Source organism: Homo sapiens, chromosome 17 (assembly GCF_000001405.40).
Source record: "Homo sapiens chromosome 17, GRCh38.p14 Primary Assembly".
NCBI classification, from domain to species: domain Eukaryota; kingdom Metazoa; phylum Chordata; class Mammalia; order Primates; family Hominidae; genus Homo; species Homo sapiens.
The window spans coordinates 20,731,219-20,803,307 of NC_000017.11; the positions used below are offsets into that span (position 1 = coordinate 20,731,219).

The 72,089-nt window shown below is 41.6% G+C and overlaps 5 pseudogenes across 1 annotated transcript in view; 3 read left to right on the forward strand and 2 right to left on the reverse strand.

Moving 5' to 3' along the window:
• LOC100287072 (ribosomal protein S6 kinase B1 pseudogene) overlaps positions 1-9,512 on the forward strand; it is a 107,286-nt pseudogene extending 97,774 nt beyond the window's left edge. Inside the window, exons 12-14 of the transcript NR_172472.1 lie at positions 1-92; positions 4,518-4,629; positions 5,677-9,512. The exon at positions 1-92 is cut by the window's left edge and continues 16 nt beyond it. The product of NR_172472.1 is annotated as a ribosomal protein S6 kinase B1 pseudogene (transcript). The remainder of the gene's footprint in view (positions 93-4,517; positions 4,630-5,676) is intronic.
• On the reverse strand, positions 11,317-23,367 carry RNFT1P3 (ring finger protein, transmembrane 1 pseudogene 3; annotated as a pseudogene).
• On the reverse strand, positions 39,840-40,271 carry HNRNPA1P19 (heterogeneous nuclear ribonucleoprotein A1 pseudogene 19; annotated as a pseudogene).
• OLA1P2 (OLA1 pseudogene 2) lies at positions 44,230-45,741 on the forward strand (annotated as a pseudogene).
• SCDP1 (stearoyl-CoA desaturase pseudogene 1) lies at positions 53,156-58,396 on the forward strand (annotated as a pseudogene).

The window sequence follows — 72,089 nt, forward strand, 5'->3', positions numbered from 1 at the left end:
TAAGTCAGTTTGATTCCAAGTTTACACGTCAGACACCTGTCGACAGCCCAGATGACTCAACTCTCAGTGAAAGTGCCCATCAGGTCTTTCTGGTAAGTGAAAGAATTTCCATATAGTTGTGGGAAATTTTAAGTATGAGGATGGGCTCTTCGAGAAGAAAATTCAGTTTGCTTGCTTTGCAGTTCATGTAGGTAACCTCGCCCGCTTTTTTTTTTTAATAAGCCATGCTCTTATAACTTATTGATACCTACAAAATTGATTTTCGTAATCCAACATTTTATTTTAGCAATTAGAGTGGGAATGTACAATTCTTTGGAGAGTATGATTCCCTTTTTCGGTTGGGCCACAGACTTAAAATGATGTTTGGCTTAGCATCTCAACCAAAAATTAAGTCATAGCAGTGGGGGAGAAAAACCTCACTAACTACATGTATTTTATTCCTGAAACAGCTATAGATTTTTGGTACCTTTTTTTTTTTTTCTGAGACAGGGTCTCACCTTGCCCAGGCTGGGTGTAGGGTGCAGTGGTGCGATCACAGTTCACTGCAGCTTTGACCTCCCAGGCTCAAGTGATCCACCCATTTCAGCCTCATGAGTACCTGGACTACAGGTGTGTGCCACATCCAGCTAATTTTTAATTTTTTTGTAGAGACAGAGTCTGTTTTACTCCTGGACTCAAGCTGTCTTCCCACCTTGGCTTCCCAAAGTGCCAAAATTATAGGCCTGAGCCATCATTCCTGGCCCTATTTTTGGTACTCTTAACATAAGTAGGGTTTTTTTTTTTTTGAGTCGGAGTCTCGCTCTGTCGTCAGGCTGGAGTGCAGTGGTGCGATCGCAGCTCACTGCAAACTCTGCCTCCTGTGTTCAAGTGATTGTCCTGCGTCAGCCTACTACAGGCACGCACCACCACTCCCAGTTAATTTTTGTATTTTTAGTAGAGACAGGGTTTCACCATGTTGGCCAGGATGGTCTCGATTTCTTGACCTCGTGATCCACCCGCCTTGGCCTCCCAAAGTGCTGGGATTACAGGCATGAGCCACCGCGCCTGGCCAAGTAGGGGATTTTTTAACATTAATTGTGAATATTTGACATCAAAATATATTGGATCATATGTAATAGTGAATTCTCATTGTAGAAATATCTGTATAGATTTATAGCTTGTCTCTTCAGAAAAGTAAAGGTTTTAGATATTGGCCAACAGAAATGATGGATTTATATCAGATGACCATCAATGCATATTATTTTGCTTAAATATCATATATGGTTATTTTATTACTGTACTTATATGTCACATGAACATGTATCTCATTTTGTATCCTTTTTTTTCTTTTGTCATTCCTTTTTGGACTACCTCTAGGGAGAATAGAATATGGGGAAAGCAATTGTTTCTGAGTGTTTTTTTCCCTCTTTTTGAGTACACTGGATTTGTCACTAACTTAATTCTCAAGCTTTTCTTCCCCACACTGCTCACTATGTAACACAAGTAGTGTTGTATCTTATGGGATGGGAAATAAGCTCTAATAATAAGCTCATGGGGCATGGTGGCTCACGCCTATAACCCTGAGGTCAGGAGTTCGAGACCAGCCTGGCCAACATGGTGAAACCCCCTCTCTACTAAAAATACAAAAATCAGCCGGGTGTGGTGGCATGTACCTGTGGTACCAACTACTTGGGAGGCTGAGGCAGGAGAATGACTTGAACCCAGGAGGCAGAGGTTGCAGGAGCCAAGATCGTGCCACTGCACTCCAGCCTGGGCGATAGAGTGAGTGAGACTCTGTATCAAATTAAAAAATTAATTAAAAAAATAAAGTTAGCATGGAATGCAAAAGTGTGTAGTACAGTATGGTTTCGAGTAAACAACACTGAATAGTAATAATCCTATAAATTAGTAATATAGAGCATGTAGGCAAAATATAATCTTACAGTATTAATTACATAAGAGATAAAAGATGAGTGAGTGCATGCATGTTTTTAAATTCAAGTTTGATGTGTGCATGATCAAAGTTATGACATCTCTGTTAGTAAAATCTTAGGTTCAGTTAAGGAAATGAGCATGAATCACTTTAATTTTGGCTTTTTTTTCCTCTCATGTGCTACTGATGTGGAATTTATACCTTTGATTTAACATAGAGACCTCTTCGTCAACTGAACATTGCAAAATTTCAACTTATGTGACAGTTTTCCCCCCACAAAATAGAAGCATTTTATTTAGCTACCAAGAAATCCAAAGTTGTGGTGGTAAAAGTGAGATATTGAAGCTTTCATTGCCAGTTAAAGTATTGTTGAGCTCTTCATAATTACTTAAATTGGCTGTAACTGATGAACAGAGCAATTTTTTTGTTAGGTTGTAGCCAGAATTCTGTACATAAAGTGGGTCTCTTTAAACATTAGTAAAAAAATAGGCCAGGTGCAGTGGCTCACGCCTGTAATCCCAGCACTTTGGGAGGCAGAAGTGGGTGGATCACAAGGTCAAGAGTTCCAGAACAGCCTGGCCAATATGGTGAAACCCCATCTCTACTAGAAATACAAAAATTAGCCAGGCATGATGGCTGTAGTCCCAGCTACTCGGGAGGCTGAGGCAGGAGAATCACTTGAACCTCGGAGGCGGAGGTTGCAGTGAGCCGAGATCGTGCCATTCACTGCACTCCATCCTGGGCGACAGAGCGAGACTCCATCTAAAAAAATATATATATATATGTGTGTGTGTATATATATATGTATATATATGTGTGTATATATGTGTGTGTATATATGTATATATATGTGTGTATATATGTATATATGTGTGTGTATATACGTATGTATATATGTGTATATGTATACGTACATATATATGTATGTGTGTATATATACGTACGTATATATATGTGTGTGTATATATATACGTACGTATATATGTGTGTGTATATACGTATGTATATGTGTGTGTATATATAAGTACGTGTATATATGTGTGTATATATATACGTACATGTGTGTATATATGCATACGTGTATATATGTGTGTGTATATATACGTATGTGTATATGTGTGTGTATATATATACATACGTATATATACGTATGTATATGTATATATAGTGACATCCCACTTATCTGGATAATGTGGTTCTAGCAACCTCATTTCAACAAATATTTCAATTCCTGTTGTAAGACCCCATCACAGAATTAGAGGAAATTCAAAGATGATTAAGGCACAGCCTGTACCTCTTGGTAGTTACGGCTTTAGTCCACTAGAATGTTTGTAAAATTATTCTCTGAAGTTCACATATAACTGTCACAAATCATATGCACTTCAGAATTGCACTCTTTGGGCCTTCACCCAGAGCTTTGTTGAGTCTTATTTATTGTAACACATAATGCTTACTCATAGATTTTGATAAATAGAAGAGAGGATAGGTGAAGATGGTTAAAAGAATGAATATTGACAGTAAGAGAAATGACAGCTGGTAGCCTAATAGTAAGGCCCAAGAGAGAACTAAAACGAACAAAACTGCATTTTTGCCTATTACAAACGAAGGTTTTTGAAATGTTGATACTTATTCATCAAGAAAATACCAAATTCTAGCTGGGCAGAGATCACACATGCCTGTATAGTCCCAGCTACTTGAGGGGCTGAGGCAGGAGAATAGCTTGGCTCCAGGACTTTGAGGCTGTGGTGAGCTATGATATCACCACTGCACTCCAGCCTGGGCAATATAGGGATACCCCATCTCTTAAAACAAAAAACAAGTTCTGTCCAATCATTGCCATAAACCAGAAAGATCACAAGATCTGACTTTGATGCCAAATCAAAAAATTGTTTTTACTTTGACCTAATTATGAGAAACTGTTTTGGGGTGATAAACTTAATTGCTTATATGCCTGTGGCTAGAAACACTAGAAGTTTCTTTACATTTCTCCTAGTATTTAACATCTTTTTTTTTTTTAATTTTTGAGGTGAAGTCTTGCTCTGTTGTGCAGGCTAGAATGCAGTGGTGCGATCTCTGCTCACTGCAACCTCTGCCTCCCAGGTTCAAGTGATTGCCCTGCCTCAGCCCCCCGAGTAGCTGGGATTACAGGCGTGCACCACCATGCACGGCTAATTTTTGTATTCTTAGTAGAGATGGTGTTTCACCACATTGGCCAGGCTGGTCTTGAACTCCTGACCTCAGGTGGTCTGCCCGCCTTGGCCTCTCAAAGTGCTGGGATGACAGGCGTGAGCCACCGTGCCTGGCCGTATTTAACATCTTCATATGGAGCCTGAATTTTCCTTTTTTTCGATTCCTGTCAGTAGGGTGGAATTTTGTTTGCTAGCATATCAAGCTCAATAGAATTCTGCTTTCTTGAAGTGTGTGCCTCACGAAATGGCTGGAAAGAAGTTAACAGGTCTAAAAATGAGGTTGAGGACGTGGGAGACTGTACACATTGGTGGTTTTAGGTGTGCATCGCTGTGTAGGTATGTCAGACTGAACAACCCCATTTTCTTGAGATATATGACAAAATGCCATTCTGTAGTCCACTGTTACTGTCTTTCAGGGTTTTACTTATGTGGCTCCATCTGTACTTGAAGTGTGAAAGAAAAGTTTTCCTTTGAACCAAAAATCCGATCACCTCGAAGATTTATTGGCAGCCCACGAACACCTGTCAGGTATGTCACACTCTTATTTTCACTTTTTTTTTTTTTTTACAACCTACAAGAGTGTTTACTTAAGAAATTTATGCCAAGTTACATAAATGAAAGACTGTCATATTCTCTTTGGTTGACATAAGCACAGCATCTATATCTTACATTGCAAAGGACTAGTCTGACTAATCTATGATGTTATATGGTTTACCTTCCCTCCTGAAAGTAAGCAGCCACACTGGCAGATGTCTTCTTTATCCATTCACTCAGCATTTATTGTGTACCAAGAGCACCAGCACTACATGCTGCATGTTATGTATGTGTGTATATATATGAGTGTGTATATATATAGTACTATAATACAGGAATTGTCCCTGTCCTGATGAAGCTTACAATTTAGGGGGAGAGTCACAATAGACAAAGGATATACAAAAATACAATTACAAGTAGTGCTAAGTGCTATGATTTAAAAGGGGAAAGAAAGAATGTAGTGGTAGAGAGCAGAGGAAAAACAAGGGGGCTTCTACTCACAGTGGTCAGAGAAAGGCCTCCCTGGTGTAGTAACATCTAGCAGTGAACAGAAAGAGCCAGCCCTACAAAAATAGGAGGTATAAGAATGTTACAGGCAGAAGAACAGCAAATGCAAAAGCCCTGAGGGAGGAGAAAAGTTGCCTTTTCCTGGAAATGAAAGGGAGATCAATGTTCCTGGAGTGTGTGGTGAGTGAAGAGACGGGCAGAGGTTTGGAAAAGTATTTTATTTTAAATGCAATAGAAAGCTGTTTTGAGCAGGGGAGAGTAAAATGATATATATACTATGTATTTAAATATATATATATCTCATTGAGGGTTTTGGGGGTCAGGTGTAGAGGTAAAGAGACCAGTTAGGAAATTCTAGCAGTTAATATAGGCGGGGGAGAGATGGTTCAACTTTTGCCTTTGTGCTAATCCACATGAAAATAAAATTAAATGAAAATAAATGTCATATTACGCCACTCCCTTTAAATGTAAAGGAAATATGTCTGTTGAGATGACCCTTAAACAAATGAATGACAGCTCTTCCTTGTCTTAAAGCCCAATTTTCTCCTGGGGATTTCTGGGGAAGAGGCGCTTCGGCCAGCACAGCAAATCCTCAGACACCTGTGGAATACCCAATGGAAACAAGTGGCACAGAGCAGATGGATGTGACAACGAGTGGGGAAGCATTGGCACCACTTCCAATACGACAGCCGAACTCTGGGCCATACAAAAAACAAGCTTTTCCCATGATCTCCAAACGGCCAGAGCACCTGCGTATGAATCTATGCCACAGCAATGCTTTTAATGAATTTAAGGCAAAAAAGGTGGAGAGGCCGATGTGTGAGCATCCTACAGGGTGAAACAAGACTCAAAGTGACAATTTCAGAGAGTCAGTGTCATTACATAGAACACTTTGGACAGAGGAAAAATAAACATGGATTTTAAAAAAATCAATCAATCGTGCAAAAAAACTTAAAGCAAAATAGTACTGCTGAACACTCAGGCACATCAATTAATTGTTTCCTCGTGACATCTTCTCAACCTTATCAAGGATTTTCATGTTGATGACTCGAAACTGACAGTATTAAGGGTAGGATGTTGCTTCTGAATCACTGTTGAGTTCTAACTGTGTCGAAGAAGGGTTATCCTTTCATTAGGCAAAGTACAAAATTGCCTATAATACTTGCAACTAAGGACAAATTAGCATGCAAGCTTGGTCAAACTTTTTCCAGCAACATGGAATCAAAGACAAAAGAAACTTACCAATTGATGTTTTACGTGAACATAACCTGAATCTTTTTTTATATAAATATATATTTTTCAAGTAGATTTTTGATTCAGCTCATTATGAAAAACATCCCAAACTTTAAAATGCGAAATTATTAGTTGGTGTGAAGAAAGCCAAACAACTTCCGTTTCTTCTCTTGGTGAAATAATAAAATGCAAATGAATCATTGTTAACCACATCTGTGGCTCGTTCGAGGGACTGGGGTGGACCTGGGGTTTATTTTCAGTAACCCAGCTGCAATACTCGTCTGTAATATGAGAAAAAAAAAGAATCTATTTAATCATTTCTACTTGCAGTACTGCTATGTGCTAAGCTTAACTGGAAGCCTTGGAATGGGCATAAGTTGTATGTCCTACATTTCATCATTGTCCCGGGCCTGCATTGCACTGGAAAAAAAATCGCCACCTGTTCTTACACCAGTATTTGGTTCAAGACGCCAAATGTGTTCAGCCCATGGCTGAAGAACAACAGAAGAGAGTCAGGATAAAAAATACATACTGCGGTCGGCAAGGTGAGAGAGATAGGGATATCCAGGGGAAGAGGGTGTTGCTGTGGCCCACTCTCTGTCTAATCTCTTCACAGCAAATTGGTAAGATTTTCAGTTTTATTTCTTTCTACTGTTTCTACTGTCTACCTTCCTTATATTTTTCTCCTCAACAGTTTTAAAAAGAAAAAAAGGTCTATTTTTTTTTCTCCTATACTGGGGCTACATTTTTTTATTGTAAAAATATTTGATGGCCTTTTGATGAATGTCTTCCACAGTAAATAAGAAAACTTAGTGGCTTCATTTAGGAAACATGTTAACAGGACACTATGTTTTTGAAATTATAACCAAATCTACATAAATGATTTACAGGTACAAAGAATAAAAGTAAAGGTAACTTTACCTTCCTTAAATATTTCCTGCCTTAAAGAGAGCATTTCCATGACTTTAGCTAGTGAAAGGGTTTAATATCTGCAGAGCTTTGTAAAAATATATTTCAGTGCATACTGGTATAACAGATGATCATGCAGTTGCAGTTGAGTTTTACCACCTCTTTTTGTTTGTCTTTTATAATGTCTTCAGTCTGAGCATGCAGTCAATCTGTAATATTTTGCAACCCTAGGATTTTTTCAAATAGATCCTTTTTGAGCCATAGGATCCAAGCCATAAAATTCTTTATGCATGATGAATTCAGTCAGAAAAGAGCAAGGCTTTGCTTTTTGAAATTGCAACTCAAATGAGATGGGATGAAATCCTATGACAGTAAGCAAAAACAGAACCATGAAAAATGATTGGAAATATACCTTTTCAATTGTGGCAATAATTGAAAGAATCGATAAAAGTTCATCTTTGGACAGAAAGCCTTTTAAAAAAAATCACTCCCTCTTCCCCCTCCTCCCTTATTGCAGCAGCCTACTGAGAACTTTATGACTGTTGCTGGTAACTTAGAAGCTACAATAATAATTAAGGGCAGAAATTATACTTAAAGTGTAGATCCTTGTTCTCTGACAATTTGTGATGTCTGAAAAAACAGAACCTGAAAAGCTATGGTGACGTGTACAGGCATTATTTCAGACTGTAAATGGCTTGTGATACTCTTGATACTTGTTTTCAAATATGTTTACTAACTGTAGTGTTGACTGCCTGACCAAATTCCAGTGAAACTTATACACCAAAATATTCCTCCTAGGTCCTATTTGCTAGTAACATGAGCACTGTGATTGGCTGGCTATAACCACCCCAGTTAAACCATTTTGATAATTAGTAGTGCCAGCAATAGTGGCAAACGCTGCAACTTTTCTGCATAAAAAGCATTAATTGCACAGCTACCATCCACACAAATACATAGTTTTTCTGACTTCACATTTATTAAGTGAAATTAATTTCCCATGCTGTGGAAAGTTTATTGAGAACTTGTTTCATAAATGGATATCCCTACTATGACTGTGAAAACGTGTCAAGTGTCACATTAGTGTCACAGAAAGCACACACCCGTGCAATATGCCTTATCTATCTTTATTTGTAAAAATCCAAGCATAGTTTAAAATATGAAGTCAATATTACCAGTCTTCAGTTTCTAAGAGGGTTCTTTATGATTATACTAAGTGTATAAAAGAGTTTAAGTGCTTTCTTTTTCATCACTTACTTTCTTTAAAATCAGCTATTACAGGATTTTTTTTATTTTATACATGCTGTTTTTTAAGTAAAATATAATCACTGAATTGAAGTTTACTAATTTGATTTTATAAGGTTTGTAGCATTACAGAATAACTAAACTGGGACTTATAAACCAGCTGTGATTAACAATGTAAAGTATTAATTATTGAACTTTGAACCAGATTTTTAGGAAAATTATGTTCTTTTTCCCCTTTTATGGTCTTAACTAATTTGAATCCTTCAAGAAGGATTTTTCCATACTATTTTTTGAGATAGAAGATAATTTGAGGGGAGGGGTGGAGGATGCATGTATGATACTCCAAAATGTCAACATTCTTTACTATAGGTAATAAGTGATTATAAACAAGATGCATTTTAGATAGCATTAATATATTGAGCCTTGGATTATATATTTGATATAGGACCTGTTTTGAATATTCAGTTAATCATATGGTTCCTAGTTTACAAGAAGAGCTAGATCTAAGATTATTCCCATGAGAAATGTTGAATTTATGAAGAATAGATTTTGAGGCTTTGAAAATGGTTAATTTCTCAAAAACATCAATGTCCAAACATCTACCTTTTTTCATAGGAGTAGACACTAGCAAGCTGGACAAACTATCATAAAAGTATTTGTCACACATAACCTGTGGTCTGTTGTTGATTAATACAGTACTTTTTCTTGTGTGATTCTTAACATTATAGCACAAGTATTATCTCAGTGGATTATCTGGAATAACATCTGAAAGATGGGTTCGTGTATGTTTGTGTTTGCGCTTTAAATTATTGTTTCTCCTATCCCAAGTTGGCTTTGCATCTATCAGTAAATAAAACTATTCAGCTGCGTTATCAGGAGTGCTGTGCTTTTCTGCTTTTCATCTTGTATTTAGTTTACTGTATTATTTGATTTTGGATTGAATGAATGTAAATAGAAATTAAATGCAAATTTGAATGAACATAAAATAGAAGTGATTTTTTTTATTATCCTGATAGGAAGAAATTAGTATACATATCAGGTGTATAAATGGTTTAAATAATTTATTTTCATTAACATGTCAGATGTGTTCAAGTTGTCATATAAATAAACTGTGTGTAAGGAATGGGTTAAAAGCTGTTCTGCTGAGAAATTGAAGCTATTTAAGTATATAACAAGTTTTAGTATTGATTTTTATGTTAGATGTTACACATCTTTGTTTTTCAACTTATAGTCACGTAGTAGACATGAATTATTTACTTAAAAAAATACATGTAACAACCTATGTGAAAACTAGCCTCATAAAAAACTCTAGGAAGACCTTCTTGTGCTAACAATCAACAATTTGTTCAGCCACACTTGGTCAGCTACATTTGATAATTTGGTATGTATGCACAAAATAACGTAGTGAACTAATCTGTTTTAACTCATGTCTCAATATATCTAGTGTGAGCTGGGTATTTTGCATGAACCACTTCTTACCTGTGAGGTAATTATATCACACTTAGCAAGGGGATTTCTCTACAGAAGCTCTCAAACTGACTTTACCTTGCTATACAACATAGTAGCGTATCAATACTGGTAAAACAATCTTTTAGAAGTCATGATCTGAATTCACAGAGTAAATGGGTTTCTGAATCTATATTACCTTTTTTTGAGGTGAAGGAATAGCGGGATGGAAGAAATACTTCCAGTTCATCAGCATTGTTATTGGATGGCATAGCTCCATTAGATTTTCTCCCTTTTCAATTTATAGGTAAACTGCATTCCAAAAAAACCCCACCATGCACCTCCTTGGTTCTTTAATCACATTAAGAAACAGTGCTGTCTGAATAGTTACAGGGTAAGCAAATGTATTAAATAGGTATTGTAATAGGGCTGAAGTAAAATGCTATTCTTGTGTTTGAACAGGAAGTCATCTTGGCTATCCTTCACAGCCGAATTGTAATCCCAAACTGCTTTTCTCACCCATCCTCTGCTGTATACCTAAATAATACAACTATTAGCATCACCACGAAGCCATTTAAATAATATTTGTAGTGGGTCTCAAAGTAGATAATAGAGTGAAATATACTGTAATTGAATATAATTGTACTTAGAACCTGGTAGTATTTACCTGGAGAAAAAAAGGTACAGGCTTCCTAATGGTCGCTTGTCAATTTGGATGGCCATACAGTCATGAAAGTGCCTTCTATAGCCAGTTGGTCAGTATCCTTATTAATCCATGTGCTGGTTTAGCTTTTGTCTTATCAGTACAGCAAATCTGTTTTCTACCTCTGCTTCCTAAGTTCTCCTTTCTACCACCTTTTCCTCGACTACAAACTGATAGATGCACTCTAAACTTAGATATAACCAGTAGCAGCCCTTCAGACATGTTTTAGATTTCAGATTCCTCCTTAGAGGTAACACGGGGAGAAAAGTGCTTCATTCCCTTTTCTAGCACCCTGCACAAATACCTAGAGGCGAAAAACCACACTATCAAAACCTCATGACCACCTCTCAGTGCAAGCTTTAATCTTCCAATTGATGGTGAGTCAAGCATAACATTCCAAAACTTTTATGGAGAAGACTATAAGGGCAATTCTTTTCTAAGATTTTAGGGCATCTGTCTTGAAACTTTTTAATTTTTTTTTATATAGAGATAGGATGTTGCCCAGGCTGGTCTTGAACTCCTGGGCTCAAGCAGTCCTCCTGCCTCTGCCTCCCAAAGTTCTGGGATTACAGGCATGCGCCACCATGCCTGGCCATTTGTCTTGTTTTCTGTACTACTCAAATCATCAAGTAAGCCAGCTGTTTATAATCCACATGAATTATTTTAATAGTTACCTCAAGATACTCCATGGTACTACACAAAAAGCATGATCATGAACATTAAAGCTGATGGCAGGAAGAATTTATGAGGTCCACAGACAAAATGAATTTAAATCATTTATTTTCACTGATTACTAGTCATACTACAGAGAATAATACAATATTAAAATGTATCATCCTCGGTAAATTAATCTTCACTTAGAAAATCTGTTACTGATAAAATATAACATTTAGAACTTTCATTTAAAAATACAAATTTTATGAAAATATTAAGAATTTTTAGGATGGGAATTAAAAAGTCAATGCTGAAAGCAGAATTCTACTTTTAGATAGTATGTATCTTAAAATATTATGAAAAATATTCTTTATTCTGAAAACAATGCTGGAAAGAATACCTGAGTTCTCTAAAACCACTAGTTCTAGTTTCAAATTGCTGTTTTGGTAATATTAAGAAAACACATTTACAATTTAACACTGCAGTTACCTGTCAAATAATTAGAATAGAATGTTGCATATACATTAGGTTGAACATTATATATATTTTAAAACACAGGGTGGTTTCATTTAATCTTTTGGTGAATTGGACCGTTAAGTCTTACATTCTAAAACCATCTGGAAACATTTTTCTGGTAGCCCCGAAAATCCATTCTGATGCCTTATCGGTAGTCATTATGACCAAATGACATTAGTATTTTGTGGCCTTAATAGTTTATACAACTTAATAATTTTGAAGGTGTGATGAAGTGGCTCCATCTTTCCATTTGTTTATATGGTCTGAAATCACAGCTCTGCAGAGTGGACATGTTTTCTCTCTGTTAAACCATAAGGTAATGCACTCTTCACAAAATATATGCTGTAATGGGCTGGGCGCGGTGGCTCACGCCTGTAATCCCAGCACTTTGGGAGGCGGAGGCGGGCGGATCACGAGGTCAGGAAATCGAGACCATCCTGGCTAACGTGGTGAAACCCCGTCTCTACTAAAACTACAAAAAAATTAGCTGGGCGTGGTGGTGGGCGCCTGTAGTCCAAGCTACTCGGGAGGCTGAGGTAGGAGAATGGCGTGAACCCAGGAGGCGGAGCTTGCAGTGAGCCGAGATCACGCCACTGCACTCCAGCCTGGGCACAGAGCAAGACCCCATCTCAAAAAAAAAAAAAAAAAAAAAAAAAAAAAAAGCCGGGCACGGTAGCTCACGCCTGTAATCCCAGCACTTTGAGAGGCCGAGGCAGGTGGATCACGAGGTCAGGAGATCGAGACCATCCTGGCTAACACAGTGAAACCCCATCTCTACTAAAAATGCAAAGAAACATTAGCTGGGCATGGTGGCGGGCGCCTGTGGTCCCAGCTACTTGGGAGGCTGAGGCAGGAGAATGGCATGAACCCGGGAGGCAGAGCTTGCAGTGAGCCGAGATTGCGCCACTGCACTCCAGCCTGGGCGACAGAGCAAGGCTCCGTCTCAAAAAAAAAAAAAAAAAATTATACATATATATATATATATACACATATATAATTATATATATGCTATGTATATGCATATATATATGCTGTAATGGAATTAAGAATTAAATTTTATACTTGATAATCATTTTAAGTCCATCACACTGTAGGGAATGAAAGGGATTTTTTTTTTTTTTTTTTGAGATGGAGACTGAAGACTTGCTCTGTCCACCCAGGCCGGAGTGCAATGGCGCCATCTCGACTCACTGCAACCTCCGCCCCCCGGGGTTCAAGCGATTCTCCTGCCTAAGCCTCCCAAGTTGCCGGGGTTACAGGTGACTGCCACTACCATGCCCAGCTAGTTTTTGTATTTTTAGTAGAGACAGGGTTTCACCGTGTTGGTCAGGCTGGTCTTGAACTCCCGACCTCAGGTGATGCACCCACCTCAGCCTCCCAAAGTGCTGGGATTACAGGCGTGAGCCACTGCATCCGGCCTGAAAGGGATTTTGAAGAGCACTAATCCCCTCATTTTACAATTGTGAAAATGGAGAACGTATGAGACATTCAAGAAGACAAAGAGCAGTATGATTGGTAGAGCCACTAGTGTTCTGACTGTACCATCCATTTAACCATAAAAGCGATCCTTAGGTGACACCTTTAAGATTAAGTATGATAACAGCTTAAAGTCTTTGAGTTACTAGTAACTGCCATAAAGTATAGGAAAGGGCCACAATCCAGTAACAAATGTCAGTATTGTTCTAAATGACTAGTATCCAATTATAAAAATTGCCTGTTTTTTAATCACTTTGGTATTCAATCTGCCAGTTGAATTATTTTTTCCCCATTCATATACTCCTCTGCATAAAAATCATCAGAACATAAGGGACAAAACTTAGCCAATCCACCAATCCCCTGATCATGAATAAATTACTAGTATGTACCCTGAATGCTACCTTACACTAAACACTAGACTTTTTTTTTTTTTTTTGCCTTACAACAAACATAAATGTGACTTTTGCAAGTCACAGAGAAGTGTTGCATTTAGGTTTTTAAATTTAAAAATATAATTACCTGACAGATGAGAAGAATTGGCTTCTGAAATTCAGCTTGACATATTGAACAAGTACCATCCACATCTGAACACTGTCTCTTGCTGGCAGCCACTCCATAACTCTATGAAGATAGTAAGTTCTGTTAATCTACAAATTTCTTTCTTTCCTATTCCTCTAATTACATAAGTGATACCGTACTTCTCCAATCTCCCTGGAACCAGGCATTTAAAAACCTTCCCAAAGGATACAAACATTTCAAAGCTGAACCACATATACAGAACCACCTCTCGAGTGCACCAAGATGAAATCATTAAATAATACATCACAGGATTTTGGAAGATTGTTAGATCTACTAGCTTTACAAAGGATGATAGTGCTTCAAATTCAACATAACTGGCTTAAGAGACTAAGCAGTCTGAAATGTAACTATTATAAAATCTATAGCCATGTATTATTTGACCCAGGACTGCCAAATTGAGCTAACTTATTACCTACAGCAGTGGTTCATAAAGTCGATCCAGCCAGAGCTTGGCTGGCTGAATGTAACTCATGTGGAAAGCTTGCTTTAAAAATAGATTTCTCTGTTCCACACAATATTGATTCTGTAGGACCAGACATACTGGGATGTGACCCAGTAATCTATTATTTGAAAGGTCTCCAAGTGAGTGCAATATGAAGAAGACTTAGGGACCACTGAAGAGTGTTCTGCCACTAGGTCTAAAAATTATTATTCCAAATTATAAAAAGCATTTAGTGCTAAAAATGAATGATAAAGTGTTACAGAGAAACTGCAATTGTAAATATCGCTTGGGTAGAATAACTACTGTCAAAACGAACTGAACAAAAATGCAATTATTTGAATTTTCTTCTCTTCGAATGTCCTAATAACAAGTTTCTGGTCTCTAAGATTTTAACTTCCTCACCAGATTCAGAACTTAATCATTAACTAGATGTGATGTTAATAACCCTCAGTGAAATTTGGAGAAATCAAAATGTTACAAATGAAACCTTCTTTCTGTAGAAATGATGGGGAAGAGGCAACTAAAGAGATGTAAGAACACCCAAGTTCAGTCACGGTCATGAGGGTAAAGAGTTATCTAAACTTCTTGTACTAAAACGTCTCAGGCTAACAACATCAAAATCAAAGTAAAACTCAAAGGATAAAGATATTAAAAATTAAGGTTTTTTGAGACTGGTGATAAAGATTTCAGAAACAAGTCAGGATACTGTTAGATGATCTTGGTGTCAATTTCCCTTCAGTAAGGTGTCATTTAGCAAAGTACATTTGCAGATAATTATGCTGACAAGCTTTTAAGACATTACTCATCTGGCATCTTGGAGACTCCCTCTCCAGAGAGTAACTGCCATTTCCCTGGTAAAGGAGACTTGAACAAGTCAAAGTATTGATGACTGATATCCTCTCTATAGTTTGTCTCAGAGAAAGAATATCAGGGTATTTTCTTGAGAGTATTTTGGCACAAATCTTACAAGACCAATTATAGTAAAATGGTTGATGCTCACATAATCATCAGTTGAATTGACTTGGACAAAGCTGAACTCTCAGAATTTTATTATGTCTTGTCTAGTGAAAGAAGCTTGCATAGGATGTAGCAAAGTTTGTTTCTACATTGCTAACTCTATCTTAGGGAAAAGATGCCCTGGCTGGTTAGTCTGGTTTACTTTGTAGACATAATCCTTTTTTTATTTTTATTTTATATTATTCGGTTGGCATTCTTTTAAGTCAGTCTCCTTGAGCCCTGATGAAATGACTGCAAAGTTGAGAATCAAACCCCGAAATCTGGTGACCACACGTAGGTACTGGGAACCTTTCAGGCTACTAAATAGTAAATTAGGGTTCTCTATGACATCCTTTCACTGCAATTTGCAACATCAATAGAATCACATAATAATGTTATAAATGACACCACAGTCTCAATTAATTGTTAAATTTCATGCCATGAACTTACTTGTGCACATAAAATCGAGCAATGGGGAAATTTGCTCCAGTAAGAAAACTTCAAGAGACATGATTTTTGGCAATGAGCTTTCTAAACATACAAAATAAATTACAGTGGAAGGATTTTCACAGGTGAATAAGGAGTTAATAGGAACACACAAAGCCCCATTTGTGAATTAAAAAAGAGGAACAAAAGTTCATAAGATTTTTAAGGGTTTATAAGTCCTTAAAAATGTCAAATGGATTGAAGGGGCAAGAAACAAGTTCAAATATATAAGTACTGCAACAATTAGCAGGTGGTTGTCAATGTGTGATTCAAGAATCTGATCATAGAGATAAAACTCCTAAATTATTATAGCCCCAAGTGCCAAAGTACTAGAAAACAGTCAAAGTAAAAGAAAAGGATCATCTATTTATGAAATCCATTCTTGTAAAACTGCTGAACTAAAAAACTTTTTGCAATGAAGAAAGGTGAAGGTGTTTTTCTTACCTGATAAAAAGTACTTAACTGGTCATGTAAAAAATATTCGTAAAACCTGTCTGAAAGTTCTCAGATGCCCAAAAAATTCCAAAAGCTGAAAAGGGAAATAAGAGATCATTTATTAATTCAAACAGTCCTATCTGCTAAACCCAAAAACCAAAGCTGAAATCCCATAACATCAAATCCTTATATTAACTTAATGCTCATTATATGTCACAACTAATCATTTTGTGCTGAATATTTTATTCAATTTATAGATTTGAGCCATCTCAATCAGGCTGAAGTACATTTAAATGCCTAGAGTAACAATTTGATCAAGACAAATACAAATGTAACTATGTCAAAGTCAAAGCAATTTTATCTGATTCACACGTTTTTAACATTTACATTTTAAAGTTTCATAAAGTGATTATTAGGTTGAGGGGCGCAGGCATGGAGAGAACAGGACAAGATACTCTACTAGTTTAAGAATTATGTATATGACAGTGTTACTATTGAGGATGGGTATGTTCTATTCCAGTTGTTTTCCCTACTTAGATAATCCATGCTATGTGAAGGTCTACTCCCCTTCCCTCCAATGAAAACTGAAACCGCTGGATTAAGATAGTCTATTTCTGTTTCTCTATTTCTAAATAAATATAGAACCTGCTATTACTTCAAACTAGTGATACAAAGATAAACTATAAAACTGTGAAAGAGGAAAATAGTAGTATGTATCAGTAATCATTAATATGAATCATGCAGTGACAAGATTTGTAATGTTACCTACTTTTAGTACGAGGTAAAGTAAAGCCAGCAATATCCTAAGACTCCGTCTAGTTACATTACCAAACTCCCCATAGCTTATAAGGTAGTGAAACCAAACTAGTATGGGAACAAAAGTTCGGTAGTATTGATACAATTCTTCTAAAAGCATATACCAGTAACCCTAAAAAATAAGGAAAAAGAAAACAAATAGAGCTACCCAAACTACCTAACTACATAGCACAAACAATACTAGACTGAGAACACTGAGTATATGATACAATAATATAAATAACTATAAAATTAATCTTCATAATGATTACGACTGAACCTCAAGCTGGTTCTCACATATTACAGTCACTGAGTGGGCTGCTTTGAAAGAATTTCTAGGCTGGATGCGGTGGCTCCCAGCACTTCAGGAGGTTGAGGCGGGTGGATCACCTGAGGTCAGGAGTTTGAGACCAGCCTGGCCAACATGGTGAAACCCCGTCTCTACTAAAAATACAAAAATTAGCTGGGTTTGGTGGTGGGCACCTGTAATCCCAGCTACTTGGGAGGCTGAGGCAGGAGAATAGCTTGAACCCAGGAGGTGGAGGTTGCAATGAGCCAAGATCACACCACTGCACTCCAGCCTGGGCGACAGAGCGAGACTTGGTCTCAAAAAAAAAAAAAAAAAAAAAAAAAGATATAGTGAAAATGTTTTATGTATACTGCAAGTAAAACCTATATATGTTTTTGCTGGTTATAAAAATTTTAAAGTTTTTATTGCATATGGGAAACCACTGAATAATTGTATATAGTCAACTGTCAATTGATAATGCCCTGGACAACAGAAGTACCAATCTAAATAGTTTCCCATATATGATGTGGGGACTGATTTTAAAATTATTCTGAAGCAAATATAATTCTGATTTTATCCAAATAGGTTAATATTCAGGTTCAAGTGCTTGAACAAATGGTTGCCAGGCTGAAATAATACAGATAATTAAAGCTAGTTAGCAAACTGAAAAATTGCAAAAGGAGGATTCATTTAAACAAAGACTAAATAGCATTAATGTGATTAGTTAACATCACTGCAATAAAGCATAAGTTAGTTTCTTACCTTAGATTTAAAAGGCATGATGAAAGAAGGCACCAATAAGATAAGGCATTTTAAGCTCATGAAAAAGAATTTCAGAATGAAGTCTGTAATTCCAATAATCCAAAGTACTTCCCAGAAGCTCAAATGGTCCAAAATAGGATATAAAAAAATTCAGCCACCAAAAGAAAATCATCAAAATTTACCAGAGCAACATACAAAGGTAAAGTATTAAGAAAGAGTTTTAATTTGCTACAAATATTTTATTTTGATATGTAAAAAATATGAATTTGGCAGGATGTCAGAGTTCACATTAATGGAATGGAGGATCATTTTGCTTATTTTAAAGAGATTTTTAAAATGTTTGGAATTTAGATCTTCCCTTCATAGAATAAGGAAAAAGTCTTCACAGTTTGTCATAGTTGACACCTTTCTAGCCTGTAAACAAAAAAAAACTCATCAATACCAGACATCTCCCATGTTTTTCTTCACCAATTCCAATCAGGATTCCATCTCTTCCTTTCAGTGAATTGCTTGTCAAGATCATCAACTCCCTCTGTATGGCTAAATTTCAAGGTCACTTCTCTTTTTCCGTCTTCCCTCCCTGAATAATTTTCTTTCTAGACTTTTAACACAACAGTCGTCTATTTCTCATATTTCACTGCTGATTTCTTCTTAGTCTCCTTTGCTGTTTCTCTTCTAATTGTGGTCATGTCCCGTACTGGGCTCTCTATCTGCACTCTCTCTTTCCTGGGTTAGTTTTGTCCAGTCCTGTGGGTTTTTTTTTTTTTTTTTTTTGAGACAGAGTCTTGCTCTGTCACCCAGGCTGGAGTGCAGTGGCACGGTATCGGCTCACTGCAAGCTCTGCCTCCCGGGTTCATGCCATTCTCCTGCCTCAGCCTCCCGAGTAGCTGGGACTACAGGTGCCCACCACCATGCCCAGCTAATTTTTTTGTATTTTTAGTAGAGACGGGGTTTCACCATGTTAGCCAGGATGGTCTTGATAACCTGACCTCGTGATTCACCCAACTCGGCCTCCCAAAGTGCTGGGATTACAGGCTTGAGCCACCGCGCCTGGCCCCAGTCCTGTGGTTTTTAAATATCAACCATGTGCTCCTGATACCAAAATTTATAGCCCTAACCTCTACCCTGAGTTCATGACATATATTTGGAACCACTTTCTTACCAATTCTACTTAGCCTCTCAAACTTAACATGTTCAAAACAAAATTATTGATTTTTCTCCAGTTGCTTAGACTAAAAACCCAGAGGTCATTCTTGCTTCTCTCCACCCACCTACCCAATCCAGTCCATCTGAGGGATACTGGCTCCACCTCCAAACTATATCCCAGATTTGCCCATCTCTCCAACTCCAGTGAAATCTGGTCTTCTAATATTCTGGTAAAAGCTGAAGATTCAGAATACTCCCATTTGACATGGAAACTTATCAGCTACTGTCATTTAGTAAGTGTTCTTACTTTCAGAAAAAAAGACCAACAATAACAACCTAATGGTACTTAAAAATTATGGAATATATAAACAAAAACTCAGGTATCAAAAATTAAATATTTATTGAGCATCTGCTATGTGCCAAAGCACTGGGGATACAAAATCTGAATAAGTTACGTAAAGCTCTTGCTTATGAGGCCGGGTGCAGTGGCTCACACCTGTAATCCCAGAACTTTGGGAGGTCAAGGCAGGTGGATCATGAGGTCAGGACTTCAAGACCAGTCTGACCAACATGGTGAAACCCCATTTCTACTAAAAATACAAAAATTTGCCAGGTGTGCACCTGTAATCCCAGCTACTCAGGAGGCTTAGATGGGAGAATTGCTTGAACCCGAGAGGCAGAGGTTGCAGACAGCCAAGATCGAGACACTGCACTCCATGCTGGGCGACAGAGTGAGACTCCATGTCAAAAAAAAAAAAAAAAAAAAAGCTCTCGCTTATGAAAGGAGACAGTTAAAAACTGAACTGATTGAATACAATAAGTACTATGTGAAGTAAGGTACAAAGTGCTATGAAACATGATTACATTAAAAATGTAATTGTGTATTTGGACCTCTAATTACCTGTAATAAAGTGACTGAGAATGAAAGGTGTAATATAAAAGAACAGAAGATCCTGCTAAGAATACCAGTAACCAAGCACACTGAATCTTTGAGGACCTTTCCTGAAAGGTAAACAATTTTATAATGTTACTTTGATTTTGCCAGAATTTTAAATATCATTAAACTGTTTTACTTTAATGACTATTAACTTAGAACATTTTTCTAAATCTTAATATAGAATATCTGTTAAACTGTACATAATCATCAGTTACTTTGTTTTATACAACTTTAGTGACCAAACAGAACTATTATATTAAACAAATGTTTAAAACACAAGTTTCTTCACCGTATGAAAAACATTACCTATGTTTCAAAGAAGCCAAATCTTCTCTCAAAAAAAAAAAAAAAACAAGAAAATTAAATTAAAAAAAAAAAAAAAAGCCAGGTCCTCTACAAGCTGACATAAAGGACTCACCCAGGACGGGCGCAGTGGCTCACACCTGCAATCCCAGCACTTTGGGAGGCCGAGGTCGGCGGATCGCTTGAGGTCAGGAGTTTGTGACCAGCCTACCCAACATGGTGAAACCCATCTCTACTAAAAAAAAATACAAAAGTTAGCCAGGTGCCATGGCACGCGCATATGATACCAGCTACCCAGGAGGCTGAGGCATGAGAATCGCTTGAACGCAGGAGGCAGAGGTTGTAGTGAGCCAAGATCACGCCACTGCACTCCAGCCTGGGCGACAGAGCGAAACTCCATCTCAGAAAAAAAATGGACCCACCCACAAAAGAAAATTTCAAAATGCATTTTAACCTTGACTCGTCAAGGTTTATATTTTTAAAATTCTCAGATTATAACAATTTAATAAATTAATCTGTTTTAATCTTACTTTTTTTTTAATATGGCTTCTTGACACATTGCCCAGAACTCCTAGGCTCAAGCCTTCTTCCCAACTCAGCTTCCCAAGTAATTGTAATCTCTTTTTTTTTTTTTTTTTTTTTGTGACACAGGGTCTCACTCTTTCACCCAGACTGGAGTGCAGTGGCATGATCACAACTCACTGCAGCCCTGACCACCTGGGCTCAGGCAATCCTCCCACCTCAGCCTCCTAGATAACAGAGATTACAGGCATGTGCCACCACGCCCACTAATTTTTTGATTTTTTGTAGAGATGGGGTTTTGCCATGTTGTCCAGGCTGGTCTTCAATTCCTAGGCTCAAGCAATCTGCCCATCTCAGCCTCCCAAAGTGCTGCATTACAGGCATGAGACACTGTGCCTTGCCTGTAATCTCACTTTTAAAGTCAAGTTAAATGAAAAGTTTTACTAATTTTAAATCATTAAGATTTTTCTAGTTTGATAGGCTGAACTATAGATTTCCAGGTCAGAATGCATGATACTTTACACAGACATAGCCATTTAAAGTTGCCTTAAGGTGAAATTTTAGAAACTCATCCTATTTTTTCCCAATGATTTATATGACTAGGGCTTGAGTAACTTATGGAAAAATTCCTTGGGTTTAATTTTCTTTTCTTTTTTTTTGAGATGAGGTCTCACTCTGTCACCAGGCTGGAGTGCAATGGCACGATCTTGGCTCACTGCAACCTCTGCCTCCTGGGTTCAAGCAATTCTTCTGCCTCAGCCTCCCAAGTAGCTGGGACTACAGGCAAGCGCCACCACGCACAGCTAATTTTTGTGTTTTTAGTAGAGACGGGGTTTCACCACATTGGCCAGGCTGGTCTCAAACTTCTGACCTCAGGTGATCCACCCGCCTGGGTCTCCCAAAGTGTTGGGATTACAGGCATGAGCCACTGGGCTTGGCACAGGTCTTTCTTTTTTCTTTTCTTTTTTTTTTTTTTTTTTTTTTTTTTTGAGACGGAGTCTCAGTCTGTATCCCAGGCTGGAGTGCAGTGGTGCGATCTCAGCTCACTGCAACCTCCGCCTCCCAGGTTCAAGCAATTCTCCTGCCTCAGCCTCCTAAGTAGCTGGGAATATAGGCACGTGCCACCACGCCTGGGTAATTTTTTGTATTTTTAGTAGAGATGGGGTTTCACCGTGTTAGCCAGGATGGTCTCGATCTCCTGACCTTGTGATCTGCCTGCCTCGGCCTCTCAAAGTGCTGGGATTACAGGTGTGAGCCACTATGTCCGGCCACTAAAAGTTGTTAACGATGATGATATTACTTAGTATCATCAAAGTAACTCATATAACATGAAGGGACTTGCCAAATCAGATCGAATAGCGTGTTCTAACTCTTTTAATCCTTTTTACTACTTTTTCTTTAACAGTAACCAATTTTTTTTTTTCTTACAAAGAAGGTAAGGTGAAGGAATTCAGCATTAGGAGAAATAATTTATTCCAGGATTTAGATAACAAATTTAATATATCATGGAAGTTACAATATATCCCATTACTTCCTATTTTTTTCAAAAGTTATTTCCTATTTCTCTCAAAATTATTTGTCTAAAATCTATGGAGAGAAACAGTTAATAATTTTTTAGTTGCTTGTTATACTTGCTTAGAAAAACCTGATTTACAGTGCTTTTGTTTGCATACATAAAAGTTGTTAGCAGCCCAATTCCAAGAGAAATTCCTGTTAGAAAATAAGTTCCAGTTAATTGAAAGAAAAAAAAATCAAAGAGGATTATATAAGCTAACAATGACACAAATTAAAAGTAAACATATACAATAATAAAAGCTAACAAAAAATAAGTAACTGAATGCATTAAGTAGACTACCAATAAAGAAAATTAACTGATTTTCAGAATGAAAACAAGTCAATGTTTTATTATGCCCTACCTGTTATATGCTGCATAACAAGTTTGACACTCAGAATCAAAATATGTGGAAGACTTTTTTGCAACCACTTGAAGAGCTACTACCGTGATCTCCAGATTCTGCGGCAGTATCATCAGGCAGCCTTGCTTCACTGTGGGAGTGACCCTGTAAGTGACTGTGTACCCATCCATGGGCACAGCTATGGACATCTGACCTTATATTTCTGGAGCTTGTATTTTCCGCACATTCTTTAGATATGGCATTTATCTGGATATGAACATCTCCAGAATGAAGACAAGAACCTTCTTCTGTCAATCTTGTGTGGACACAGTGAGGGGCTGAGGCATCCTCACTGCTTTCAGTTCCTGGAGGACTGCGCAGTTGGCTACGATTGGCTTGCGTGGCCCTTAAATACTTTTTCTCTGACCCACATGTCTTTGCTTCAGGGCTCTGTCTCCTAAAAAATCAAATAGCAGAAAATATTCTAAGTAAACAGGCAGTTAAATACCGGCAGGATATTCCTCCCTGAGTATCCTTTATTCACTAAAGGAGTAGCAAATAATCACAGCAGATGAATTTTCAGGTTATTTATCACTGGACTCCTCCCTTCTCTCTTACTGCCAAAGCTCTGCTGCCCTACACAAATGATCTTTTAGGGAACATCTGCTACCAAAAAAAAAAAAAAGCGGCCAGGAGTTTGAGACCAGCCTGGCCAACATGGCGAAACCCTGTCTCTACTGAAAATACAAAAATACAAAAATCAGCCGGGCTTGGTGGCGGGTGCCTGTAATCCCAGCTACTCGGGAGGCTGAGGCAGGAGAATCTCTTGAACCTGGGAGGCGGAAGTTGCAGTGAGCTGAAATCGTGCCTATGCACTCCAGCCTGGGCGACAGAGAGGGATCCCCCGTCTCAAAAAAAAAACGCATTGGCTTTCTTTTTTGGTGGGGGTGGGGTGGGCAGCGGTGGTGGAAGGCGTACTTAAGTCTCTCTATGCTTACTAATTTAAATCTTTCTGACAGATTTCTGGGTCAGTAAGGGTGAGCGCCAGGCTCCAGACTATAGTGAATTTTCCGAGGAGATTTGTGTAAGTATTCTAACATTTCAACTATGTCGTGGATTTCTTTCTTTCTCTCTCTCTCTCTCTCTCTCTTTCTTTTTTTTTTTGAGACGGAGTCTTGCTCTGTCGCCCAGGCTGGAGTGCAGTGGCGCGATCTCGGCTCACTGCAAACTCCGCCTCCCGGGTTCACCCCCTTCTCCTGCCTCAGCCTCCCGAGTAGATGGGACTACAGGCACCTGCCACCACGCCCGGCTAATTTTTTTGTATTTTTTTAGTAGAGACGAAGTTTCACCGTGTTATCCAGGATGGTCTCGATCTCCTGACCTCGTGATCCGCCCGCCTCGGCCTCCCAAAGTGCTGGGATTACAGGCGTGAGCCACTGCGCCCGGCAGTCGTGGATATTTTTAAACTTAAAAATGTGTGAAAACTTAGGAAACAGGAAAAAGAAAAAGAATACCACATAATTCAGCCACAGCCACAATGGAGCACGGTATGTATTAGTACACTGATAATTTTGGTACGTTTGGTACATTTGTAAATTTAGAATACCAAATGTAATGTTTAAATTCTCATCTTGGCCAGACACTGTGGTTCATTCCTGTAATCCTAGCACTTTGGGAGGCTGAGGTGAAAAGATCGCTTGAGCCCAGGAGGTCCAGAGCACCCTGGGCAACATACAGAGAACCTGTCTCTAGAAAAAAAATGTTAAAATTAGCCGGGTATGGTGGCAAGGGCTTGTAGTCCCAGTTACTCAGGAGGCTGAGGTGGGAGGTCAAGGCTGCAAGGAGCCATTATTGCTGCAGTCTGGGCGACAGAATGAGGTCCTGTCTCAAAAAAAAAAAAAAAAAGATTCTCCTTTTAACATACTCAACACTGAAGGTATATTAGTCCATACTGGATGTTTATTAGTGCACCTGGAGCTGCATTTCACCCAAGTAACTTAACTGAAATGTGACATATTTGAAGAAAGAAAGTACTGAATTGATAAGAAGATTTGACCTGGTGACAGGCTGTTATCTGATAAATTTTCTTTCCACTGGCATCTGGACTGTTGGAAATAGACATTTTAATTTTAATTGGTTAATTCAAAAAGCATTTGCCACGTACTTACTGAATGTTAAGAATAGTACTAGATGTTGGAGAGAGAGACATAATAATGGGCCAGGCACCATGGCTCACACCTGTAATCTCAGCACTTTGGGAGGCCAAAGTGGGTAGATCACTTGAGGTCAGCAGTTCAAGACCAGCCTGGCCAACATGGTGAAACTCCATTTCTGCTAAAAATATAAAAATTAGGGCCGAGCATGGTGGCTCACGCCTGTAATCCCAGCACTTAGGGAGGGTGAGGCAGGTGTATCACCTGAAGTCAGGAGTTCAAGACTGGCCTGGCCAACATGGCGGAACCTCGTCTCTACTAAAAATACAAAAATTAGCCAGGCATGGTGGCGCACGCCTGTAAACCAGCTACTCAGGAGGCTGAGGCAGGAGAATTGCTTGAACCCCAGAGGCAAATGTTGCAGTGAGCCAATATCATGCCACTGCACTCCATCCTGGGTGACAGAGCAAGAATCCATCTCAAAAAAAAAAAAATGTTTCCGTCTCATGGTGACTGAAATGGTTAGACCTGCAAACAAATAATTACAGTATTTTGGAGAAAACACTATATTGAAGGTTCTGTGAGATGCAATGGAAGCAAAAGGTAGAAGCATTTAACTTTGTCAGGCAATAAATCTTGTATTAAATTTGTGATATTTAAGATGAAATCTTAATTTTTTTTTTTTTTTGAGATGGAGTTTTGCTCTGGTGCCCAGGCTGGAGTAGAGCGGCGCAATCTTGGCTCACTGCAACCTCTGCCTCCTGAGTTCAAGTGATTCTAGTGCCTCAGCATCCTGGATGAAATCTTAAGAATAAGTTGATATTTACCAGGGCACAAGCAGTAATAGGGCATTGCAGATAGAAACATTATATGGAAAATGGTGGTATTGAAATACCATGGTCATTTAAGGACTGTTTTTCATATTTGGAAGAGTAGGGTGCATAGAGTAGTAAGAGATAAGTCACATAAGTAGAAGCTAGAAAATGACTTTGTGGGCCTCACTTAGTAGTTTATTCTAAAGGGAAGCTACTGAGTTTTAAGCAACAGAATTGTGTGACTGGATTTCTTTTTTCAGAATTCATATGCTAATAGTAGCAGTGCAAGTTCCATTAGGAGACTATTATAAGTAGTTCAGGTACAAGATGAGGTCTTGAACTTGTCAGTGAAGTGGGATTCAAGAAGAAGGAGATTGGAGAGGTTATGAAATAGAATCAATAGGGTTAAGTGTCCTAGATTGCTGCAGTTAAGCTCTGTGGCCCCTCCACTACCCACACCAATTTTTCACACCTACCCATGTCCATACCCTTGGGTAGTCTCCTCACAGACTGATTTAAGTGATTTGCTTTGGCCCTTGGGACAACAGCAATTGTAATGTTAGCAGAGACTTGAAAAATTCTTCCGCATTGGGATTCACACTCTTACTGCTGGTACCCCTTTGCCACAATTTGATTAAATCAAGCTAGCCTCCTAGAAGATGAGACCACTTTGAGAGTGTCCCTAGCTCTCCCAGCCTTCCTGGTTGTCTCAGCATTCTCAGTTGAAGCCCCAAACATATGTGTGAGGCCATCCTAGAATGAGCCAGTCTATACCTAGAATTATAGGAAATATAGATTCTTTTCTTTCTTTCTTTCTTTCTTTTTTTATTAGATGGAATCTCGTTCTGTCACCCAGGCTGGAGTGCAGTGGCATGATCTTGGCTCACTGCAACCTCTGCCTTCTGGGTTCAAGCTATTCTCCTACCTCAGCCTCCCAAGTAGCTGGGACTACAGGTGCCTGCCACCATGCCTGGCTAATTTTTGTGTTTTTAGTAGAGACGGGGTTTCACCATATTAGCCAGGCTGGTCTCCAACTCCTGACCTTGTGATATGCCTGCCTTGGCCTCCCAAAGTGCTGGGATTACAGGCATGAGCCACTGCACCCAGCCTATAGATTATTTTCTTTTCAGCCTCTAGGTTTGGAGCAGTTGGTTTCATAACAAGATTAACTGATAGCCTAACTGACCAAGTATATAGGGCAGGTAAGAGGAATAGTCTAAGACAAATCTTCATTTTTTAGCATGGATAGATGGATACATCAATATTGGGAAGCTATATTAGAATAAGTAAATTGGTGGCATTACCAGATGAATAGGGAATTTTTTTGAAAGACCAAGTTTGGAGAGATATCTGTAATTTTGGCTTGGAAATACTGAGTCTTAGGAGTTCCTGGGAAACATACAGGTGAAGATACCCAGTTGGCAATGTGATATAAGGATCTGGAGATGGAAAATTTGAAGTAAAAGCTGTGGCTGTGAAAACTTTGCCCATTTCTCATTTATGCGTTTTCAGAGCCTTTTTTTTTTGTAGATTCTTTGTAGACAGTGTTGTCTACAAATAGAAACAGCTTCTTCCTTTCTGATGCCTATTCTTTTTATTTCTTGCTTTATTGTATTAACTGTAACTGCCAATGTGATGTTATTAATAAATTAAATAGGAATGGTGACAGTAGACATCCGTGCCATGCTCCTGATTTTAAGGGGAATACATTCAGCCTTTTTACCATTAAGTATGTCAGCTGTAAGTTTTGCTCATTTGTTTGTTTCCTTTTTTTTTTTTGTGAGACAGAGTCTCACTCTGTCGTCCAGGCTGGAGTGCAGTGGCGCCTTCCCAGCTCACTGCAACCTTCGCCCGCAGGGTTCTAGCGATTCTCCTGCCTCAGCCTCCTGAGTAGCTGGGATTACAGGCGGCTGCCACCACGCCCTGCTAATTTTTTTGTATTTTTAGTAGAGACGGGGTTTCTCCATGTTGGCCAGGCTGGTCTCAAACTCCTGACAGAGTGGATCCACCCGCCTTGGCCTCCCAAAGTGCTAGGATTACAGGCGTGAGCCACCGCACCTGGGCCGTTTGTTTCTTTTTTTTGAGATGGAGTCTCGCTTTGTCGCCCAGGCTAGAGTGCATTGGTGTGATCTCAGCTCACTGCAATTTCCATCTCCCAGTTTCAAGTGATTCTCCTGCCGCAGCCTCCCCAGTAGCTGGGATTACAGGTGTCCGCAACCACACCTGGCTAATTTTGTATTTTTAGTAGAGATGGGGTTTCACCATGTTGGCCAGGCTGGTCTGGAACTCCTGACCTCAGGTGATCCGCCTGCCTTGGCCTCCCAAAGTGCTGGAATTACAAGTGTGAGCCACCGTGCCCAGCCTCTAGTTTTTTTTGTATGTGTCATCTATCAGGTCAAGTAAATAAATTCCCTTCTTCTCCTAGTCTGCTAAGAATTTTTATCATAAGTAGATATTGAATTTTGACAAATCTTCTTCTGCCTTTATTAAAAAATCACACAATTTTTCTTATTTAGCCTGTTGATATGGTGAAATTTTCTTTTCTCTTTTTTTTGGAGACAGAGTCTCCCTCTGTTGGCCCAGGCTGGAGTGAGTGGTGCGATCTTGGCTCACTGCAATCTCTGCCTCCCAGGTTCAAGCGATTCTCATGCCTCAGCCTCCCAAGTAGCTGGGATTACAGGCATGTGCCACCACGCCTGGCTAATTTTTGTATTTTTAGTAGAGGTGGGGTTTCACCATGTTGGCCAGGCTGGTCTCGAACTTCTGACCTCAGGTAATCCACCCACCTCGGCCTCCCAAAATGCTGGGATTACAGGCATGAGCCACTGCACCCAGCCTATCAATTGATTTTTAAATGTTAAGCCAGCCTTGCATTTCAAGGATAAACCCCACTGAGTTGTAGTGTATTAACCTTTTTATATATTGCATTCATTTTACTAATATTTTGTGGAGGATTCTTGCATCCCTGTTTGTGGGAGATACTGGTTTTCTTACAATATCTTTAACTGTTCTTGATGTCAGGATAATGCTGGCCTGAATTGGAAAATGTTTCCTGTTTGCAGAAGAAATTGTGTTGAATTGGTATCATTTCTTACTTAAATTTTGGTAGAATTTGCCAGTGAGGCCATCTGGCCTAGAATTTTTTTTTATGGAAAGGTTTTAAACTACAAATTTCAGTTTCTGCATTCACTATAGAATTATTCAGGTTATATACTTCTTCTTAAGTCAGCTTGAAGGAATTGGCATAAAGTTGTTCATAATATTCTCTTATTAGCCTTTTAACATCTGTAGGCTCTGTATTGACATTAGCACTTTTATTGCTGGTATTGGTAATCTGTGTAATCTTTGTTTTTTTCTTGGTCAGTATAGCTAAAAGTTTATCCATTTTATTGGTATTTTCAATACAATTTCATTTCATTTATTTGGTTTTATTTATTTTCTAATATAAGCATATCATTACTTTAATTTAATTTGATTAATTTATTTTGAGACAGAGTCTTGCTCTGTCACCCACACTGGAGTGCAGTGGTGCAGTCTGGGGCTCACTGCAGCCTTGAACTCCCAAGCTCAAGTGATCCTCCCTCTTCAGCCTCCCAAGTTTCTGGGACTACATGTGCACACTGCCACACCCAGCTAAGTTCTAAAATTTTCTGTAGGGATAGGATGTCACTATGTTGCCCAGGCTGATCTTGAGCTCTTGGGCTCAAGCAATCCTCCTGCCTTGATCTCCCAAAGTGCCGGGATTACAGGCATGAGTCACCACACTCAGCCAAGTATATAATTTTATATATGATCCTCCCACCTCGGCCTCTCAAAGTGCCAAAGTGCCAAACTGCTGGGATTACAGATGTGAGCTACAGTGCCGGGCACCTTCGGTATTTTCTGTTAGTGCAGGTTTGCTGCCAATGAATTGTCTTAGTTTTCCTTCATTTGAGAATATCTTTAGTTTTCCCTTCATTAATGAAGGATATTTTCATTGGTATCTAATTCTGAGTAGACAGTTTGTTTTAGCAAATTAAAGATATTCCTGGCTGGGCGTAGTGGCTCATGCCTGTAACCCCAGCAATTTGGGAGGCCGAGGTGGGTGGATCACTTGAGGTCAGGAATTCTAGACCAGCCTGGCCAACATGGTGAAACTCCATCTCTACTAAAAATAAGAAAATTAGCCGGGCATGGTGGCATGCGCCTGTAATCTCAGCTACTCTGGAGGCAGAGGTGGGAGAATTGCTGGAACCCAGGATGCAGTGAGCCGGGATCACGCCACTGCACTTCAGCCTGGACGACAGAACGAGACTCCATCTCAATTAAAAAAAAAAAAAAGATATTCCACTGTTTCTACTCTTCAGGGTTTCTAATAAGAAATCCACAGTCAAATCATTGTTCCCCTATAGGTAATGTATTTTTTTCTTTCTTTTTCTTTTTGAGACGGAGTCTTGCTCTGTTGCCCAGGCTTGAGTGCAGTGGCGGTGATCTCGGCTCACTGAAAGCTGTGCTTCCCGGGTTCACGCAATTCTTCTGCCTCAGCCTCCCGAGTAGCTGGGACTACAGGCGCCCGCCACCATGCCTGGCTAATATTTTGTATTTTTAGTAGAGACAGGGTTTCACCATGTTAGCCAGGATGGTCTCGGTCTCATCACCTCGTGATCCACCCACGTCGGCCTCCCAAAGTGCTGGGATTACAGGTGTGAGCCATGGTGCCCCGCCTTTTTTTTTTTTTTTTTTTTTTTTTTTTTCCTGAGACAGAGTCTTGCTCTGTTCCCCAGGTTGGAGTGCAATGGCGCAATCTCAGCTCACTGCAACCTCTGCCTCCTGGGTTCACGTGACTCCTCTGCCTCAGCCTCCTGAGCAGCTGGGACCACAGGCATGTGCCACCATGCCTGGCTAATTTTCGTATTTTTAATAGAGATGGAGTTTCACCATATTGGCCAGGCTTGTCTCAAACTCCTGACCTTGTGATCTGCCTGCCTTGTCCTCCCAAAGTGCTGGGATTACACAGGCGTGAGCCACCACGCCCGGCCTATGTAATGTATTTTTTTCTGCAGGTATCTCTCTCTGTTGTAGTAGGCTGAATAAATAGCCACCCAAAGATGTCAAGTTTTAATTCCTGAAACTCATAAATATTATTTTATTTGGAAAAAGAGTCTTTGCTGATGTAATTAAGGATTTTGAGAGGAGTCAGTTACCTTGGATTTTTCAGGTGGGTCCTGAATACCATCCCAAGTGTCCTTATAAGAGAGAGGCAATAGAGACACAGAGGAGAAAGCCATGCGAAGATGGAGCAGAGAGATATATGGCCTTAAGCCAAGGAATGCTGATAGCTGCCAGAAGCTGGAAGAAGGCAAGGAATGGATTATCCCCTATAGCCTCCAGAGGCAATGCAGCCCTGCCAACACTTTAATTTTAGATTTCTGGCCTATAGAACTGTGAAAGAATAAATTTCTGTTGTTTTCAGCTACTAAGTTTGTGATCATTTGGTGCAGCATTTACAGGAAACGAATACACCTCTCCTTCTAGGGCTCCAATTATGTGAATATTAGACCATCTAATATTGCCCCACATGTTCCTGAGGCTCTCTGTTCATTTTCTTTTAAATCTGTTTTTCTCTGTTCTTCAGATTGGACAATTTCTCTCTGTCTTTTTTTGTTGTTTGTTTGTTTTTTGAGATGGAGTTTCGCTCTTGTCGCCCAGGCTGGAGTGCAACGGTGCAATCTTGGCTCATTGCAACCTCCGCCTCCCACGTTCAAGTGATTCTCCTGCCTCAGCCTCTGAGTAGCTGGGATTACAGGCACCCACCACCATGCCCGGCTAATTTTTGTATTTTTAGTAGAGACGGGGTTTCACTATGTTGGCCAGGCTGGTCTCAAACTCCTGACCTCAGGTGATCCACCCACCTTGGCCTCCCAAATTACAGGTGTGAGCCACCATGCCTGGCCTGGACAATTTCTCTTGATCCACCTTCACTAACTCTTTCCTCTATTGGTAATCTTTATCCTATTATTGATACCATCTAGTGAAATTTTTTATTTCGGATATATTTTTTCAGTTGTAAACTTTCTGTTTGGTTCTTTTTCATAGTTTTTTTCTTCTGTTGAGAACTTATATCTTACCATGTTCACTTTTATCTTATAGAGCATGATGATAATAGCTTTCTTAAAGTCTTTGATAATTCCATCATCTTGGCATTTGTATCTGTTGATTATCTTTTTCGCTTGAGAATGGTCACTTTTTCATGACTCTTTGTATGTTGTATAATACCAGTTTGTATCCTGAACAGTTTGAATATTCCTTTGTGACTCTCTGGGTCCTATTAAAGTCTCCAGAGAATGCTGATTTTAGTTGCTGTTTTCAGCATTCAGTCATCCTGGTTGGATTGAGACTGCAAGGTCTGTCTTGCCCGTTTTTCTCCCTGTGGATTCCAATGTCAAGACAGTTTTCAAAGCCTGTCCTGTGCTGCTTTAGATCATCCTACATGTATCTGTGCCCTTTGGGGGTTAGACTTGGACTTGTGCCTTATGTTGTTCTTCGGTTTTCGAGGCTTTTGCTGTGCTGCTTTGTGGTATTCTGTGTATATGCACCTCAGGAATGAGCCCTGGACAGATGCTTATTCGTGCACAGAAGTAGGAAAACCCTTCTCTAGGTCTCCTCTCTGGGATTCTTCTCAACTTTCTGCCTCTGTCCTAGAGCCAGAATGATGGGGCTTCTCAAGGAGGGTTAGTTGCCCATGCCACTGCCACAGCAAGAGAGACAGGGAAAAAATGGACATTTCTCCCTTACAGCTCTGAAACCCAGGGACTCATTTTCTGAGTTCCTTGATCTACACAGACAGGGCTTCTCTGGGAGTTTTAGCTGTCCACACTGCACTGCCACAGCTCACTGTAGCCTATCCTCAGATCACACACACACACACACACACACACACACACACACACACACGGAAACTCACTCCCATGTGGGCCCCTTTCTACAAGTTTGACTCTGCATTTGTTTACTTTTCAGAGTGCACAGGGAGTTGCTTTTTGTATTTATTCCAGAGTGTTTAGTTATAACCAGCAATAGAAATAACCTATAGTGGACTACTCCATCTTGACTGGCACTGGAGTCTTAAAATGTTAATAATTCTTTCTCTTTTTTTTTTCTTTTTTTTGAGACAGGGTCCCACTCTTTTGCCCAGGCTGCAATGCAGTGGCACTGTCACTGCAGCCTCAATCTCCCAGGCTCAAGTGATCCTCTAGCTTCAGCCTCCTGAGTAGCTGAGACTACAGGTGCACACTACTGCATCCACTAATTTATTTTTATTTTTAGTTCTTTTTTTTTTGAGACGGAATTTTGCTCTTGTTGCCCAGGTTAGAGTGCAATGCTGTGATCTTGGCTCACTGCAACCTCTGACTCCTGGGTTCAAGCCGTTCTCCTGCCTCAGCCCCCCAAGTAGCTGGGATTACAGGCCCCTGCCACCATGCCTGGCTAATTTTTTGTATTTTTAGTACAGACAGGGTTTCACCATGCTGGCCAGGCTGGTCTTGAACTCCTGACCTCAAGTGATCCATCAGCCTCAGCCTCCCAAAGTGCTGGGATTACAGGCGTGAGCCACTGTGCCTGGCCCACTAATTTATTTTTTATAGAGATGGGGTCTTGCTTTGTTGCCCAGGCTGCTCTTGAACTCCTGGCCTAAAGCTATCCCCTCATCTTGGCCTCCCAAAATGTTAGGATTACAGGTGTGAGCCACCACATCCAGCTTATTTCTTAAATGAGTGATTAAATGTGTGTCTCTTTCACTATACTGAATGTCAGCAGGGACAATTTTGATTTTGTTTGTTTTATTTTGTTTTGTTGCATTGCATTGCATTGCATACGGTGTCTCACTCTGTCTCCTTGGCTGGAGTGCAGTGGCGTGATCTCGGCTCACTGCAATCTCCACCTCCTTGGTTCAAGTGATTCTCCTGCCTCAGCCTCCCGAATAGCTGGGGTTACAGGTGTGTGCCACCACGCCAAGCTAATTTTTGTATTTTTAGTAAAGACGAGGTTTCTCTACGTTGGCCAGGCTGGTCTCAAACTCCTGGCCTCAAGTGATCCACCCGCCTCGGCCTCCCAAAAGTGCTGGGATTACAGGCATGAGCCATTGCACCCGGCCTATTTTATTTTATTTTTTAAACATATTTTATTTTATTTTTAAACATATTTTATTTACTTATTTTTTTTTGAGACAAGAGTCTTGCTCTGTCACCCAGGCTGGAGTGCAATGGTGTGATCTCAGCTCACTGCAACCTCCACCTCCCGGGTTCAAGCAATTCTCCCACCTCACCCTCCCTAGTGGCTGGGATTACAGGCACCTACCATCATGCCCTGCAAATTTTTTTATTTTTGTAGAGACGGGGTTTCACCATGTTGGCCAGGCTGGTCTTGAACTCCTGACCTCAGGTGATCCTCCTGCCTCAGCCTCCCAAAGTGCTGGGATTACAGGCATGAGCCACCGAGCCCAGCTTTACTTTTATTTTTATGTTTTTGAGATGGAGTCTCACTTTGTCACCCAGGCTGGAGTGCAGTGGCGTGATTTTGGCTCACTGCAACCTCTGCCTCCTGGGTTCAAGTGATTCTTCTGTCTCAGCTTCCCAAGTAGCTGGGATTACGGGCATGTGCCACCACTCCTGGCTAAGTTTTCTATTTTTAGTAGAGACGGGCTTTTGCTATGTTGGTCAGGCTGGTCTCAACTCCTAACGTCAGGTGATCTGCCCACCTCAGTCTCCCAAAGTGCTAGGATTACACGCATGAGCCACTGCGCTTGGCCTGGCTTTGTTTATTACTGTACCTAATGCCTAATACCATTTTTGGCATATACTAAGTGGCCAATAAATACTTATGGAATAAACAAATGAATGGACACTTTTTAAACCTCATCCTGCTTGACATTTTTGCAGCATTCTACACTATAGGTTGTTCCCACCTCCTGGAATCTTTCTTCCCTAAACTTTCATATTCTACTGATTTCCCCACTTCTGCAGGCTTTCTTTACAGGCAAGCTGCTACTTCTTTATGAATCTTACAGCTTCAGATATTGCTGTGAAAATGGGGACACCTACATAGTCACCCACATCGGCACAAGTACAGACTTAGAGAATAATAAATGCTCAGTCACCATTTCCTCATCTGAGAAGAGAGTGGATACAGTCATCCCTTAGTATCTCTGGGAATTGGTTCCAGGACCCCATGTGGACACCAAAATCCATGGATGCTCAGGTCCCTAATATACAATGATGTAGTATTTGCATATAATCTATGCACATCCATATGCTTTAAATCAGATTACTTAAAATACTTAATAAAATGCAATTGCTATATAAATAGTAATTATACATTATTACTTAGGGAATAATAAGGAAAAAAAGTCTATACATGTTTAGTTCAGACACACCCATCCTTTTTTCCCTCCCAATTTTTTTTTTTTTTTTGAGGTGGATTTTCACTCTGTCACACAGAGTGTGACCTCTGCCTCCTGGGTTCAGGGGATTCTCCTGCCTCAGCCTCCCGAGTAGCTGCGATTACAGGTGTGTGCCACCATGCCCGGCTAATTTTTGTATTTTTAGTAGAGACAGGGTTTCACTATATTGGCCAGGCTGGTCTCGAACTCCTGACCTCAAGTGATCTGCCCACCTTGGCCTCCCAAAGTGAGCCACCATGCCCAGCCTGCCCCTAAATATTTTCAGTCCTTGGTTGGCTGAATCCACAGATGCAGAAACCACAGATGTGGAACCCATGGATGCAAAGGGCTATTTGTGGCCCGGTGCAGTGGCTCACACCTGTAATCCCAACACTTTGGGAAGCCACGGTGGGAGGATCGGTTGAGCTTAGAAGTTTGAGAGTAGTCTGGGCAACATGGTAAAAGCCCGTCTCTACTAAAAATACAAAAATTAGCAGGGCGTTGTGGCATGCATCTGTGGTCCCAGCTAATCAGGAGGCTGAGGCATGAGAATCACATGAATCCAGGAGGTGGAGGTTGCAGTGAGCCGAGAGTGCATCACTGCACTCCAGCCTGGGCAACAGAGTGAGACCCTGTCTCAAACAAAACAAAACACCAACAGGCTGAGCGTGGGGGCTCACACCTGTAATCCCAACACTTTGGGAGGCCAAGGCAGGCGAACCACTTGAACCTAGGAGTTTGAGACCAGCCTGGCCAACATGTCGAAACCCCATCTCTACTAAAAAAAAAAAAACAAAAAACAAAATTAGCTAGGTATCGTGGCAGGCACCTGTAATCCCAGTTACTCAGGAGGCTGAGGCAGGAGAATCGCTTGAACCAGGGAGGCGGAGGTTGCAGTGAGCCGAGGTCGTGCCACTGCACTCCAGCCTGGGCAACAGAGCAAGACTCTGTCTCAAAAACAAACAAACAAACAAAAAAAAAACCAAACCCCCAATGGGCTATGTGTTGACTGCATGGTGGCTCTCTTTGTTGTTCTCCTGTTGCCTATTGTTATTGAATCCAAAGTCTTCTAGGTCCTCTTTTTACCTGCTTCTTAGCTAATCATTATATTCCTACACAAATTCTTGTTAAGATAAAATTTTCATAAGTTAAAAACTTGTCTCTTACGTAAATATAAACAGAAAATAAGTCAGGCCAGGTGCGATGACTCACGTCTGTAATCCCAGCACTTTGGGAGCCCAAGGCCAGAGGATCTGTAGAGTCCAGGAGTTTGAGACCACCCTGGCCAACACGGTTAAACTCCTGTCTCTACTAAAAATACAAAAATTAGCCGGGCATGGTGGTACACGCCTGTAATCTCAGCTACTTGGGAAGCTGAAGCAGGAGGATCACTTGAACCGGGGAGGCGGAGGTTGCAGTGAGCTAAGATCGCACCACTGCACTTCAGCCTGGGCAGCAGAGCAAGACTCCCTCTCAAAAAAAAAAAAATCAAATTATGATGCACACGCCTACATAATCAGATAATTCCCAGAGGGTCTAAACAGCATCCTGCATTCCATGGAAAAGACTCAGTGATCTCTTCTGCTCATTTCCAAATTTTGGATATTATTTTCTTAATATTATTTTTAACTTTTATTATCATTATCATTATTATTATTGCTTTGAGACAGGGTCTTACTCTGTTGCCCAGGCTGGAGTGCAGTGGCATGATCATGGCTCACTGCAGACTCAACCTCCAGGGCTCAAGTGATCCTCCCACCTCAGCCTCCCAAGTAGCTGGGACCACAGGCGTGCACCACCATGCCTGGCTAATTTTTTTATTTTTTTGTAGCTCGGGGTCTCCTTGTGTTGCCCAGGCTGGTCTCAAACTCCTGGGCTCAAGTGATCCTCCTGCCTCGGCCTCCCAAAGTTCTAGGACTACAGGCAGGAGCCACAGCACCTGGCCAGTTTTCATAATATGCTTCACCCAGATAGAAAAATTTTACTTTCTCTTTTTCTTTGTACCGGTCTCCCTCTTTCCTCATAGAATGTTTTTTCCTCTCTTCCTGCCCAGGTATGTCCCTTACTTTCTTTACATCTGGCCCCAGCTTGCTTCCTTTTAACACAAATTTCTGTTTCCTTCCTCTTTCATCCTTACATGAAACAGCTGATGGCCCAGGTATTCATTCTTGAAACATTCAAGGAGTAATTTGGAGTGTTAATTTTCTTTTCTTTTTCTTTTCTTTTTTTTTTTTTTTTTGAGATGGAGTCTCGCTCTGTTGCCCAGGCTGGAGTGCAGTGGCATGATCTCTGCTCACTGCAACCTCTGCCTCCCGGATTGAAGCGATTCTCCTGCCTCAGCCTCTCAAGTAGCTGGGATTACAGGTGCCTGGCACTATGCCTGGCTAATTTTTGTATTTTTGGTAGAGACGGGGTTGCATCATGTTGGCCAGCCTGGTCTTCAACTCCTGACCTCGTGATCCACCCGTCTCGGCCTCCCAAAGTGGTGGGATTACAGGTGTGAGCCACCGCGCCCGGCCTGGAGTGTTAATTTTTCATTTAGGAGATGATAAAATGGTATTATTTTTATTAAAAACGGCCTTCATTAGTTTGTATTTTTTTTCCCCCAGTTCTCATTTGGTTTAAATGGTTTGGCATACTTGTGTTATATTCCCAGTTTCATTTTAACTTCCATGAGGGGAGAAAATAAATTTTTGGTTTTTTTAGACGGAGTTTTCACTTTTGTCGCCCAGGCTGGAGTGCAGTGATGCAATCCTGGCTCACTGCAACCTCGGCCTTCTGGGTTCAAGCAATTCTCCCTGCGCCAGCCTCCCGTGTAGCTGGGATTACAGGTGCCTGCCATCACACTTGGCTAATTTTTGTATTTTTCGTAGAGACGGGGTTTCACCACGTTGGCCAGGTTGGTCTCAAACTCCTGACCTCAAGTGATCTGCCCACCTCAGCCTCTTAAAGTGCTGGGATAACAGGCGTGAGCCACCTCGCCCAGCCCAAAATACAATTACTCTTTTTTTTTTTTAAATAGAAAGTGTATCCTCTAATTCAGCCATGGTATATAGCACTTATGCTACCACTGTGCTTACCCATAGCTATGGTAGATACAATTGATACCAGAGTCACTCTGGATTAGCCTGGACTCAGCCTCATATTCCTTCTCAACACAGAATTCCAGGCACCCACTCTCAGTCAATTAAAGTTGGCACAAGATGGACATGTTTTATTAAAAACTGAGTGTTTTAAAGAAATACGTCACTCAGGTGTGGTAGCTCCCACCTGTAATCCCAGCACTTTGGAGGCTGAGGCAGGAGAATCGCTTGAGCCCAGGAGTTCAAGACCAGCCTGGGCAACATGGCAAAATCCTGTCCTCTACAAGAAATTTTACAGTTAGCCAGGCATGGTGGCATGTGCCTGTATTCCAGCTACTCAGGAGGCTGAGGTGGGAGGATCACCTGAGCCCAGGAGGTTGAGGCTGCAGTGAATTGAGATCGTACCACTGAGCTCCAGCCTGAGTGACAGAGATCCTGTCTCAAGAAAAAATAAATAAATAAAAAGTATAAAAAGAAAGTGGTGCTTAAGTAAGACCAATCAAAAATTATTGTATGGGCTCATTCATGTATATGTGAGTATAGGGAGACAATTGTGGTCTCTCTCCCAAAATAAAAATGTCTTTTGGGAATTGTTCTAAAATAATTTGTCGTATGGGGTTGATTATAATCTCACGAAGTATGTTTCCTTTGTTTTTTTTTTTAGACAGGGTCTTCCTGCATTTGCAGGCTGGAGTGTAGTGGCATAATCATGGTTCACTGCAACTTCTGCCTCTTGGGCCCAAGCAATCTCCCATCTCAGCCTTCCTAGCAGCTGGGTCCACAGGCACACACCACCACGCCTGGCTAACTTTAAAATTTTTTATAGAGACGGAGTCAGCCTAGGCTGATTGGTGACGGCCCAGGTTGGTCTTGAACTCCTGGGCTCAAGTGATCTTCCCACCTCAGCCTCTCAAAGTTATGGGATTAGGGGAGTTAACCACGGAGTCCAGCCTCTTTTTTTTTTTCTTTTTTCCCCCCCAAATCCAAGCAAATTATTAAGGTAGATACATTTCTTATATAAAAATTAATTTACATCATGTGACCCAGTGGTTGGACCTTCTGGAAAATAAAGACCCATTTTCAGTACATTGTTTTGAATGTATCCACATTTGATCCTAAAGTAACGTACTTTATTTTTTTGAAATTATTATTATTATTGTTTTTTAAAAAGACATTTATGGCTGGGTGCAGTGGCTCACACCTGTAATCCCAGCACTTTGGGAGGCCGAAGCAGGCGGATCACCAGGTCAGGAGTTCAAGAGCAGCCTGGCCAATATGGTGAAACACCATCTCTACTAAAAATACAAAAATTGGCTGGGCATGGTGGTGTGCCCCTGTAGTCCCAGCTACTCGGTAGGCTGAGGCAGAAGAATCGCTTGAACCCAGGAGGGAGAGGTTGCAGTGAGCCGAGATCGCAGCACTGTACTCCAGCCTAGCAACAGAGCAAGACTCCATCTGAAAACAAAACAAAAAATCTCTTAGGTGATGTTCTTCAGTGTCTTCTTTAGTGCCACCAACAAATATCTTTTTCACAGTTAAGTGGGCACCTGGTCTTCGAGAATCTTCTCTTGAGACAGTTCTCTTTGTTTCCACAACTCTTCCATCCACCCTGTGTGGCCTTGCATTCATGGCTGCATCCACCTCCCCCACAGTGGCATAGTGACAAACGCACAGCCCCTGGAGCACTAGGTGTTTGGATGTCTCATGACCACACAGTCCGTGAGCGTTCCCATTGCTCAGAGTGGCTCCTCAGGCTCTCATCAGTTGTTTCAAAGCTCAACCGTCCAACGAAGAGCTTCCTCAGTTGTTCAGGCTCTTTAGGAGACTCTGACTTATACATGACGGCAGGGAGAAGAGAGACTTTAATGATGCTTCCTCGGCAGTGTCCATGGGCAGAAAGCTATTTTTTATTTTTTTGAGATGGAGTCTCAGTCTGTCATCCAGGCTGGAGTGGAGTGGCGCCATCTCAACTCACTGCAACCTCCGCCTCCTGGGTTCAAGCGATTCTCCTGCCTCAGCCTCCCGCGTAGCTGGGACTACAGGCATGCGCCACCACGCCCAGCTAATTTTTGTATTTTTAGTAGAGATGGTGTTTCACCATACTGGCCAGGCTGGTCTCAAATTCCTGACCTCAGGTGATCCACCTGCCTCAGCCTCCCAAAGTGCTGGGATTACAGGCGTGAGCCACTGTGCCCAACCAGTAATGTACTTTAGATTGACAAATTGTTTGGAATCCCAGAATCAGTCATTAAATCTAGAGAGTTTTGTCACAGATCAAAGAGGGTACCAAAACAAATTAGTCACCCCTTTTCTTGCAGAAGAAGTTTATAATAAGCTTTAGATGTACCTTATGTCCAAAGGAAGCACTTGGTGTTTTACACAGTGTAGTATCAAAACACGGATAAGGAGACAGAATTTATTGGCTTAATGTTCTCTTTAGAGCTCTTGATATTCATGTAGCATAATTATTAAAAACATGGACTCCAATGCCAAACATCCTTCAGTTTAGCTTGGAGAGACTATTTAACCTTGCACTGTCTCAGTGTCCTCATCTTAATGGGGTTGTGGTGAAGACCTTTTATTTACTTATATAACTGTGAGGAATGTACACATTCATATGCACATACATGTATTTATGTATGTATATACGAAACTGACCCCATAGTCCCATAGAAGTTTTTTGGGATAAATATAGAAATTGACTCTTCTTGTGCTGGCTTAGTCAGCACATATACTAAAATTGGAACAACAACAGAAAAAGAAACTGACCTGGTCTTAAATTTGAAACTTACATTTGTTTTATTTTATTTTATTTATCTATTTAACTTTTTTGAGATGGAGTCTCATCTGTCGCCCAGGCTGGAGTACAGTGGCGTCACCTTGGCTGACTGCAACCTCTGGCTCCCAGGTTCAAGTGATTCTCCTGCCTCAGCCTCCCGAATAGCTGGGACTACAGGTGTGCATCACCACGTCCAGCTAATTTTTTTTTTTACTTTTTTTTAAGTAGAGACAGGGTTTCACTATGTTGGCCAGGCTGGTCTTGAACTCCTGACCTCAGGAGATCCACCTGCCTCAGCCTCCCAAGGTGTTGGGTTTATAGGCGTGAGCCACCATGCCTGGCCACATTTGTTTTATCTGAGTTCTTTCCTCAAAAAACTACCTTTAGGTCTCTCAAAAACATTATCAAAGAACTGAAACTAACCAGGTCACCACATCCAGACAATGAGATTCGGGGACCCCTCATTCATCATGATTGCTGCCTTGCTCCTCCCTAGTTCTTGTTCTCTTTTTTTTTTCTTTTTTTTCTTTTTTTTTTTTCAGATGGAGTCTGAAAAAAACTCTTGTTGCTCAGGCTAGGGTGCAATGGTGCGATTTCAGCTCACTGCAACCTCCACCTCCCGGGTTCAAGCAATTCTCCTGCCTCAGCCTCCCAAGTAGCTGGGATTACAGGCACTACCACATCCAGCTAATTTTTGTATTTTTAGTAAAGACAGGGTTTCACTATGTTGGCCAGGCTAGTCTTGAACTCCTGACCTCAGGTGATGGGCCTGCCTTGGCCTCCCAAAGTGCTGAGATTACAGGCATGAGCCACCGTGCCCAGCCTCTCGTTTTCTTATACATTGTTACATTTCTTTTCTGCTACATAAACCCCTAGTTACAGTCAGTCAGGGAGTTGGATTTGAGACTAAGCTCCCAATTCCTCTACTGCAGCACCCAGTTAAAGCCTTCTTCCTTGGCAGTAATTGTGGTTTCAGTGTTTGGCTTTCTGTGCAGAGAGCAGCAGGACGTAGACTGAACCCCTGGTGTTTCGGTAACACATACACTCTCATGCAGAGCACTTAGAATAGTCTAAGGACATGGAAAGCACTATACATGTTAATTATGACTTATCTTTACAAATCAACCTCAATATTGTCCTGGCACAGTAACTCACGCCTGTAATCCCAGCACTTTGGGAGGCTGAGGTGGGTGGATCACTTGCGGCCAGGAGTTTGAGACCAGCCTGGCCAACATGGTGAAAACCTGTCTCTAATAAAAATACAAAAATTAGCTGGGCCTGGTGGCGGGTGCCTATAATCCCAGCTACTTGGGAGGCTGAGACAGGAGAATCAACCGCTGCCTGGGAAGCAGAGGTTGCAATGAGCCGAGATCGCTCCACTGCACTCCATCCTGGGTGACAGAACGAGGCTTCATTTCAAAAACAAACAAACAAACAAACAAATCAACCTTAATAGCATTCCTTAAATACTTACAAGTTCTGGTTCATGGATCTTTTATCATGAAAGAGTATTACAATTTATTTTAAATGTTTATTTCATAATTACATAAATTTTTTGTTTCTTTTTGTAAATAGGTTTCTTGACCTATAAAAAGAGCTGTTTGCTCAAGAGAAGAAACTTCCGGCCAGACACAGTGGCTCATGCCTGTAATCTCAGCATTTTGGGAGGCCAAGGTAGGCAGATCACCTGAGGTCAGGAGTTTGAGACTAGCTTGGCCAATATGGCTAAACCCTGTCTCTACTAAAAATACAAAATTAGCTAGGCATGGTGGTGCGTGCCTGTAATCCCAGCTACTTGGGAGGCTGAGGCAGGAGAATCGCTTGAACCTGAGAGGTGGAGGTTGCAGTGAGCCAAGGCTGTGCCACTGCACTCCATCCTGGGCAACAGAGGGAGACTCTTGTCTAAAAAAAAAGAGAGAAAAGAAAAGAAACTTCCAATTTTCCAATTTGTTTAGATCCAGGAATAGACCAATTTGAAAAATCTTAAATAATATTAACTACTCAGTCCATGGTATTCTTCATAAAATGGCTGTAAGAGGCAGCAATACTAAGAAAAACATGAATTTATGAACATAAGTACTGCTTTTTCCCCCTCAGTTTGATTTAAATTTAATATCCTCCCACAATGGGAAATGATTTACAATAAAGAGATAAACTGGAAAGAATAAGAAAATGGAAAAAGATGTCATTTCTTTTTACTACCCAACAGATTTACCATATGTTTTAAAATGATGCTTGGCCATCTACAGTAAATGAAACAAAATGCTTTTTAAAATAATGTAACACTTTAAACTATTTTTACGACCAAACTCTCCCTCTCTTGTGAAATATCCATCTTACTAAGCAAAGGTTTATTTAAGCTCCACTTACATCTATGTTGTTTTTAGCTCATTTCCTTTTTAAAAAAGCAATGGGCAAGTTTATTTCCCAGTTTATCTGTTATAATAAAATATAAAAAGCATTTCTGTTTTGGCCTCTAGTATAGCATTATCGAAAGCTACGAAACTCACAGCAAAATATAGGACAGTGTAAAATTAGAAACTGCTGGTGTTTCTTTAGCAGCAGTTGCTGTCCTTGCAGTTGTTTTCCCCTCTTGCCACCAGCACAAATCTGAAAGTCACCTCTGTGTACCAGACAACAAACCCCAAGTGTGTTGTTTAAATAACACACTTTATTATTCACATAGCATAGATTTCACCCTTTTAAAGTACACAGTTCGCTGGGTTTTAGTATAATCACAGAGTTGTGTAATCATTACCATTGTCCATTTAGAACATTTTTTTCTCTCCAAAAAAAAAAACAAAAAACCCCCCAAAAACTCCATACCCTTTAGCATTCATTCCCCATTCCTTCATTCCCCCAGGACCTGGCAATCACTAATCTACATTCTGTCTCTGTGGACTTGCCTATTCCAGACATTTCATATAAGTGGAATCACAATTATGTGACCTTTGTGACTGGCTTCTTTTGCTTCTTCTTCTTCTCCTTTTTTTTTTTTTTTTTCTTTTCTTTTAGCTACAGGGTCTCACTATGTTGCCCAGGCTAGTTTCAAACTCCTGGGCTCGAGGTGCCGTTCAAGGCCCGGCCCTCCAGTTCCGCCGCGGCCACCGCTGCCGAGGTGCGTGGGCCCGGCGGAGTGCCAGGCCTGCATTCTCTCCTCCTTCCTCCCCGCCTCTGGCTGCCAGTAGGACCTTTCTCTCGCAGCCGCTGGGACCCCGTGTCATCGCCAAGGCCGAGCACGATGCCCTGCAAAGAGGGAGGTGATGGAATTAAACCACCCCCAATCATTGGAAGATTTGGAACTTCACTGAAAATTGGTATTGGTGGATTGCTAAATGTTGGAAAATCTACTTTCTTCGATGTATTAACCAGTAGTCAGGCTTCAGCAGAAAACTTCCTATTTGGCACCATTGATCCTAATGAGAGCAGGGTACCTGCGCCAGATGAAAGGTTTGACTTTCTTTGCCAGTACCACAAACCAGCAAGCAAAATTCCTGCCTTTCTAAATATAGTGGATACTGCTGGCCTTGTGAAAGGAGCTCACAATGGGCAGGGCCTGGGGAATGCTTTTTTTCTTTTTAATCTCATATTAATGCCTGTGATGGCATCTTTCATGTAACACGTACTTTTGAAGATGGTGATATGACGCATGTTGAAGGAAGTGTAGATCTTATTGGAGATACAGAAATAATACATGAAGAGCTTCAGCTTAAAGAGGAGGAAATGATTGGGTCCATTACAGATAAACTAGAAAAGGTGGCTGTGAGAGGAGGAGATAAAAAACTAAAACCTCTTTGGGAGGCCGAGGTGGGCAGATCACCAGGTCAGGAGTTCAAGACCAGCCTGGCCAATATGGTGAAACCCCATCTGTACTAAAAATACAAAAATTAGCTGGGCATGGTGGTGCACGCCTGTAATCCCAGCTAATCGGGAGGCTGAGGCAGGAGAATTGCTTGAACCTGGGAGGCGGAGGTGGCAGTGAGCTGAGATTGTGCCACTGCACTCCAGCCTGGGCAAGACTCCGTCTCAAAAAAAAAAAAAAGAAAGAAAGAAAGAAAGAAAGAAAAACAAATGGTTGATAAAAATAAAAATAAATTAAATAGTGGGTGGACAAGTATGACCTAGGTGCCTTTGTCGTTCCTTTTAGTGGGGCCTTGGCAAGAATTGAGTGCTGAGGAGAGACCGGAGTAACTGGAAGCAAACACGACTCAAAGTGCTTTGCCAAAGATCATTAAGGCTGGGTCTGCAGCACTCCAACTAGAATACGTTTTCACTGCAGGCCCAGATGAAGTGTGTGCAGGGACCATCAGGAAAGGGACTAAGAATCCTCAGGCTGCAGGAAAGATTCACACAAATTTTGAAAAGAGATTCATTATGGCTGAAGTAATGAAATACGAAGATTTTAAATGGGAAGGTTCTGAAATGCAGTCAAGGCTGCCGGAAAGTACAGACAACAAGGCAGAAATTATATTGTTGAAGATGGAGATATTATCTTCTTCAAATTTAACACACCTCAACAACCGAAGAAGAAAGATAATGCATGTTTTACAGTACTCCAGATGTCTACACCCAACAAAACATCTGGAAAAACAACAACAACAACAACAACAAACTCCTGGGCTCAAGCAATCCTCCTGCCTCGGCCTCCCAAAGTGCTGGGATTACAGGCATGAGCCGCCATGCCCAGCCAGCTTTTTTCACTTAGCTTAATGCTTTCAAGGTTTATTCATGTTGCAGAACGTATCAGTACTTCATTCCTTTTTATGGTCAAATAATATTCCATTGTACGGATATACCACAGTTTGTTTAATCATTCACCAGATGATGGACATTTAGGTTGTTCTTGTGTTGATTATTATGAACAATGCTGTTATTAACATTTATGTACAAGTTTTTATGTGGATATATGTTTTTATTTTTCATGAGTATATGTACAAAGAATGAAGTTGCTGGGTCATATGATAACCTTTTGAGGAACTGCTAGACTATTTTCCAAAGTGGCTGCACCATTTAGCATTCCCAGTTGCAGTGCATTAGAGTACCGATTTCTCCACGTTCTAACCTTTGTTATCTATCTTTTTGATTATAGCCATTCTAGCTGGAATGATGTGGTATCTCATTTTGATTTTGATTTGCATTTCTCTGATGGCTAATGACATTGAGCATCTTTTCATGTGCCCATTGTCCATTTGCATATCTTCTTTGGAAAAATTTCTTTTCAGATGCATTTTTTTAAAAAAACAATTATGGGTTTTATCTTAATATGGTGTCGTAAGTTTTTTAGAATATATTCTGAATATAAGTCTCATAACAGATATATGATTTGCAAATATTTTCTCTCATTCTGTGGGTACTTGAGCTTTCTTGATGGTATTTTTTGAAGCACTAAAATTTTCAGTTTTCATGAATTCCAGTTTATCTGTTTATCTTTGGTTGCTTATGCTTTTAATGTTGTATCTAAGAAAGCATTCTGTAACCCAAGAAAATTTACTTTGGGGGGTCATGGTGGTTCACACCTGTAATCTCAGCACTTTTGGGAGGTTGAGACTTGAGACCAGGAGTTGAAGATTAGCTTGGGAAAAATAGTGAGACCCTGTCTCAAAAAAAAAAAACAAAACTAAAAAGTAGCCAGACATGGTGGCATATTTCTGTGGTCCCAGCTACTCAGGAGGCTGAAATGGGAGGATTGCTCGAGCCCAGGAGGTGGAGGCTATAGTGAACCATGTTCACACCTCTGCACTCCAGCCTGGGTGACAGAGTGGGACCCTGTCTCCAAAAATACATAAATATATAAAAATTTTTAATTTACTTATATATTTTTTCCATAAGTTGTACAGTTTCAATTCTTACATTTTGAGCTAATTTTTTATGTATGGTGTGACATAGGAGTCCAAATTAATTTTTTTGCAATTCACTTGTCCCAGCGCCATATATTGAAAGGCTCTTTGTCACTGAATTTCCTCGGCATCTTTGTCAAAAATCAGTTGACCATGAATGTAAGGGTTTATTTCTGGGCTTTAATTCTATTGCATTGATCTGTATGAATGTTGAATGTTCTTATACCAGTACCACACTGTCTTGATTGCTGTAGCTTTGTGCTTGATATGGTTAGGCTTGGTGTCCCCACCCAAATCTTATCTTGAAGTGTAATCCCCATAATCACTATAATCCCCATGTGTCAAGGGAGAGACCAGGTGGAGGTAATTGAATCGTGGAGGCAGTTCCCCATGCTGTTCTCATGACAGTGAGTTCTCATAAGATCTGATTGTTTTATAAGGGGCTCTTTCCCCTTTCTCTTGGCGCTGCTTCTTGCTGCCTTGTGAAGAAGGTGCCTTGCTTCCCCTTCACCTTGATTGTAAGTTTCCTGAGGCCTCCCCAGCCATGCTGAACTGTGAGTCAATTAAACCTCTTTTCTTTATAAATTGCCTAGTCTCAGAAAGTTATTTATAGCAGTATGAAACCGGACTAATACAGTGCTGTTTTGAAATCAGGAAGTGCCCATCCTTCAACTTTGTTCTTTCTCAAGGTTGTTTTGGCTATTTTGTGTCCCTTGTATTTCTTTCACTATTTTTCTTCCTTTTGTAGTTTTAACTGACCATTTTATATGACTTCATTTTTTCTCTCCTTTTAATTTTTTCTATTTTTTTCTTAGCATATTCATTGTGCTTCTTTTTTTTTACTTTTTAACAACTTTTTTCAGTGGTTGCTCTAGGTTCCCTTTATTTTTTTTATTTTTTTTGTATTTTTTAGAGACGTGGTCTCACTGTGATACCCAGGCTGGAGTGCAGAGGTGTGAACATGGTTCACTGCAGCCTCTACTTCCTGGGCTCAAGCAATCCTCCCACCTCAGCCTCCCAGATAGGTGGGATTACAGGCACAAGCCACCACACCACTCTAATTTTGTCGTAGTAGTTTTTGGTAGAGAGTCTCACCGTGTTGCCCAGTCTGGTCCCAAATTCCTGGCCTCAAGCAATTCTCCCGCCTCAGTTTCCCAAAGTGTTGGGATTACAGACATGAGCCACCATGCCTGGCCAACTCTTGTATTTTAATCTGAATTTTAGAATCAGCTTGACAACTTCTGCAAGAAAGAAAACTGGGGTTTTGATAGGATTGCCTTGAGGCTGGGCATGGTGGCTTATGCCTGTAATCCTAGCACTTTTGGAGGGCGAGGTGGGCGGATCATCTGAGGTCAGAAGTTCGAGACCACCCTGGGCAACATGGTGAAACTCCGTCATTACTAAAAATGCAAAAATTAGCTGGATGATGTGGCACACACCTGTAATCCCAGCTACTGGGGCGGCTAAGGCACTAGAATCGCTTGAACCCAGGAGGCGGAGGTTGCAGTGGGCCTAGATGGCGCCACTGCACTCCAGCCTGGGAGACAGAGCGAGACTCCATCTCAGGAAAAAAAAAAGATATCACACTGTACCCCATAAGTAAGTGCAATTATTATGTGTCAAAAATAAAAAATTATATAAGAACTAATAAACAAGTACACCAATGTTGTAGGGTACAAGATCAATAAATGAAAACCAATCATATTTCTGGCCGGGCATGGTGGCTGGGCTCAGTGGCACAAGCCCAGGAGTTTGAGACCAGCCTGGCCAGCATGGTGAAACCCTGTCTCTACTAAAACTACAAAAATTAGCCGGGCGTGGTGGCTCATGTTGTAATCTCAGCTACTCAGGAGGCTGAGGCATGAGAATCACTTGACCCTGGGAGGTGGAGGTTGCAGTGAGCCAAGGTCACGCCACTGCACTCCAGCCTGGGCAATGGAGTGAGACTCTGTCTCAAAAAAAAAAAAAAAAAAAAAAAAAAAAGTCCATGTAGTACATGTATCAAAACATCACACCGAGGCTGGCTGCAGTGGCTCACGCCTGTAATCCTAGCACTTTGGGAGGCCGAGGCAGGTGGATCACTTGAGGTCAGGAGTCAAAGACCAGCCTGGTCAACACAGTGAAACCCCGTCTCTACTGGGAAAAAAAAAAAAAAAAAAAAAAAAAAGGAAGAAGAAGAAGTTGGCAGCATGGGGAGGGGGAGGAACAAGTGGGGAGTGGTGCTGTTGTTAAAAAAAATACTGGTCTGCTTCAACCCAAGGGGAATCAGAAGATCAAAAGCAGTTTGGGAAAGCCAGAACCGTCAGGGATGGAGGGAGAAGGAAAATCCAGGGGGTGGGGGGTTCTGTTTGGCAACTGGGGTGAAGGGATTGCTTTCTCCCTGCTGGGATTCTCCCCAACCCTTCCGGTCAGGCAGGAAGGGAGCAGCCTATTTCACTGCAGGCCCAGATGAAGTGCGTGCATGGACCATCCTTGAACTCCTGGGTGCAAGGGTTCCTTCTGCCTCAGCTTCCCAAGTAGTTAGGACTACAGGTGTGTGTGCCACCATGTCCAGGTAAGGTTTTTTATTTCTGGGGGGTGGGGGAGCTGTCTCGCTATGTTGCCCTGGCTGGTCCTAAATTCCTGGGCTCAAGGAATCCTTGCACTCAGCCTCCCCAGTGGCTGGATTACAGGCATAAGCCACTATGGCCAGCCCTCCTGTAATACTTTTAAATCATCTCTATGTTAAGCCTGGCTAATTTTTGTTTTTTTATGGCTTTTTGTTGTTGTTGTTGTTGTTATTGTTGTTGTTTTGTAGAGATGGAATTTCCCCATGTTGCCCAGGCTGGTCTGGAACTCCTGGGCTCAGGCAATCCTCCCTCCTCGGCCTCCCAAAGTGTTGGGAGTATAGGCATGAGCTACTGTACTTGGCCTAGCAGTGGTGTTTTAAATAAATATGCTTTTGGCCAGGCATGGCAGCTCACACCCGTAATCATAGCACTTTGGGAGGCTGAGGTGGTAGGGCTGCTTGGGCCTGGGAGGTTGAGGCTGCAGTAATCTGTGATCACACCACTGAACTCCAGCTGGTTGACAGAGCAAGACACTGTCTCAAAAACTGTGTATGTATATATGCTTTGGATTTTCATACTTTCTCTAGCACCGCAGACTGCTAAATAATCATAGTCAATTAATGGAAATGAACTCCTATTCTTGCTTATTATGAATTAAAATGAGTAAATTATGAAAACATACTAATTATTGATATTTTGTGTAGATCAGCAATATTTGAACTTTCTCCCACCTGAGTGGAAGGCAAGCTAAACTTGGAAGCACTCTTGGATTTTTTTGTTGTTTTTTCTTTTTTTATTTTAATATTTTTATTGCTTATATTTCTTTTTTACGTTTTAATCTGTTAAAGTCAAAGATTTTTTAAATTCCTAGACTGATGGAGAGTAGTTATTTAAAAGCTTGACAAAATAATTTTAATACTGTCTAACCAGCAAAGTTTATGAAATCTTTTTTTTTTTTTTTTTTTGAGACAGGGTCTTGCTCTGTCACCCAGGTTGGGGAGCAGTGTTGCAACCATGGCTCACTGCAGCCTTGAGTACCAGGCCCAAGCAATCCTCCCACCTCAGCCTCCAGAGTAGCTGGGCCTACAGGCAGGCAGTGCCACGCCAGGCTTATTTTTTTTAGTAGTGACAGGGTCTCGCTATGTTGCCCAGGCTAGTCTTGAACTCTCAAGAGCTCACACAAGCCTCCTGCCTCGGCCTCCCAAAGTGCTGGGATTATAGGTCTGAGCCACTGTGCCCAGCCTGAAGTCTTTAATTGATACACCTAAAGTTACTTTTATGATACATCATTTTATTTATTTATTTATTTATTTATTTATTTATTTATTTATTTATTTTGAGACAGAGTCTTGCTCTGTTGTTCAGGCTGGAGTGCAGCGGTGCCATCTTGGCTCACTGCAACCTTCGCCTCCTGGGTTCAACCGATTCTCCTGTCTCACCCTTCTGAATAGCTGGGATTACAGGTGTGGGCCACCAAGCCCGGCTAATTTTTCATTTTTAGTAGAGATGGGGTTTTACCATGTTGGCCAGGCTGGTCTTGAACTCCTGATCTCAAGTGATCTGCCTGCCTTGGCCTCCCAAAGAGCTGGGATTACAGGCATTAGCCACTGCATCCAACCTTATGATGCATAATTTTAGAGATTGCTTTTTTAGACAAATATTGAACTCATGTATTAAATAGTTTAATGAAAACTCAGACTCTATCTGAATATGATACCTCTTTTTTTTTTACTTTTATTCTTAAGTTATATATATTTATTATAAAAATATTCAAGTTAGTAGGGAATTTTTAAAAATGTAAAATTCTGTTGTTCATCTTAAATCCCATTTTTCAGTAGTGACTACTGTGAACACTTTTTGGGAGGGGGGAGGGGACAGGGTCTCACTCTGTCACCCAAGCTGGAATGCAGTGGCACGGTCTTGGCTCACTGCAACCTCCACCTTCTGGGTTCAAGAGATTCTTGTACCTCAGCCTCCCAAGTAGCTGGGACTACAGGCGTGTGCCACCATGTCTGGCTAATTTTTTGTTTGTTTGTATTTTTTTGTAGAGACAGGTTTTTGCCATGTTGGCTAGGCTGGTCTCGAACTCCTGGCCTCAAGCAGTCCACCCACCTCGGCCTTCCAAAGTGTTGGGATTACAGGCGTGAGCCACCATGCCTGGCCCTGTTAACAGTTTTGTGTGTTACCTTCCATATCTTTATCTATGCGTATACAAATCTGTCCTCTGTAACCCATTTTGTACATATTTTTTATTGTATAATTTATTTTTTAAAAAATTCTTTTCATAGAATACTTTTTCACACTAAAGATTCCCACAGTGGGAAAATAACAATTTATTACTTATAGTTTTATGTTTGTGGACAGATTGTTTTAGAACAAGTAAAACACACTTAAGAATTAAGTCTCAATTTGGAATTTGTAGTATTTTGATGCATCTACAAGGACGACCTAGTCCTTAAGTGGAACTTCTGTATATTCAGAAGCTCTTTAAGCTTTTCTTCACAGGATTTAGAAATTCATAATGTGAGAAATCGGCATTTCCTAATTTTAAACTTTCCCTAGTATATGTAGTCATCAGTAGCTGGTATCTACCAAACAAAGAGGGAAGTTTTTGAAAATTAAACCCGGCTAATTTTCTGCAAAGTTTTTATTCATGAATTAACAGTATTTCCCTTTGTCCATTTTTCCCAGGGCAAATATAGAAGCAGTTTGGTCAGGTACTGGCAGTAATAAAGCTGGATTCTCTTTAAGAGATTGATGAGGTCGAGCGCGGTGGTTCACGCCTATAATCCCAGCACTCTGGGAGGCCGAGGCAGGCGGATCACTTGAGGCCAGGAGTTAAGAGACCGGCCTGGCCAACATGGTGGAACCTCGTCTCTACTAAAAATGCAAAAATTAGCCTGGTGTGGTGGCGTGTGCCTGTAATCCCAGCTACTCGTGAGGCTGAGGCAGGAGAATTGCTTGAACGTGGGAGGCAGAGGTTACAGTGAGCTGAGATCGTGCCACTGCACTCCAGCCTGGGTGACAGAGCAAGACTCGGTCTCAAAAAAAAAAAAAAAAAAAAAAAAAAAAAAAAAAAAAGTGGAGGGAAATCATACGTTTGCATCTGTAATGTCCATGTATCATGGACTCTGCCCTAGACTAGACTAGTGTCGTCCAGTGCAGTAGCCGCTAGCCACAGGTAGCTATTGAAAACTTGAAGCTGGGCATGGTGGTTAATGCCTATTATCTCAGCACTTGGGAGGCTAAGGCAGGAGGATAACTTAAACCCAGGAGTTCAAGATCAGGTTGGGCAACACAGCCAGACCCCATCTCTGCAAAAAATTTTAAAATTAGTCAAGTGTGGTGGCATGCACCTGTAGTTCCAGCTACTTGGAACGGTGAGGCGGCAGGATCATCTCAGCCTGGAAGATCGAGGCTGCAGTGAGCCATGATGGCACCACAGCACTCCAGCCTGGGTGACAGAGTGAGACCCTGTCTTAAAAAACAAACAAACAGGGGCCGGGTGGTGTGGTGTCGGTGTCGGCAGCATCCCCGGCGCCCTGCTGCGGTCGCCGCGAGCCTCGGCCTCTGTCTCCTCCCCTTCCAGCCCTCACCTCCACGCGGGACCGCTCGCGCCAGTCAACTCCGCGCACGTTGCCCCTGCTTGGCAGCCAATAAAAGGGGGCTGAGGAAATACCGGACACGGTCACCCGTTGCCAGCTCTAGCCTTTAAATTCCCGGATCGGGCACCTCCACGCACCGCGGCTAGCGCCGACACCCAGCTAGCGTGCAAGGCGCCGCGGCTCAGCGCGCACCGGCGGGCTTCGAAATCGCAGTCCTCCGGCGACCCCGAACTCCGCCCCGGAGCCTCAGCCCCTGGAAAGTGATCCTGGCATCCGAGAGCCAAGATGCCGGCCCACTTGCTGCAGGACGATATCTCTAGCTCCTATACCACCACCACCACCACCATTACAGCGCCTCCTTCCAGGGTCCCGCAGAATGGAGGAGATAAGTTGGAGACGACGCCCCTCTACTTGGAAGAAGACATTCGCCCTGATATAAAAGATGATATATATAACCTCACCTACAAGGATAAGGAAGGCCCAAGCCCCAAGGTTGAATATGTCTGGAGAAACATCATCCTTATGTCTCTGCTACACTTGGGCGCCCTGTATGGGATCACTTTGATTCCTACCTGCAACTTATACACCTGGCTTTGGGGGGTATTCTACTATTTTATCAGTGCCCTGGGCATAACAGCAGGAGCTCATCCTCTGTGGAGCCACTGATCTTACAAAGCTCGGCTGTCCCTGTGGCTCTTTCTGATCATTGCCAACACAATGGCATTCCAGAATGATGTCTATGAATGGGCTCGCGACCACCGTGCCCACCACAAGTTTTCAGAAACACATGCTGATCCTCATAATTCCTGACGTGGCTTTTTCTTCTCTCACGTGGGTTGGCTGCTTGTGCGCAAACACCCAACTGTCAAAGAGAAGGGCAGTACGCTAGACTTGTCTGACCTAGAAGCCGAGAAACTGGTGATGTTCCAGAGGAGGTACTACAAACCCGGCTTGCTGTTGATGTGCTTCATCCTGCCCACGCTTGTGCCCTGGTGTTTCTGGGGTGAAACTTTTCAAAACAGCGTGTTCGTTGCCACTTTCTTGCGATATGCTGTGGTGCTTAATGCCACGTGGCTGGTGAACAGTGCTGCCCACCTCTTCAGATATCGTCCTTATGACAAGAACATTAGCCTCCGGGAGAATATCCTGGTTTCACTTGGAGCTGTGGGTGAGGGCTTTCACAACTACCACCACTCCTTTCCCTATGACTACTCTGCCAGTGAGTACCGCTGGCACATCAACTTCACCACATTCTTCATTGATTGCATGGCCGCCTTCGGTCTGGCCTACGACCAGAAGAAAGTCTCCAAGGCCGCCATCTTGGCCAGGATTAAAAGAACCGGAGAGGGAAACTACAAGAGTGGCTGAGTTTGGGGTCCCTCAGGTTCCTTCTTCAAAAGCCAGCCAGGCAGAGGTTTTAATGTCTGTTTATTAACTACTGAATAATGCTACCAGGATGCTAAAGATGATGATGATAACCCATTCCAGTACAGTATTCTTTTAAAATTCGAAAGTATTGAAAGCCAACAACTCTGCCTTTATGATGCTAAACTGACATTATTTCTTCTCTTATCCTCTCTCTCTTCTAGGCCCATTGTCCTCCTTTTCACTTTGTTGCTATCATCCTCCTTTCTCTTATTGCCACCCAGGCAAGCAGCTGGTCAGTCTTTGTTCAGTGTCCAGCTTCCAAAGCCTAGACAACCTTTCTGTAGCCTAAAACGAATGGTCTCTGCTCCAGATAACTCTCTTTCCTTGAGCTGTTGTGAGCTTTGAAGTAGGTGGCTTGAGCTAGAGATAAAACAGAATCTTCTGGGTAGTCCCCTGTTAATTATCTTCAGCCCAGGCTTTTGCTAGATGGAATGGAAAAGCAACTTCATTTGACACAAAGCTTCTAAAGCAGGTAAATTGTTGGGGGAGAGAGTTAGCATGTATGAATGTAAGGATGAGGGAAGCGAAGCAAGAGGAACCTCTTGCCATGATCAGACATGCAGCTGCCTACCTAGTGAGGACTTCAAGCCCCACCACATAGCATGCTTCCTTTCTCTCCTGGCTTGGGGTAAGAAGTGGCTGTGGTGTTTGGCAATGCTAATTCAATGCCGCAACATATAGTTTAGGCCAAGGATAAAGAAGAGACACTTTAAGTTTGTAGTAAAAGTGGTCTCTGCTGGGGAAGGGTTTTCTTTTCTTTTTTTCTTTAATAACAAGGAGATTTCTTAGTTCATGTATCAAGAATTCTTGAAGTTGGGTGTTTCCATAATTGGTAAAAACAGCAGCTCACAGAATTTTGAGTATTCCATGAGCTGCTCATCACAGTTCTTTCCTCTTTCTGCTCTGCCATCTTCAGGATATTGGTTGTTCCCCTCATAGTAATAAGATGGCTGTGGCATTTCCAACCATCCAAAAAAAGGGAAGGATTTTAGGAGGTGGAGTCGGGTCAAACAAGAAATATATATATACATATATACATTGCTTAGAACGTTAAACTATTAGAGTATTTCCCTCCCAAAGAGGGATGTTTGAAAAAACTCTGAAGGAGAGGAGGAATTAGTTGGGATGCCAATTTCCTCTCCACTGCTGTACATGAGATGGGGAGGTTGAGGGACAGGATCTATAGGCAGCTTCTAAGAGCAAACTTCACACAGGAAGGGATCTGAGAACACATTGCCGGGGGCTTGAGAAGGTTACTGAGTGAGTTATTGGGAGTCTTAATAAAATAAACTAGATATTAGGTCCATTCATTAATTAGTTCCAGTTTCTCCTTGAAATGAGTAAAAACTAGAAGGCTTCTCCCCACAGTGTTGTGCCCCTTCACTCATTTTTTATTGGCGGGGTGGGGGGCTCTGTTAACATCTAGCCTAAGTATAGAACTGCCTGGGGGGCAGGGTTAGGAATCTCTTCACTACCCTGATTCTTGATTCCTGGTTCTACCCTGTCTGTCCCTTTTCTTTTACTAGATCTTTCTCTTCCCTGAACGTTTTCTTCTTTCCCTGGACAGGCAGCCTCCTTTGGGTGTATTCAGAGGCAGTGATGACTTGCTGTCCAGGCAGCTCCCTCCTGCAGACAGAATGCTCAGGGTCACTGAACCACTGCTTCTCTTCCGAAAGTAGAGCTAGCTGCCACTTTCGCATGGCCTCCGGAGTGTCTCCACCTACACCTCTGTGCTCCCCCGCCACACTGATGGCTCAAGACAAGGCTGGCAAACCCTCCCAGAAATGTCTCTGGCCCAGAAAGCCTCTCTCTCCCTCCCTCTCTCATGAGGCACAGCCAAGCCAAGTGCTCATGAGCCAGTGGGCCTGCCACAGAGCAAACGAGGGTTTATTTTCAGTCCCCTCTCTCTGGATCAGAACCAGAGAGCATGCTGAATGCCCCTCTGCTTGCTCGGTAAGGGTGCCCCACCTGAATCAGTGCTCTCAGCTGGCAGTGCAATGCTTGTAGAAGTAGGAGGAAACAGTTCTCACTGGGAAGAAGCAAGGGCAAGAACCCAAGTGCCTCACCTCAAAAGGAGGCCCTGTTCCCTGGAGTCAGGGTGAACTGCAAACCTTTGGCTGAGACCTGGGATTTGAGATACCACAAACCCTGCTGAACAGAGTGTCTGTTCAGCAAACTAACCAGCATTCCCTATAGCCTAGGGAATAGTATAGAAGTCTGGCAAAAACAGAAACAGAACATCAGTGTTTTGAGAACCTTGGACTACTCCTGTCCCTGTAGCTCAGTCATCAAAGCAGAAGCCTGGCTTTGCTCTATTAAGATTGGAAATGTACACTACCAAACACTCAGTCCACTGTTGAGCCCCAGTGCTGGAAGGAAGGAGGGCCTTTCTTCCTGTGTTAATTGCATGGAGGCTACAGGGGTTAGCCTGGACTAAAGGCATCCTTGTGTTTTGAGCTATTCACCTCAGTAGAAAAGAATCTAAGGGAAGATCACTGTAGTTTAGCTCTGTTGACCTGTGCACCTACCCCTTGGAAATGTCTGCTGTTATTTCTAATTCCACAGGTCATAAGATGCCTTCTTGATGATATATGAACGATAAAAACAACTTTCACTTCTTCCTATTGTAATCGTGTGCCATGGATCTGATCTGTACCATGACCCTACATAAGGCTGGATGGCACCCTCAGGCTGAGGGCCCCAATGTATGTGTGGCTGTGGGTGTGGGTGTGGGTGTATCTGCTGAGTAAGGAACACTATTCTCAAGATTCTAAAGCTCAATTCAAGTGACACATTAATGATAAACTCAGATCTGATCAAGAGTCTGGATTTCTAACAGTCCTTGCTTCGGGGCTGTGCTGGCAACTTAACTCGGGTGCCTTACATCTTTTCTAATCATAGTGTTGCATATGAGCCTGCCCTCACTCCCTCTGTGGAATCCCTTTGCACCTGAGAGCCTACTGAAGTGGCTGGTAGAAAAAGGGGCCTGAGTGAAGGATTATCAGTATCGCGATTTGCAGGATTCCCTTCTGGGCTTCATTCTGGAAACTTTTGTTAGGGCTGCTTTTAAGTGCCCACATTTGATGGAGGGTGGAAGTAATTTGAATGTATTTGATTTATATATATATATATTTTTAAGGTTAAAAGATGGTTGTAGCATTTAAAATGGAAAATTTTCTCCTCGGTTTGCTAGTATCTTGGGTGTATTCTCTCTAAGTGTAGCTCAAATAGGTCATCATGAAAGGTTAAAAAAGTGAGGTGGCCATGTTACGCTGGTGGTTAAGGCCAGGGCCTCTCCTACCACTGTGCCACTGACTTGCTATGTCACCCTGGGCAAGTCACTTAACTATAAGGTGCCTCAGTTTTCCTTCTGTTAAAATGGGGATGATAATACTGACCTACCTCAAAGGGCAGTTTTGAGGCGTGACTAATGCTTTTTAGAAAGCATTTTGGGATCCTTCAGCACAGGGATTCTCAAGACCTGAGTATTTTTTATAATAGCAATGTCCACCATCAACTTGATATGTCCGTGTGTCCCAGATGCTGTCATTAGTCTATATGGTTCTCCAAAAAATTGAATGAATCCATTGGAGAAGCAGTGGATTAACTAGCCAGACAAAATTTGAGAATGCATAAAAAACACATTGCCACGGAAACATACAGAGGATGCCTTTTCTGTGATTGGGTGGGATTTTTTCCCTTTTTATGTGGGACATAGTAGTTACTTGTGACAAGAATAATTTTGGAATAATTTCTATTAACATCAACTCTGAAGCTAATTGTACTAATCTGAGATTGTGTTTGTTTATAATAAAAGTGAAGTAATCCAAAAAACAAACAAACAAAACCATAAAACAAAACCTTGAAATGTGGCTAATCTGGATTGAATTATGCTGTAAATGTAAAATACACATCAGATTTCTAAGAGTTAGAACATAAAAGAGAATGTAAAGTATCTCACCAGTAATTTTTTTAATTGATCACATGTTGCAATGGTAATGTTTAGGGGTATATTGGGTTAAATAAAGCATGTTATTAAATTAATTTTAGCTGGGCATTGTGGCACATGACTGTAGTCCCAGCTGCTGGGAAGGCTGAGGTATTTTTTAAAGTGAGTGTTGGCCAGGTGCAGTGGCTCATGCCTATAATCCCAGCACTTTGGGAGGCCGAGGAGGGTAGATCACCTGAGGTCAGGAGTTTGAGACCAGCCTGACCAACGTAGTGAAACCCCGTCTCTACTAAAAATACAAAAATTATCCAGGCATGGTGGCGCGTGCCTGTAATCCCAGCTACTCAGGAGGCTGAGGCAGGAGAATCGCTTGAACCCAGGAGGCAGAGGTTGCAGTGAGCCGAGATCGCACCATTGCACTCCAGCCTGGGCAACATCAGTGAAACTCCATCTAAACAAACAAACAAACAAACAAACAAACTGAATGTTAAGGATTGCTAGAGCCCAGGAGTTCAAGGTGCAGTGAGCTATCATCATGCCACTCACTGTACTCCAGCCTGGGCAACAGAGCAAGACCCTGTCTCTTTAAAAAAACAAACAAACAAACAAACAAAAAACTATGTTGCCCAGGCTGGAGTGTACTAGCTATTTACGGTATTCACAGGCACAATCATGGCACGCTATGGGCTGGAACTCCTAGGCTCAAATGATCCTCCTCTTCAGACTCCCAAATAGTTGGAACTACAAGCCCTTGTTAGCACACCTGATTTTTTTTTTTTTTTTTTTTTTTTGAGATGGAGTCTCACTCTGTCACCCAGGCTGGAGTGCAATGGCGCGATCTCGGCTCACTGCAACTTCCGCCTCCTAGGTTCAAGTAATTCTCCTGCCTCAGCATCTCCTGTAGCTAGGATTACAGACACGTGCCACCACACCTGGCTACTTTTTGTATTTTTAGTAGAGATGAGGTTTCACCATGTTGGACAGGCTGGCTCGTCTCGAACTCCTGACCTCGTGATCTGCCTGCCTTGGCCTCCCAAAGTGCTGGAATTACAGGCATGAGCCCCGTGCCCAGCCACGCTTGAGTTTTTAAAAAGACCTGGGTGTTTATCTGGGATGTGAGCCCGTTTCCTTTTACTGTTTTTAATATGACTGCTAAAAATTTTAAACTACACATATGGCTCACGTTATATTTCCACTGGACCTCGCTGCTCTGAACTAACAGATGAGGACCATAACACTGGCTTTAAAAATTACGTAATATGGGCTGGGCGCGGTGGCTCATGCCTGTAATCCCAGCACTTTGGGAGGCCAAGGTGGGCGGATCACAAGGTTAGGAGACTGAGACCATCCTGGCTAACATGGTGAAACCCCATCTGTACTAAAAAATAGAAAAATTAGCCGGGCGTGGTGGCGGGCGCCTGTAGTCCTGGCTACTCAGGAGGCTGAGGCAGGAGAATGGCAAAAACCCGGGAGGTGGAGCTTGCAGTGAGCAGAGATCGCGCCACTGCACTCCAGCATGGGCAACAGAGCCAGACTCTGTCTCATAAATAAATAAATAAATAAATAAATAAATAAATAAATAAATTACATAATATGGCCTGGCACAGTGGCTCAAGCCTGTAAACTCAGGAATTTAGGGGAACTTGGCCGGGCACTGTTGCTCACGCCTGTAATCTCAGCACTTTCGGAGGCCAAGGCGGGCAGATTACTTGAGGTCAGGAGTTTGAAACCAGCCTGGCCAACCTGGTGAAACCCCATCTCTACTAAAAATGCAAAACAATTAGCCGTGCCTGGTGGTGGTAGTGGATGCCTGTAATCCCAGCTACTTGGGAGGCTGAGGCAGGAAAATCGCTTGAACCTGGGAGGTGGAGATTGCAGGGAACCGAGATCATGCCACTGCACTCCAGCCTGGGTGACAGAGCAAGACTCTGTCTCAAAAAATAAATAGATAAATAGATAGATAGATAGATAGATAGATAGATAGATAAAAAGGGGAACTTGGAATGGAGACCATGCGGGAGTGGTGCTGGGTACGAGGCCTGTGTATCTTGTTCCAGGGCTATCTTGAGTCACGGTCCCCTGACGTGGGCTGCTGTCATCTCATCATCTCAACAATGGCCAGGTTGTAGATTAACTGCCTTGAGGTGATCTCTGGTATTTAGCAGTTGGGTCTTCATGCCTGATGTATTTCAAAATTAGCCCCTGGAGTTTCTAAATATGTGCATAATTAGATAAGCGAGCACTGTGCACAAGAGTATCTATCTGGTGGGAAGGGAGAGAAACAAAGAGCTTTATTTATTCATTTATTTTCGAGACAGAGTCTCACTCTGTTGCCCAGGCTGGAGTGCAGTAGCATGATCTCTGCTCACTGCAACCTCTGTCTCCTGGGTTCAAGCTATTCTCCTACCTCAGCCTCCCGAGTAGCTGGGATTACAGGCTTGCACCACCACGCCTAGCTAATTTTTGTATTTTTAGTAGAGATAAGCTTTCACCATGTTGGCCAGGCTGGTCTCAAACTCCTGGCCGCAAGTGATCCACCTACCTCGGTCTCCCAAAGTGCTGAGATTACAGGCATGAGTCACCAGGCCCAGCCAACAAATAATTTTAAAGTATGTTTCAAGGCTAAATGTAAGAAAGGAAAAAAGTTTCAAAACGCATTTTGAAGCTGAGCTACTTGGTTACATATTGATGCTTTTATTTCTGTAGGATAGATTTCCCAAACAGACTGCTAGCTCAAATGTTATTTTCCAAATTGGCTTTAGCAATTTATATTCCCACCAGCATGTATGAGTGTCCTTTACTCATGCTTTCAGTATGAGGTATGATTACTCTTTTTATTTGTTTGTTTGAGACAGGGTTTCTTTCGCTCTGTTACCCAGGCTGGAATGCAGTGGCATGATCTCAGCTCACTGCAACCTCTAATCCTGGCTCAAGTGATCCTCCAGCCTCAGCTTCCCAAGTAGCTGGGACCAAAGGCATGAGCCACCATGGCCAGCCCAGTTTTGTATTTCTTGTAGAGACGGTGTTTCACCATGTTGTCCAGGCTGGTCTTGAACTCCTGAGCTCAAAGTTATCTGCCTCCCTTGGCCTCCCAAAGTGCTGAGATTACAGGCATGAGCCACCGTGCCTGATGCAGATATGGTTACTCTTTATAACTTTTGTCAGTCACTGAAAAGTGGCATCTCTTTCTTGTTTTAATTTGCTTTTTCCTGAATAGTGAGGCTGAACAGTATCTTTTTATATTTTTATTGACCATTTGAATTTCCTCTTCTGCAATTTGCCTATTTGCAGCCTTTGTCCATTTTTCTATTTGTCATTAGTTTCTTTCTAATTACTTTGTAGAAACTATTTATATGTTACAGACTTTCATTCATATGTGTTACAAATATTTTCCCCAATCTATTGTTTTTTTCTTAATTTCGTTTACGCTCTCACCATGGAAAAAACTTAACTTTCCTTTATGATTCCTCTTAATCAAGTTCTCTTCATACACACCTCCTCACTTTTATTTTTATTATTTTATACTTAGATATCTAATGCATTTCAAGTTATATTATCTTACATGATATAACATAGTGGCTGATTGACCCAAATTTGCAATCAACTCTATAAAATAGAATCTCTACTACAATGCCTTAATCAAATAGGGGTGAGGCATGGTGGCTCACACCTGTAATCCCAGCACTTTGGGAGGCCGAGGTGGGCAGATTACCTGAGGTCGGGGGTTCGAGACCAGCCTGACCAACATGAAGAAATCCCAACTCTACTAAAAATACAAAATTAGCTGGGCATGGTGGTGCATGCCTGTAATCCCAGCTACTTGGGAGGCTGAAGCAGGAGAATCGCTTGAACCCAGCAGACGGAGGTTGCAGTGAGCCAAGATCACGCCATTGTACTCCAGCCTGGGCAACAAGAGTGAAACTCTGTCTCCAAATAAAAAAAAAAAAAAAGTTTTTTTTTGGTTTGTTTTTTCATATAACAAGAAGAATAGAAGTAAAAGATCAGGACAGGTGTGGTGGCTCCACCATGCCATCAAAGATCCAGACATCTTCTCCCTTTCGGTTCCACAACTCAGGGATCATTCTTTTCTTTTTTCTTTCTTTCTTTCTTTTTTTTTTTTTAAGATGGAGCCTCGCTCTGTCGCCCAGGCTGGAGTGCAGTGGTGCGATCTTGGCTCGCTGCAACCTCTGCCTCCCGGGTTCAGGTGATCCTCCTGCTTCAGCCTCCCGAGTAGCTGGGATTACAGGCACCTGTACCTTGCCCGGCTAATTTTTGTATTTTTAGTAGAGAAGAGTTTTGCCATGTTGGTCAGGCTGGTCTCGAGTTCCTGACCTCAAGTGATCTGCCCACCTCGGCCTCCCAAAGTGCTGAGATTACAGGCACGAGCCACCATGCCCAGCCTATTATTTTCTTTTTCAGGCAAGCCAGTTTCTTTACTAAAAGGGTCATATTTACATGTTACGGGCAGGAAGAATATAGGGTGAAGGACACCCTTCTTTTCTTTTTATCAAGAAAACAATAGCTTTCCTGGAAACTGTACCCATTAGACTTCTAATTGTGTCTCACCAAGTGGGACATGGCCACTCTTATTTTCAAGAGAGTCTAGGGTGGTAAATAGATTTGTCTGGGCACATTGCTGCCCTAAACAAAATCAAGATTCTGAATGAAAATTGGGTAGGGAACTAGCGGTGTCTGCCATAGGAGCTAGCTTTATTTTCTTCTAGTTGTATACTCAATTATGCCAGAAACGTAAAATAAATAAAATAAAAAATAAAATAATAAAATAAAATAAATAAATAAAAAGTCATCTTGGTCCTTGTATTAGTCTGTTCTCATGCTGCTATAAAGTACTGCCCGGGACCGGGTGATTTATAAAGGAAAGAGGTTTAATCAACTCACAGTTGCACAGGGCTGGGGAAGCCTCAAGAAACTTACAATCATAGCAGAAGGGGAGGCAAACACATCCTTCTTCACCTGGTGGTAGGAAGGAGAAGTGCCCAGCGAAGGGGGAAAAGCCCCTTATAGAACCATCAGATCTTGTGAGAACTCACTCACTATCACTAGAACAGCGTGGGGGTAACTGCCCCCATGATTTAATTACCTCCCACTGGGTCCTTCCACGACATGTGGGGATTATGGGAACTACAATTCAAGATGAGATTTGGGTGGGGACACAGCCAAACCACATCAGTCGTTTATTAGATTGCCATGTAGTTCGATCAATTTTGGGGTTCTATTTTTCTTGTTTTAAAAAATAGAGATGGAGTCTCGTTCTGTTGCCCAGGCTGGAAGTATACAAGCATGATCATAACTCACTGCAGCCTTAAACTTCTGGGCTCAAGCAATCCTCCCACCTCAGCCTCCTGGGTAGCTGGGACTACAGGCACATGCCAGCACACCCGGCTACCTTTTTTATTTTTATTTTTCGTAGAAATGGGGTTTTGCCACGTTGCCCAGGGTGGTCTCAAACTTCTGGGCCTCAAGTGATCCGTGATCTACCCTCTTGGCCTCCCAAAATGCTGGAATTACAGGCATGAGCCATCACACCCGGCCTAATTTAAAAAATATTTATAGACATGGGGTCTCACTTTGTTGTCAAGGCTGGTTTTGAATTCCTGGCCTCAGGCCAGGCGTGGTGGCCTGTAATCCCAGCACTCTGGGAGGATGAGGTGGGCCAGAGGCCAGGAGTTCGAGACCAGCCTGGCCAACATGGTGAAACCCTGCCTCTACTAAAAATACAACAATTACCTGGGCGTGATGGCAGGTGCCTGTAGTCCCAGTTATTAGGGAGGCTGAGGCGGAGAATCACTTGAATCTGGGAGGTGGAGGTTGCAGTAAGCCAAGATCATGCCGCTGCACTCCAGCTTGGGTGACGGAGAAAGACCCCATCTCAGTAAATAAATAAATAAATAAATAAATAATTCTGGCCTCAAGCCACCCTCCCGCCTTGGGCTCCCAAAGTTCTGGAATTACAGGCATGAGCCACTGTGCTATTTTCTCTAATGATCTAGATGTCTATTCCTGTGCCGACAGCATACTGTTTTATTTATCATAGCTTCATTTTAAGTTTAATATATGATAAGACAGGTCTCCTTTGCTGGTCTTCCTTTCCAAATATTCTTGACCATCTCATTTATTCTTCTATATGAATGTTAAAATTACTGTCTAGCTTTTTAAAAAATTGATGTATTCTGATTCTAATTTCACTTATATGCTAATTTGGATTTATATGTTACATTTATATTTTAATAAAAGAATTAGCACCTTTATGATATTAATTCTTCCTATTCAAAATCATAGAATATTTTTCCTTCATTTAAAGGTATGATTTTTAGGTCTTTAGAAAAGGTCTAAGTCTTGAATTTTTATGTAGCCAAATTTATAGAAAAAATTTTCCTTATAGCTTCTGAATTTGGTAACACGTGCTTTAAAAGGCCTTTTCCACTCCAAGATTAGAAAAATATTCATCCATGTTTCCCTTAGTACTTTTCTGGTCTCATATTTTATCTTTAATTTTTGATGCATATGTAGTTTATTTTGGCATAAAGTGATGATTTAGGTCTTTTTTTTAAAGTCTAACCAGTTGTCTCATTACATTTACTGCATAAGCCACCTTTCTCCCACTGATCTGGAATTCTAGTTTTATCATATCATGAATTCAGTGTGTATTTGGATCCAGTTTTCATTTTTGCAATTTGTTCTGTTTCTATATGAATACAATAAACATTTAGCATCTTTGGAGTGCTAAGTGATTTCATCAAAATATTTAATGTTCAATTCCCTGTGAATTCCATATTTTTCTTCCATTTTGAGATAAGAAAAGTGAACCTAGAGAAGGTAAGTTAATTGGCCGGTCACAGTGGCTCACACCTGTAATCCCAGCACTTTGGGAGGCCAAGGCGTGCAGATCACCTGAGGCCAGGAGTTTGAGACCAGCCTGGCCAACATGGTGAAACCTCATCTCTACTAATAATGCAAAAATTAGCCGGGTGTGGTGGTGCACACCTGTAATCTCAGCTACTCAGGAGGCTGAGGCAGGAGAATTGCCTGAACCTGGGAGGCAGAGCTTGCAGTGAGCCGAGATCGCACCACTGCACTCCAGCTTGGGCAACAGAGCGAAACTCCATCTCAAAAAATAAAAAATAGATAAAAAATAAAAGAGAGAGAGAGAGAAGGTAAGTTATTTCTCATGCGTTCGGATGTGGGCTCTTGTACTTTCCCCAGGGAGAGCAGCTCGTAGTCTTCATTACTTCAGAGTTGGGATGAGCATTCACATTAGAAGACATGGATGAGGTTCTGAGGTTATTATTATGGTATTGATCTAGGGACCAAGCAATGCCTAGGTCCCTGGGTGCCCTCTTCTCTTTGGCGTTCTAGATCGAGGAAGCTACAGAGAGGTATACACAAGGAATGGAAACCCAGTACCTCCCACTATGCAGCTCTGTTATGTTCCATATTTTCTCTCTTCTCCCTGAAACTAACATGACACAGACTGCAGAGGAGGCCTCTATAAGAGAACAAAAGAGAAATAAATAAGGCCCAAGGAATGCCTTGAACTCTGACCAATCATATTAACCAACCACTCCTCCTAGGAGCTGAGGGGCCTAGGAAAGTCTTTTTGGGGCGGTAGTCCTGGGGAAATGGAGCAGAAGTGCTCTCTCCCAAGATCTGCAAAGTTGAACCATATATCTCTAGTGTCACCAAAGGGCTACAGAGATTAAAAATTGAGGTGGGGTTGATGGTGGTTATGGTTAGAGTCATTGTTTCCTGAGTGTTTTTATGTTCTCAGCCTATGAGTGTTTGCCACTTCTACGAACCCCAGTTCCTCAGAATTTCTCATTAGAAACCTCAAGAATTGCCTATAGGGTATGTGAACTCCTGGCTGCTGGTGTCTTCCATCACCCAATAATCGAAAAACATATCATTGTTTCAAGATCTCTTTTGAAAAATAGTTTCACTGGGATATAATTCCAGTTTGACAATGATTTTCCTTTCAGACGTTAGAAGTGTTATTCTGCTATCTTCTGGCTTCTTCTGTTTCTGTTGAGAAATCTGCTGTCATTTTCATTTGTTTCTTTGTAGGTAAGATATATTTCTCTCTAGCTGTTTTAGGATCGTTCTCTTCAGTTTTCTGTAGTTTCACTATGATGTGTCTTGATGTGGATTTCTTTTTTTTTTTCTGGATTGCAGTTCACTGAGTTTCTTTAAGAATTTGGGTCTCATTAATTCTTGAAAATTCTCAGTCATAACCTTTCAAATATGGCCTCTGCCCCATTTTCTCTATTTCCTCCTTCTGGAAATCCAGGTATACATTGGATCTTTGCACTCTATCGTCCATGACCCATGATCTTTCACGCTTTCCATTTCTTTGTCTCTGTGCATTCTGGGTAACTTCTTTGGGGCTATCTTCTAGGTCACAAATTATTCATTCATACTATTCATCTGTTTAATCTTTCCATTGATTTTCTACTTTCAAATATTATAATTTTCTTTTTTTAAATTTTTTGCCTCTCCCAAAATCAGGTGTTATTTTTAAAAATTATTGTTATTATTATTATTTTGAGACAGAGTCTCACTGTGTCGCCCAGGCTGGAGGAGTGCAGTAGTGCGATCTCAGTTCACTGCAACCTCCCCATCCCGGGGTCAAGCAATTCTTGTGCCTCAACCTCCGGAGTAACTGGGACCACAGGCCTGCGCCATGACGCCCGGCTAATTTTTGTATTTTTAGTGGAGGCAGGGTTTCACTATGTTGGCCAGGCTGCTCCTGAACTCCTGGCCTCAAGTCATCCACTCGCCTCAGCCTCCCAAAGTGCTGGGATTACAGGCATGAGCCACTGCACCCAACCTTATTATAATAATTTTCATTTCAAAAGTTGTTTGATTCCCTAATCACTACCTACTTTCATGCTGTGTTTTAACCTAGTCAAACTGCTGGTCTCATATGTTTTGTTTTTTGTCTTTGAGAGAGTCTCACTGTCACCCAGGCTGGAGTGCAATAGCATGATCTCGGCTCACCGCACCCTCCACCTCCTGGATTCAAGTTATTCTCCTGCCTCAGCCTCCCAAGTAGCTGGGATTACAGGCGTGTGCCACCACATCTGGCTAACTTTTTTTTTTCTGAATTGGAGTCTTGCTCTGTCGCCCAGACTGGAGTGCAGTGGCACAGTCTTGGCTCATTGTTCCAGCAATTCTCCTGCCTCAGCCTCCCGGGTAGCTGGGATTATAGGCATGTGCCACTGTGCCCAGCTAGTTTTTGTATTTTTAGTAGAGATGGTGGTTTCACCATGTTGGCCAGGTTGGTCTTGAACTCCTGAGTTCGGGTGATCCACCCACCTCGGCTTCCCAAAGTGCTGGGATTACAGGCGTGAGTCATGGCGCCCGGCCTGGTCTCATATGTTGCTAGTAGTTAAAGCAAGATAATGGGTACCTAGGAATTTGTTAGATTTTTATCTACTTTTGGCATATTAAATGATTTCCATAATAAGTTTTAAAGGGCAGGGAGGGGGTCATCACACTTTAAAAAGTTGGGGATAATTGAACAATAGGCCATATGAAAACATGACAATTTAAACTGGGTTATGGAGAAGACAGAATTGTGGGGCATGAAACTTTTCTGGAATACAGTGGAGGATTCTGAATGGGTTGAGGACAGCAGGAAGGGAGGCTGTGGATATGTGGGAGACAGGAAAGAAGAGGCAGAGAATAGGAAGTGGGTTCCAACCCATGATGGGAGGAAACCAACACGGTCTGTTCCATTTTCCTCAGGGCCCTAGGACCACAGAGCCACTAAGATAATCTATATGCTGCCTTCATTTGAATATCAAGGACTGCTGGTGTCTGGGTTCAGGGAATTTTTTCCATTGCTCCCTTCTGTCTAGTCTGGTATAGCCGGTCTGACCTCTTGGCTCAACTGGTATCATCTCCAACCAATTCGTGCCATGCCTTGCTAAGAGAAAGACCATAAGAGGCAATGAAGAAAAGAACAGTTCAGACTTCTTTTCTTAGGTGACATAATTCTGTCTTTCCACTTTCTGTCCTGTCATGAAAAATTTGAAGAAAAATTTTAATTAAAGTATACACATTCAACTGGGCATGGTGGCTCATGCCTGTAATCCCAGCAATTTGGGAGGCCAAGGCAGGAGGATCACCTGAGGTCAGGAGTTTCAGACCAACCTGGCCAACATGGTGAAACCTCATCTCTACTAAAATTACAAAAATTAGCCAAGTGTAGTGGCACACGCCTGTAATTCCATCTACTCAGGAGGCTAAGGCAGGAGAATCACTTGAAACCAGGAGGTGGCAGTTGCAGTGAGCCAAGATAGTGCCAATGCACTCCAGCCTGGGTGACAGAGCAAGACTCTGTCTCAAAAAAAAAAAAAAATCTGCATGCACAAGCAGAGAATATGTATTAAAAAAATCAGCAGAGCCTCACATTCAAGGATTTTCTACACAAGAAACCATTCCTAAAATATGTGCTTGGAATTACTAGGGTTTCTCTTGCAAACATTTTAATAACACCTCATTCTTTTAAAATTGTGGTTATATATATCATGTTATTAGATCATTACAGCAACTCTCCTGGGTAAAGCGGTTATTTCTAGGTCATTTTATAGAAGGAAAAACAACCAGTACTTTTTTTTGCTTTACTTCAGTAGCTATTGCCTCCTTCAGTTTGAAATTTCAATCCTGGCACGTAGTGGAGGCTCAACAAATATTTGTTGGAGGAATGCCATTTAAAATACAATGACTGGATAGGAGAATATTTAAGGGCATTAACATTTTTTAAAAGCCAAAAAAAATTACAATTGGACTTAGGAGATTTTGATTTTTTTGTGTGTATTTTCTTTTAAAAAATAAGCTTCTCTAGGCTGGGCTTGGTGGCTCATGCCTGTAATCCCAGCAGTTTGGGAGGCTGAGGCGGGTGGATCACCTGAGGTCAGGAGTTTGAGACCAGCCTGGCTAACATGGTGAAAACCCATCTCTACTAAAAATACAAAAATTAGCTAGTGGTGGCGGCATACACCTGTAATTCCAGCTACTAGGGAGGCTGAAGCAGGAGAATCACTTGAACCCGGGAGGCGGATGTTGCAGTGAGCCGAGATCACACCACTGCACTCCAGCCTGGGTGACAGAGCAAGACTCCATCTCAAAAATAAATAAATAAATAAATAAGTAAAGTATATAAATAAATAACCTTCTCTTTTGGCTTCCTCCAATGTACTCTCTTTGAGTAGGAAGAAATTACATTGTTATGATTTAGACTAGTAAATTCTTTTTTTTTTTTTTTTTTTTTTGATATGGAGTTTCACTCTTATTGCCCAGCCTGGAGTGCAGTGGCGTGATCTTGGCTCACTGCAACCTCTGCCACCAGGGTTCAAGTGATTCTCCTGCCTCAGCCTCCCGAGCAGCTGGGATTACAGGTGCCGGCCATCACACCTGGCTAATTTTTATAGTTTTAGTACAGATGGGTTTTCACCATCTTGGCCAGGCTGGTCTTGAACTCCTAACCTCGTGATCCACCCGCCTCGGCCTCTCAAAGTGCTGGGATTACAGGTGTGAGCCATTGTGCCTGGCCGACAAGTAAATGCTTACATCAAAAAACTGAGTTAGAATTGGTCCCTGGAGCTGTTTTCTCTCCCTAAAATGATGACGTCAAGCTATCATGTATAATAAATAACAACTCAATTGACCACATATTTTCCTTTAAGCCTAATGAGGAAATAATATTATAGTGAAATACTTAGAAGTTTTAAGGGAAAAAATCCTTTGTCATTAAATTAAAATTTAAACCGAAACAATCACTTGACTGTTTTAGAATAAAATTGGCATATGAAAGGTTTGATAGCCAACGACAGTAAGATTAACATACTACAGCATTTGCCTTTAGCATTTACTGAGTAATACTTAAAGCTATCATAAATGTGCAAATGAAGACATTGTTTATTGTTTTACTGCTGAGATTAATATTTTTTCAGATTTCTAAAACATTACAACAAATGCACACATGAGGGCGCTCTAATCAGACAGATACGGAGAGGGTAGGCATTTGTTGACTGTTAAGTTCAAAACTAGTTGTAGCCGGGCGGGCGGGGTGGCTCAGGCCTGTCAGCCCAGCACTTTGGGAGGCCGAGGCGGGCGGATCACGAGGTCAGGAGATTGTAAACCATCCTGGATAACACTGTGAAACCCCGTCTTTACTAAAAATACAAAAAAACAAAAAAAGCCAGGTGTGGTGGCTGGCGCCTGCAGTCCCAGCTGCTCGGGAGGCTGACGCAGGAGAATGGCGCGAACCTGAGAGGCGGAGCTTGCAGTGAGCCGAGATCGCGCAGCCGCACTCCAGCCTGGGCGACAGCGCGAGACTCCGCCTCAAAAACAAAAAACAAACAAAAAAAAAACCAAGCTAGTTCTATACTTTTACAGATGGAAAAATCAAGGTCCACCAAAGAGGTTATGATTCTACATCAGTTATTCTCTAGAGGAAATAAATTGGGTATTAGAATTTTAAAAAGATTGAACAGAAATCCCTGTCAGTGAATTTATGCTGGATAATTTTGACTCTTACCCCAGCAACTCCTTATTGAAAATCTTTACCCATGGCATGATATAATTTATCTACAATCTTAAATGGGTTCGGCAATAGTGTTTATAGGATGTAGGAGAAAGACTTAATTAGAATATTTATTTTTATGAACTTTTGCTCTATAAAATTATAAAATGTTAATTGTACTTCATTTATACTTTTTTTTTTTTTTTTTTGAGATGGAGTCTCGCTCTGTCGCCCAGGCTGGAGTGCAGTGGCGTGATCTCAGCTCACTGCAACCTCTGCCTCCGGGGTTCAAGCGATTCTCCTGCCTCAGCCTCCCAAGTAGCTGGGACTACAGGCACACACCACCACGCCTGGCTAATTTTTGTATTTTTAGTAGAGACGGGGTTTCGCCATGTTGGCCAGAGTGGTCTCGAACTCCTGACCTCAAGGGATCTGCCCGCCTTGGCCTCCCAAAGTGCTAGGATTACCGGTGTGAGCCACCAACACCTGGCCCATTTATACTTAAAGCTGATTTTCAACTGATTTGGGTAAGATCCTTAGTCTTTCCCCATCTCTGACATAATTCCTAGTTTGTCCTTTGGCTTTCCTATGTATATAAAGCTACCAGGCTGCTTGCAGATTTTCCAGGGAAGGAGTCCCATAAACACTCACAAAGATTTTATTAGGGAGAAGCTATGATGGGAATATAGAATGTAGTTTTTTTAATTTAAAAATCAGTATGGGCCGGGCGCAGTGGCTGAAGCCTGTAATCCCAGCACTTTGGGAGGCTGAGGCAGGCGGATCACGAGGCCAGGAGATCGAGACCATCCTGGGTAACACAGTGAAACCCTGTCTTCTACTAAAAATACAAAAAATTAGTTGGGCGTGGTGGCGTGCATCTGTTGTCCCAGCTACTCGGGAGGCTGAGGCAGGAGAACGGCGTGAACCCGGGAGGCGCAGCTTGCAGTGAGCCGAGATCGCGCCACTGCACTCCAGCCTGGGCGACAGAGCGAGACTCAGTCTCAAAAAAAAAAAAAAAAAAAAA